Source organism: Lytechinus variegatus, chromosome 8, assembly GCF_018143015.1.
Source record: "Lytechinus variegatus isolate NC3 chromosome 8, Lvar_3.0, whole genome shotgun sequence".
In the NCBI taxonomy this organism is placed as follows: domain Eukaryota; kingdom Metazoa; phylum Echinodermata; class Echinoidea; order Temnopleuroida; family Toxopneustidae; genus Lytechinus; species Lytechinus variegatus.
Window position 1 is genome coordinate 36,608,905 of NC_054747.1, and position 72,089 is coordinate 36,680,993.

The 72,089-nt window shown below is 37.3% G+C and overlaps 1 long non-coding RNA gene across 1 annotated transcript; it reads left to right on the forward strand.

Annotated features, from left to right (window-relative positions):
• The first annotated feature begins 22,328 nt into the window (after positions 1–22,328).
• Positions 22,329–45,745, forward strand: LOC121420448. Its single transcript, XR_005970760.1, has 2 exons — positions 22,329–22,700; positions 45,339–45,745. It is a non-coding gene; the product is annotated as an uncharacterized LOC121420448 (long non-coding RNA).
• The last annotated feature ends 26,344 nt before the right edge of the window (positions 45,746–72,089 follow it).

The window sequence follows — 72,089 nt, forward strand, 5'->3', positions numbered from 1 at the left end:
CATGTGACATTTTATTATGGGTTTTAGTTTTATGCCTACCACGATCATAATTGCATCTTTTTAATTTATCCACTAGCTTCGAAATATGATTTTAAATAAAACATGAATATATAATAATAAGAAGATCAATGATGATAATAATGATAACAATGATAATAGCGATAATGATTATATAAATAATAATAATAATAATGATAATAATGATGATGACGATGATGATGATGAAAATAAAAACTTTATCAAAATTGGATATAACACAGGATATTGATAAACTATTACAAATTTAATAAGTTTTACATATCAGTAGCATCCCCTTACACACCCTCCCATTGTGCGAATGGGGGCCTGATTACGTCACATCACACCCTGCTTATTTGATATTTCATTAAAATAGTTCCTTATTCTGCACATCAATAACCATTAGTTTGTATATTATATTTCGTGTATTAGGGACACTGTCAGTTTTCGATTTAGTCAGAACAGAAGACTTGAGCTGCATAGACTTGTGGGTTTTCTTTTGTTTTACTAATTGTTTTTTGTTTATACTAATTTACTATTGAGGAGGGGGGACGAGATGTAGATGGTATATCAAGAGAGAAGGATTGGTGAGAGGGAGTGAGAGAAACAAATAGATGAGCAGAACCATGGGAACATATTTGTTATTGCGAGTGCCGCTGTATATTTGAAAAGCAAAGAAAAGGTTATAAAGGACATTTTGGTTAATAATAATTATTATTTTTACATATCTTCCGTAATACCCGGGTGCTTCCTACGGAGGATAATACACCTATAGTACCCCCAAACAATTTTTTTGGGGGGCGGGGGTCCTTCACTCTCGCTTCCCAGGACCATGTCATTGAGTTGGGTCAGAATGAAATAAACTTGAAGAGAAGAAAAGAAAATGGAAAGAAATGGGAATGAGATTGGCAAATAGATAGAGGAGAGAGGGAGAGAGTAGGAGAGAGATAGGGGGTGGATAAATCGGAGCAGTAACCAATTTTTATTAATAGTACATAAATGCACGTTTAGATAACGTCCTATCATTAGGGATCATTAAAGAACACACCGGGGATCAGGATATCATTAAAAATAATTGGTATTATCATTTTTGAGTAGGATTACGGGAGTTGTATCATTCATTGACGGAAATATAAGGAGCTGCCGAAGTTTGTATAGCAGCAAGCAGTGTTTGTTTTTCCTGTTCGTCATTCTGCTTCATTTGGTCCTTAAATTTGTTCTTATAATATGCCTTTTATTTTTCTTTTCATTATCTTTCTTCTCTTTCTTGTTCTTAAATTTTGTTCTTGTTCTCTTTCTTCTTCTCCTTCTCTTTACTACAATGTATTATCATTGGCGATCATCATCTCAGGTGCAAAGGATATGGAATGAAAAATATGGACAATCATACAAACATTTTGAAAGTTATAATTATTCTCTTTAATATCATAGTCGTGTAACCGCTATACAAATCTTTTTGGATTTTAGTGGTTGAAGCTCCCGGATTTTGTCCAATGCACGTGCATGACTTAACTTGGGATTGTTTGCACTATTGTATTACAATCTTTCTCGCAAGGTCTTCATCGTCTTTATAGCCGTTTTTCATAAGGAATATTAAAAAAAAGAAGAGCGATCCCCACCACCCGACAAAATGTACTAGGAACGTTGCCAATTTAGATTGTCTTAGCATATTCTTAGTGATCTGTTTTTTTTTAACATTAATAACTTTTTTATTCCTTTCTGAATTTCTTTCGAATTTCCAACATTAGGTTTTCTTTTTTTTCTGATTTTATACATCTCAAGTCAATTTCTGCCTATAATTAACAAGGTTTGATTGCCATTTAATCATCATAATTTATTATTTTAGAAAATTTTACAACTATCAAGCAATTTTGATACAACGTGGATGGTCTAAAACTGAATGCAAAATACTGTTCTTTAAGAATACATATCATGGCAAATTTGCGTAGTTTTTTTCAACAATTTGACTGAACAGATTTATGCTTGAAAATAATGTGGCAGTTTGTAAAGCTTGCAGAAATGCTGAGCGTTGATCAAAAGAAATGTTCCTATTGAAATTTATCGACGTCCCTCTCTCTCCCACTATTTCTCCTATTTTCTTTTCTTGTTTTTTTAAATGTCTGTATCGACATGATCGGAGAAAGTGCATTTTACCCGACTATCTTTAAGATATTGATACGCATGTTTATGCTAATAGATGCGTGCGTATCTTGTCTAGGGAATCTACATGTTAATGCATTATGAAAGCGTTACAGTTTAAATTGAGGTGTCGCAATGCTCTCGGGTCCTTACCGTACAAGCGTCGGGGGAGTCGGGGGCTGTGGCGTCGTCAGCGTCCCGCCGAATGACGGTTATTCCTTCTTCTCCGTCGCTGTGTAACGAAAGTCGAGGCGAAATGGTGGATGAATTATTGATGTTGCCCGTGTTCGTATGGTAAACAAGCGGACCGATGTCAAATTTTGCCTATCTGGGTGTCATGACAGTTTAATCCCCAAGCGATTAGTATAAGAGAATAGACGAAGGTGAGATTATGAGTTAATATGGAAGTAGATATAGTGTGACTATATTCGTAATATTTCTCCCCTACATTTCCCCAAGTTCAAATCCATTCTGACATTTTGAAGGGATATAAAATTAAGCACAACTAATACGATGTCTTGGGGTAAAATACAGATTTGATACATGACTTGTACACCTATGCCTACATGTATGTGCTTAATAGATCATCACTGGTATCGATCGTAATTTTTAATGTTCCATTTTTGTTTCACCGAAAAGCATGTTTGTTTTCTTTATAAATAGGCAAAGGGTTTGTGATTATTCACAAAAGTTGGAGGCCCTATCCTAGAAATATTTCATTTTTATAAAAGCACAATACAACTGTTCGTCAAGCCATGTTTCCTTGACCCAAGATCAAAAGCCCCCTTTTTGGCTATTTATGAATGCTCATCATTTTCATGATCGCATTTTACCTCACTGTACACTGCAAAAACTCCGGTGTTGATTTAACACCAGCCTGAAATCTTTATATGTCCACACCAGAGAAGTACTAAAACAACACCAGTTTGGAATCAAACCGATGTTGTTTAATACTAATTGGTGTTGCATAAACACTGGTGTTAGAAATGAAACTGGTGTTGTTTAATACTCCTCTGGTGTAGATTCCAGGCTGGTGTTAAAGCAACACCGGAATTTTTGCAGTGTTTAGGGGGCAGCACGGGGAAGGAGAAGGGGCAAAATGCATTTTGATTAATTGGTCGTTTAAAACAAAACTGATCCAACATGTTCAACGTTTCCGCTTGGTACTCTTTAGATTGAAATATACACTGTTAAAAGGTTTAGATATACTCAAACTGACACGGAGTGGGCCACATCATGCATGAGGAATTTGAACTACACTCCAAAAACTTTAGAGTTGACTTAACACCAGCCCGGAATCTATTATGTCCACACCAGATAAATATTGGAAGAACCCCAGTTAGGAATCAAACTGATGAAATTTTGATACAAATTGGTGTTGTATAAACACCTATCTGGTGTTAGACCAAAACCAAACTCCTGTTGTTCAATACTTCTCTGGTGTGGACATAGATTCTGGGCAGGTGTTAAATCAACACCGGAGTTTTTGCAGTGTAACACATTAAAAAATAACACGTTTTTAAGCCTGTCACTTTAACAACAAATTGTTTATTTTGTTTATAACTATTTTAAAAAATTTAAGCAACTTGTTTAAAGGTTTAAACAGGTGTTAAAAAAATTAAAATAGTAGTTGTTGAGTAACGGGCTTAAACAACGTGCTAAAAAATCTAAACAGCATTTTTACGGTGTATAACGCCCTAGAGATCGAATATAACACTAAAAGGGTATAAATGTAACAACCAAGGGAAATGTTAAAACGTCTGTTAATTTGATCTTACACCATCAATGTTACATTGGAGTAAATTTAATTGAGCGTTTCGGTATGAATACCACTCAAATCCACTTTTTGCTATATATTTGGTAACTTAATATCTACGGGAGATCGAAGCGCTGAAAAGAACGTATTGTTCCAAAATGTGTTCACAATGTGTACGCAGTGTGTTTATATAGAGTGTTTGGGGTTTGCTAATAGTGTGTTCATAGTGTGTTCACAGTGTGTATGGTCTGTACTGACAGTTTGTAAATGAGTGTTCGGGTTGTACTGACACACAGCAAAAAACTGTGGTGTTAACGGGTGTACATAGAGGACCACATCAGTTATTTTACAACGGTGTTAAATTGGTGGTGTTAGTTTTACACCTATAGGTGTTATTACAACACATTTTGTTGTTACATTTATACTCATTGGTGTTACGTTTAATCTATATGGTTTACAGTGTAGTGTGTTCCCATTGTGTCCATAATGTGTTCACAGTGCATACATTAGTGTGTTCATCGTGTCTTCACAGTGTCTTCACAGTGTATCCATAGTATGTTCGCAGTGCGTTCATAATGGAGTGCGATGTGTAACCGTCTTCATCCACTGTTAAAATCTCATTTTCACAATGTTAAAATAATGTGAGATCATCTTCACCATGTTCACTATATTACGATGATATAACATTGTGAATTACATATTTAAAGTCAAAACCACCTCAGAAAATTGTTGACTTTAATCAGTGGAGAAAAATCAGACAAGAATGATGCTGAAAATTTCATCAAAATAATGTAAAATAAGAAAGTCATGAATTAAAGCCTTGTGTATTTGTCACAAAAATAGTTATATGCACAATTTAGTAACATGCAAATGAGAAATCGATGATGTCCCTAACTTTTGATTTGTATTGTTTGAATTCTAAAATTTCAATTTTTACGGATTTGACAATAATGACCAACTTGACTGAACCATAAACTGATTAACAATGGTTATTCCACATGTTCAGGGAGAAATAAAATTTTGTTTCATAGGACAATGATGAGAAAATTCTATTATTTCATATAATGAAATACAAAAGAAATAATGAAGGAGTGATGTCATCAGCTCCCTCATTTGCGTACTGACCGGGTGTGCATATACCGTTGGGTGAAATAAAGTGAAATTCAAAAATGTCATAACTTTCTTATTTTACATCCTTTTTTGTGAAATTGTCAGGATTATGCTTGTTGAATCGTTCTCTTTTTATTCAAATCAACTTTTTGATGGGGACAACAGTGTGGATACACTGTGTTTGTCGACACCGTACAGGTGTCCAGTGTGAAGTTACTTTCAAAGTGTTAAGTATCTGCATTTAACAATGTAATTCACGTCTTCACATGGTCCACCTCGTGAACACACTGTGACCACACTCTGAACACACTCGGAACACACTGTGAATACACTGCTACACACACTGAACACACTCTGAACACACTGTTAAAATACTGCGAACACACTGTGAACACACTTCGAACACACTGTGAACACACTGTGAACACACTACAATCGCACTCTGAACACACTGGGAACACACTCAAACACACTGCGAACACACGTTGATCACACTGTAAATACACTGCGAACACACGTTGATCACACTGTAAATACACTGCGAACACACGTTGAGCACACTGTGAATGCACGTTGAACACACGTTGAACACACATTCAATACTCTGTGAACATACTTTTATAACACTGAGAACCCTGCGAACACAATGTGTGACAACGTCTTTGCTGGAGAGATATACAATTATATCTCATCGCAATAATTGTTCCATAATAACTTTTCGGGATTATTGTTTAAAATTATCATAAAACTAACTTTAATTGTATCCATGACGGATAACAAATAGATGTTCTTTTACACGTCTCAGAACAAGTGAAATCTAATATGCACTCAATTGTCCTAATTACCGAAAGTAAACAAAATGACTGCCTGTTCTACGTTTACCGCTTCGCATTTCTTCTTGAGTTTCGATAACCGATCATTTCGATCGCGACATTTTTCACCCGGCAACGCCACATCGTTCAGGTATCGGATGTCATCGTAGCGTACAATTGAGCTAATTAGGTTTACGCGAAATGGAATTAAATGTAAGCTATCGTACATGGAAATGGAATCAAATGTAAGCTATTGTCCGGGCATCATTACAACTGCTGATTGCAATTTGTTAAGGAAAACAAGCAATTCCTATTAAAATGCAACGAATTTTCCTGGCCGTTTTGAAATAGAACCGAAAAGGGTGTTTATTTTCTATATGAAAATGCAAATTGATCTCCCTATTCTGTTCTCTTTTCAAAATGTTAAGCCAAGAACACGAGCTGTCTTGTTTTTTATTTTTTAATACGGGTGCATTTTTTTCTTCTAAATACAATTGATCAAACATGGCGATCGGGGCCAACCCCCCCCCCCCCCCCCCCCAAAAAAAAAAAAAAGCTTCACGAACAAGAAGAAAAGTGAGAAATGAATAAAGAAACCTACATAGTGGAATGTGATATTATTCTTTAAATCACAAACTATATTTTCTTTTAAAATGGTCAAAATTTTTGCTCCCTCGCTTCGCTTGCATCTTCTTCACCACTTTACTTCATCCGCGAGATCAGCCCCCCCCCCATTTTTTAACAATACAACACTATTCTAAAATAATTGCTCAATTAGTATTTTATCTGTAATTTGTTTTATTGTCAAAAAAGAAGAAATCATAATTGTACAGATTGTACGAGGGTAAACTATGAACAGGGACAAGATCACGCAAAGAGACTATTCACCGCGTTTTGAATCAATTAAAAAGAGAGCTAATTATTTGGGACGGGGTAACAACGTTGCGCATCTCCTCTGTCTTTTTTTCTCAGGGTTGAACACTTTGTGAATTCAATTATTTCATTTCACATCCAAATATTAAGAGATGATGATTGTGAGCGACGCTATACCGTCGACCGAGGCCAATTAGAGGGTGTGGGAAACCAATCTCTTGTTTGCGTACACTAAATCAAATTTCATACATAAAAATCACAGCGTTCAAAATGCGGTAGACAATACAAGAAGGCTAATTAGTGATATGATTACTGACAATATGAGTTTCTTGATTTTAAACTATTTGGGACCATCTCTTTCAAAAGATATAATATATTGGTGCTTTGTAAGTGGATGGAGCATGGTGCATTGGAGAGGGTTTGTTGAGATTCTTTTTCTCTCCTTTTTCAGTAAATGGGTTTAACATGTGATATACCTGCTTTACTTGGAGAATAAGACGAAATAACCAATTTGCAAAACAAACAAGAATTAAAGATTAGGAGCCACATTAACTTGAAAATATAGAGAGGGTGTTTAATAAGAGCGGAAAGAAGAAAAAAAAGTCTGAAGAAAAAGATGGAGGGGAGGCGAGTGGGAAGAAGTAAAAGAATACGAAGAAGACGAAGGAGAAGAAGAAAGAAGGAATATAAAGAAGAAGGTAAAAAAAGAGAAGAAAAAGAACAAGAACAAGAGATGAGGAGAGAAGAAAAAGAAGAAGAAGAGGAGGAGGAGGAGAAGGAGGAGGAGGAAGATGATGATGATGATGATGATGATGACGATGATGATGATGATGATGATGATACGAAATGGAATACGATTTGGAAAAAGGTGACGTCAAGAATGAAAGGGGTGGCCTTAGTGTGCAATGCATTTTAAATTTTAAAAAAATGTCATAATATGAATCCATGTGTCTGTTAGAATTGTTACTAAAAATCAAAATAAAAATAAATATAGATATGAAAGTATCATGCAATTGGAACTATTTGACGGTAAATAAAAACATATTATTCAAATTATTATGTTGATTAATTCATCCATTTTAACCACAAAAATAAAAAGCATACATTTTTATCGATTTGAACACCGGATAAAATTTTTGTTTAAAGTAATTTGTTAACAACTGTTATGGTGGGAACGGTAAACATATTCGCAGTTAGAAATCGTAGGCGAACAAGTGAAGGATGTTGTTACAACGGATGAAATGAAACAAACTGTTTTCTTTATTGTCATAGTAATTATTTCTCATGAAATTGCTGCTGCAGCAGTCATTCTATGAGAAAGCTGACCACTTAGAAAAATCAAATGTGGTGGGTGGTTAAATAAGAATAGCGATGAAACAAAATAATGATTCCAGTCACTTACCTTTTTGAGAACAAAACAGAAGAAGAATTGCACCGGAGTCAAAGTCCCTCGGCGACCACGGTAGCGACGAGCGAGATTTATCGATCGATTTAAGCACTCTGTCCCATGATCGTCCCGTGGACGGTCTCTAGCTCGTAGTCGTTCACCTGCTCGCTGACATCAACTGACATCACTTGAAAGGAACAATTCATCACGGGCTGGTACTTTCTGGAATCGAATGTATCTTGTGATCCACGCCTCCTAGTTTTCAACACTCAACGTCTATACCCTTCACCGTTTTCTTGAACGATCGATAATTACTTTTCACACCATTGGATAACGGAGTATCTCGTCTTATAAATACTTCGCAAAGAACGAGATGACATGGATGAGACGAAGTTTTACTGTCAGTGAAGGAAAAGTTTTCAAATTATGAAGATTTCTGCAACCACTGGCGGTAATAAAACATACAAAACAAATTGATAAATGTGTTCCCTTTTTATTATTGGCAACATCAAATTGGCATGATTTTTTAAAGTTTTGTCGGCAGGTTTAAGAGCAGATGGGCGTCCAAGAATGTTCTGTGTTACGATACTTTTTAGTGCCAGTCATTTAAGCTAGTGACTGTGTGTAGATAATGACTGACAGCCTATTGTCAGATGGACGATCTCGCAGTGAACTGGCTGTTACCATAGAAGGTGTCTTTGGGATGTCTTCCGTCTCTTCCCGCCAAAATACGTCTGAAAAATTGATGCGGCAGTTGAACGCTCTTGCGCTTTTTATCCCATGAACTCTCTCATGCTTTGGTGTCTATTTTTGTCTCTCCCTCTCTCCCTCTTTACATGCATTTCGCTATGCCTCCCCCATCTCCCCCCCCCCCCCTCTCTCTCCCTTCTCTCCCTGTCTTTCTTCCACTCCTTCTCCTTCGTCCGTTTCGTCTTCTTAATTTGCCAATCAGATCATCAGATTATTGGTGAGAGTTGCATTATCCACAGCACATAATGTTCTGAATGCTAAGATGTTTTCAAAAATATATTAAAGCAATTGCGATCTTGTTTTTTGCTTTGTTTTGCTCTGTTGTTGTTGTTTTTTCTTCTTTTATGTTACATCTTCAGGCGATGTGTTTTCTTTTGTTATTACACCTGTAATTATATACATACTGAGCTAATTCCATGAAATTCAGATTTGATTCCATTTATGATCACATCTGCATGTATCTTATTCTTATTCTATATCAGTATACTGGACATTTGCGATGCAAATGCAATCATGTGGGGTTTTTTTAATCTGGTTAGAATTTATTTTCCATCTGGTTATCTCCTTCTTCTCCTCCTATTCCATCTTCTTCTTCGTCGTCGTCGTCTTCTTCTTCTTTCTCCTTCTCATTTTCCTTCTTCTCATCCTTTTCCTTCTTCTTCTTCATTCTTCTTTCTCCTTTTTCTTCTTATTCTTCTCCTCCTCCTTGCTATTCCTCTTCTCCTCATACCTCTGTTCCTTCATTCGCCTTCTAATGGTTCTGCTCCAGCGAGTTTGTATAATTAGTCCACGCGAGTATTTGACAGATCGTATCAACGTGAAAAACAGAAAAGAACGCTGTTTCTTCCAAATTCTCTTTCTCACTCTGACCCTGTATGCCGTCTGTTATAAAAAGGTGTTACTGCGTTCTCTCTGGATCGACCCTGCTGATTGGCCAGCTCATTCTCTACGTCATCGCTTGCGATTAATGGCCATTTGATTAGACATCTGTTCACTTTTCTATGTTAATTTCTCAGTTGTTTTAGTGAATCTTACAATTTGCAAATTAAGTAATTGAGTGAACTGGTAAATTGGCGATATTCGTATTTGTATCATAATTGAATTCCATGTTTTTGTATGTCTGTTTTACCAGGGGACTGTCTTCCAGTGTTTTTATTTGGGAGTTACCTACTGGCAAAACGGTTTATATTTCCGTTATCATTGTACCTTTTTATTGAAAAAATGTAAATAGATATATTACTAAAGATTTAAAATTTTAAGATGAGCGGGATTATTTAATCCATCCCCTCCCCTCCCCTCTCCTCCTCTTCCCCTCCCCCTCCTCTCTTTATCTCTCTCTCTCTTCCCCCTCTCTCCACCACCCCCCCCCCCTCTCTCTCTAATTTATTTCTTTTTCCCTCCCTCTCTCATCTTTTCTCGTTTTTCTCATGTTATGTTTTTATTAATTCACATTACTTGCTGCACGCGTTGCGGGACACAGTTGCATAATATATTTTATTCGCTGACGTAAGCTGCGAGTCCGTTGCAGAAAGGGTTGCAATCAATCGCAACTCTAAAAATCATGCACAACTTGATTTTAAACCAATCGACAAGCGCATTTGGGACTTACGATTGACTTTTTTTAAATTGCGTTTAAACGCAACTCTTTCTGCAACGGACCCCAGGTCTTCACGTACCATAAATCATCATGAAATTCAAAGAATTTACTTCCAACATTCACCATCCTTCTTTTTTTCAATTCAATTAAAAATTATTTATCAAAACATGCATAGCAGGCAAATTTCATATAACACATGTACGATTCACAAGGATATAAACAATAAACAACATGATTTTTAAATTACATACTCGAAGTGTGTAAAGTGAAAAATAATTGGTTGATATTTTCCGTATTCTGCTAGCATTTTTAAGGGGCTCGTTGGGTCAAAACTACTTAAATTTCCCCGTTAAAAAAAAAAAGATTAAATGAATGATTTTCCAGTTCCCTAAATAATAATGAATAGATAAATGAATACACAAGCAATGAATTAAATGATATAGATAAATAGATAAAGTGCTTAGAAATAATAACAAATCAATTAATGAATGAATAGATGAATCGAATGCTAATAAGTAAGAATGAAATTGAATTGAAATAAAAAAGAACAATATTTATACATAGAGCGTACCTAGGATTTTCCACGGGGGGGGGCAAAATCGTCCACAAAAAAAGGTCTTCAACTTCTCGTCAGGGGGGGGGGCAGGGATAGGTCCGGTGTATGGGTTATGACTCGTGGGGAAGCAGTCTGCCCCCCCCCCTAGGTACGCTAGTGGTTCATACATCTAATCACGGCTCCTCTCAACTATAGATATGTTTACAATCATTAAATTTTTTCCGGGAAACCTTGCACATTTCAGGTATGTATAACTAACGAAACAAACATAGCAAAACAAGCCTCATTAAGATCATCATTACAAACCAAGAATTCATGCAAACACGAATAGGAGCTTGACTAGCTTTGGAATAACATTAAAAACAAACCTCCGGTGAAGTCAGGTGGTTTGGTGCTAACGAACTGCCCACACTTTCGGCGGGAGCATCAGCTGCATTCTTGTAAAAATCTACCTCTGGAATGAAATTAAGTCTATAGACTCCAGATGAGTCGCTTATTAGCATGTCGGTTTTTCTTGCTTTTCTTCAGGTAGGTAAGGTGAAATTTGCCACAACAACATCATAAGAAATATCATTTTTACTTATTCCTTGGAATATCTTTGCATTTTCAAAACACAACGTAATTGGAAAGTCGTTTAAATCATGTATATCCCTACAGGGTGCCTAATTTCAAATAACATGTCAAATTCTCATTTTGCACTTGAAATACAGGTTTTGTTGTGATAAGTTTGCTCTGAAAAATGTTTTGTATATGATCTGTGTTGATATGGATAGATACATTAAATAACATGTAGCGGATTGTCTCATTCCTTGGCCTGGCCCATCAACCATGAATTTTCCATGCACCGAAATGGACGTCTTTGCTTTTTCTCCTGTCCCCAGGAGCCCAATATTCTTTTAAGATTTTAAAGTCATTCATTCTCGAGGTTCTTGCTTCATAGGTTTATTTATTTTATATGTAATGTTGTCTATGTAATGTAGTTTATTCTGCCTTTTTATTATTTTTATAAACTTTTTTTCCAATAATTTCAATTATGTGTATATAATTTTCTTTGATCTGTTTTATTTTTATGAAACATTGGAGATTTTTTTATATATTTTGTATCATATGTTACGCATTGACTTTTAATAAGACATAAATAAAAAAAACATTTAATAGAAAGACGGTGTTCTTTCTCTTTTTCTTCCTTTCTTCTAGCTTGTGCAACATTGGGATTCCAATAAAAAAATAAATGTGTAAACAATTAATATAGGCCTAAGTCCGAACATAATAGGGACATGCTATGCTATGTGTGATGCGCTATACAAGAATTGAGCATTATTATTATTACAGAAACAATGTAACCATAATAGCCTCAGCGGTAAAATACATGTCTTCAGGTCTATCTATTTCGTTTTCTTTCTTTGTTTGTTTCTTTCTTTCTCTATCTCTATATCCCCCCTCTCTCTCTCTTTCTTTCTTTCGTCCTTCCTCCTTTTTTTCTCCCCTCCTTCCTTCCTTCTTTTTCTTTATTTCTTCCTTTCTTTCTTCCTCTTTCCGTTCCTTTCTTTCTTTATTTATTTTTTTCTTCCTTCCTTCCTTCCTTCCTTCCTGCCTGCCTGCCTCCCTCCCTCCCTCCCTTTCTGTCTTTCTTTCTTTCTCCCTTCTTCCCTCCCTCCCTTTCTTTCTTTCGTTCTTTCTTTCTCTCTTTCTTCTGGTCGAGTAGATATCAAAATATAGAACACAACTGAATTCGTCTGCTTCGTTTAGCAAATAGCAGCATACCCATCTCCTGACCCCCCCCCCCCCCCCCACCCACCCATCTTAAATACATATTTGCAGATTGCATTTTTTTTAATTCAATGCGGTTTTTATGAGCCAAAACGAGATGGCGAACGGCAAGTCTAGCGTTAATTATTGCATTCAACAGATTGCAAAACCCGCGGAGGTGCAGTAAAAAGACAAAAGGACGAGTTAAGAATGCAATTACCGCCATTTTTCTCTTAACCGCGCAAATCCCGATCTTCCTTTCATTTTGGTTAACAGTTAGGAGAAGGAGATAATGTGAGGCGATGGGGAGTCATCTTCGCATATCATTATTAGATGAAACAAAATGGGAGTGCTTATGAGGATTTGGCTTAAAAGAAGCGCAAAGCAACAGGGAGGCCATTGATAATTAGCCTGGGGTCTGACCGCGTGTTAATGGGCATGGATGCTGCCCAAATGACATCGGCCACAGGGAGGCTTATCGTTGAACATCTAATAAAATTTTAAAGGTTTTTTTTCGTCAAGACGTTGTGATAATTCTTTCACGAGTACGACGTGGATTACAGAAAAGTGCGACATTGACTGCGTTCCATAATTTCACATCACATTCTCTATCTTAATATTATCTTTTCTTTTTTTACTTTTCTAATCTGTTTTGATTAAACTTTCTTACGCCAACACGTTTCTATTTAAAGGGGAAGTTCACTCGATACAAGTTTATTGCAAAAAAAAATATTATCAGAAAGAATGATAACAAGACATTGGTGAAGATTTGAGGAAAGTCTATCAAAGATTTAAGAAATTATTAGAATTTAATTATTTTGTGACGTCACATGCGACCAGCTTTACGTGTTTCATAAATTTAGAAAGAAAATATCAATGAAATGTGAAATGAAAATGGGTTTTATTGAACCTTTATCATATCAAGAGACAAATCATTATACAAACGCTCCTATAAGCAAAAAAATTGTTGTCATCATACACCATTCGAAATTTAAATTCATGCATTTTGTATTACGTAACATATGGGGTTGCTGCTCGTTTATGATCTCCCATATTCAAACACATTAAATTCGAATAAATTTCTTAAACTTTAATCGTTTTTTCTTCAAATGCTCACCGATATTTCATATTCTTGTTTCGCTATTCTTACAAAACATTTTTATAAACTTTCTTCAGCGTGAACTTCCCCTTTGAGTCAGTTGTAAAATCCCGTTCCCCCTTTTTGTTTATGCTATTTCAACTGCTTTTATTTTTCATTTAAATCTTGACCCCTTCTCTCTCATTGCTTTCTATATTTCATTTCTCCTCTTATATTCATCCATTACTCTTTCATTGAATATTCCCCCATTTTCTCTCCTATATATGTTTCTTCCTCTTTTCATTTTAAATTCATTACTTTCATTTTCTCATTTTGCTTTCTCTTGTTATTCTTAGATTTTCTTGTTTTTCTCTTAAAATTGTTTTCTGGGCTTCATGAAGTGAATCATTAATGGATTCTTAGAGCAAGGTCGACGTCTGATTGAGAGTGCACCTGAGATCTCAATTGATAACAGGGAAGGACGAAGGACTGAAAGCATTGGTTGGAGGATACAAAATGAGATAAGAGAGAGGGAGAGAGAAGGAGAGAGAGGGAGAGAGATTGGAAGATGGAGGAGGAGAAAGGAGTGAAAATGCAGATTCAAAGTAAACGGAAAATGTCAGAGAGAGGGAGAGAAAGAGAGAGATCGGGATGGCACGAAGAACAAAGAAATGAAATCGAGAGATGTTCGATAATTGACATGTTTGTTGTTTAAAACTGAGGGTTTTTGTTGTTTTACTCAGTAAACCCCCTTTTTGTGTTCTTAATCATTGCATTTCAAATGATATTTCATTTCTTATGATTGTTATTGGATAAATTGATACAATTATCATGATTGTGTCTAAGTAAGATTTGCTGGAAAAAAATATTAGCATTTTAGTCCCCATATACCTGATACTAAATCACTTTCTTCAGTATTATCTCTTAAATCTGTAGTCATACCCAATAACACTTAGATCAGTGTTTGGAATAGTTTGGAAATTCCCTTTTTTCTTCGAATGGTTGGATTTTCATTGCCGATTATTCCACTTAATTTAAAGATAGCCTGGGTATTTGTACTTGCAATTCACTGTCTAGATAAATCCATTGTTTAAAATGTTATTCATAACTTCTTTTATATGCAACCACCCCCTCGTTTTGATGATGGTTCTATTTCTCCCTAAACCCAATTTTGCGTCAGTTGTTTTAATATGAACTTGTCTGTTTGTTCAGACCATTCGTTTCAATATAGACCTATAATTGTCATAGGCAATTGATAATACGTACACCCAATTATATTAGGCCTAATATAATATCACAGAATTTCTATTTTGTTTAACACTTTTCCCCTTTTATAGCCACCCAGTTTATTTCATTTTTTCAATCAATGGTTAAGAAAAATAACGATTCTCGGCAACGATGAAGTTATATGAGTGAATATTTAACGAAACCAAATGTGTATTTTGAGTTTTTGACAGACGTGTATCAATCAGGGATGATTATTTACGTCTGGGACCGACCTTTAACGTCATCATCCGAAAAACGTGATCAGGGCTCGAACCTCTGCATCAATTTGTAACTTCCCCACAGCTTGGATTACAGGCGCACGCCACAACGCCCAGTTGTGGCGAAATGAAAAGGGGAGGTTTATAAAAATAACAAAAAATAACAAGAACAAAGAATACAAAGAAAGTAAAAATATTGAAGAGCCAAAAAACTGTCCATCTGTTTATGATTAGCATATATTCCGGAGTTGAACAAATATTGTTGTTACTTGATTTACAACAATATTCATTTAACTCGAGGCAATTTTCTTAATCCGCCCGTCACCATAAATCTCCTCGTCAAGCGGTTTTAATCCCTTACTTCTTTGCACTAAAATGTTTTTTTTTTTTCTTCGAATTTTCAAATCCGAAACCAAGTCTGTAATCTTCGCGTGTCTCCCTCAGGCACAGAATATCTAATGGTGAGTTTTGCTAATTACAGACTGCAAACTCTGAAGCCCTAATTTTTCGCTTCATCCACATAAAGTGCTGTTTGACACAAAACCCGTATGACATGCATTTAACTGTAGAGGGCGCTTTGCAGCTTTGTGGACACAGAGATACGATCTTACGTATACGTAAGCTGTTTGTGGACGCTCAAAATGCAATTTTATTCAAAAAAATGCAGTGTGGCTATCAGGCTTAAAAACAGCTGGAAAATTGCTTTAATAATAATAATAATACATGAAATTTGTATGGCGCACTTTCCATCTTGATTAGATGCTTCAGAGCAAAACAAAAACAAAGCTATAGTTATGTCTGAACAATAAGTCAATGTCTTTCAAAAAGCACTCTTAAACAGGTATGTTTAGATCATTTACAATTGAAGTTTATTACATAATAGACGTAGTGATTTTTTTTTATGATTGCTGAGAAAGCATGGATGCTTGTAAGCAAGCTACCAAAGGACCAATGGCTTATGGTCCTCTCCGAAGAACCAAAAGGCATTAACGGGAGCGCACAAAGTGGGAATCGTGGTTTACCAGAAAAAGAAATTCAGGCTGTACAGTATATGCATGCATGATAATCCCGCCTGGACAATCCCTTAATTCATGACTATAATGCGTATATAAAAAATAATCATGAAAACGTGCGTGAATATGGTTTCTCACCAATCAATAACGATTGATTGACTAGATGGAGTTTTGAATATAATAATAAACGATTTCTAGTAGAACTTTCTTCATTTGCATATATCCAAACTCAATAATAATGGATAATTTGATATGATAATATGCATATGCACCATCATCTAAGAAAAATAATGCAACAACGAATCATTTTTGCTAAGAATAAGCTGGGGCCCGTTGCAGAAACAGTTGCGTTTAAGCGCAAGTCAAAAAATCAATCGCAAGTCCCAAATGCGAGCTGTTGATTGGTTGAAAATCAAGTTGCGCTTGATTTTTAGAGTTGCGATTGATTGCAACTCTTTCTGCAACGGGCCATTCGCAATATTCATGAAGTAATACCGCATCACATCACGTGATAATAATAAATATCGCAACCTAACAAAAACGGTTAGTTAGTTTAATTAACATGTAGAGTTTTACTATTCAAGAATAATAAGCTGGGTTTGTTTTTTTAAATTTTGTTTTAATTTCGCACCATGTATTTCGAACAACATAAAATGTGATGGTCATCCGCATGGTGCGAAAGCCGTTTGATATGAAACGTTGTAATGATAGTCAAATCTACACATATAATATCAAGTATATAGGTTTATTTTCTACTACAAGTTGTTAGATAGGCATTCCACTCTCCAAGACAAGGCTAGCCTTTTCTAAACAGTGCGTACACAAAAAGGAACATTTTAGAGACAGATTTACAATAATCTATTTTTTCATGAATTTGACACTTATGGTCAGGGTAGATCGAAACCTTATAGCTAATGCCATGGTCACATTTGATCTACAGCGGCCGTACGGCGAGTCGAAAACAGCCGTTTTAACATTTTTTGTCCAACTACATATACATATAGGTGGTTTGAATCAAAATTGATAAAACGGCTGTTTTCGACTCGCCGTACGGCCGCCGTAGAACAAATGTGACCATGGTATAATCATTCACGCATGGCAGATATACAAACAATGATACTGATTTTAGCAGAAAAAAGGGAACAAGGTAAAAAAAATGCAAATAAGCCAACGGTTTGAATTTAAATTTGATTTGAATTTATTGTTTCCATTTTTGTTTTCATTTACAATTCATAATGTTACATTCAGATTAAACAAAGAATGACTATATCCATATAAATCATAACAATGATAATGCATACATGATGATAAACACAGAATAATTGGATTACAATGAAAATTTGAAAAGTGAACGTTTATAGTAATAAAATTATTTGGATAAGTATTTTTTGCGAAAAAAAAGTAGTAGAAACCTACGGTCGTCGAAAACGCAAGGTCGTCGTTATTGTTGACCAATCTTGATCGATATTTCTATACCACCCGATTTTGACACTAAAATTTCAGACTCATCTTGCTCATTACTGCGTGAAGCTTTCGTCCCACATTAGATAGTGATAATAAGAACAACTAAATATTATGGCGACACATAAAATATCATATATAATTTTCATATGAAGAAAGAAGAACGAGGAATCCCGGGAGCGTTTCATAAATATTTTTTTGTCTGACAAGTTGCGTGTTATTTTCAACTTGTCCAGGAGATCTCACACAGATGAGTTGTTTTTAAACAATAACATTCTAAAAATAAAAACACTGTACCAATATAATTTAGGTCAATTCAGGTATCAGTTAAACAATAATACGTTACCACCCATATTTAATTCTTCATTTAACAAAAACGAAACCCTTCACAAATATCCCACACGTCAATCCGATGAATTTCATTTACCACTACCCCGGACCATCCTTGCAAAATCAATTTTTACTTTTGAAGGCCCTAGACTCTGGGGAACTATTAATAGTAACATCGAAGAATCTCCAAGCCTTAATTCTTTTAAATATCAGTTCTAAAAAAATTCTCCAAGATAACCATTGAATTTAACTCTTCATCACTCAAACTCTTGTATTTTTTAATCAAACATGTTTATCATGTCACGTTCACTTTTACATCTCTTTCGTTTCCCTGTTGATCGGCGAGGTCCGTCTGTGAGTGCTGGGGCTGGATTCTGGAGACCTTTAATCTCTCTTTTTCTTATTTCCTTTTCTATTTCAATTTCCCCTATTCAGTGTATTTCCTCTTAATTTAACTGGCTCATGCTCAAGTTGTTATTTTAATTTTTATATGCTAAACAACTGCAAGAATATTTATTAGGAGGCTGCACTCTACAAGATCCGCTTTTTAGCAGCCTCCTCCATTTCCAACCTGATTTGTAATAATCTTGAGTATAATTTTTTGTACAGGAATATTTGAAATATGTTTTGATATATGTCAACATGTACAAAAGAAACTGTAATTGTTGAAAATGGAAATACACGAAATGAAATGAAATGAAAGTTGTCGGATCAGACAGCTTCTCTATTTTTTTTAATTGGTTGAGAAGCACTGTTACTACGGTAAATGTGTCCAAAACACGAAACGTTCCCTCGGTTTCCCTTTTCTGGGGCGAGGATGCCAACTAGCATGACTAGTAAATCAAAGTCTTCGATGGTCGAAGAGTTATATGGCCGTGGTGAGGGCGCTCTTTACTCTCCTCGAAATAATATGATTGAGAAAAAAAACTCTTAGAAATAGCTTTATTAGAAAGACATTTTCATTAAAAGCACAACAAAAACGAAATGATGCACTGAATTTCTAAAAAAAATGTATATATGAAGTGTTTGGTTGCAAAAGGGGTTAGGTCCACTTTGTACCATTCCGAGAAAAATCATGATCTTTATTCTCAATTATTGCAATATTCATATGAGAAACTAAATTGTCATGATGTACTACACTATCATGTGAACATAAAATTGGGTATATAAGAAATCAACCTGTCTTCAATTTTGTTCTTTATATTTTTCAAAAATTATCTTTGTGGACCTAACCTGTTTTGTAAGCAAACTGAAATGAATCCAATATCTTTTGAATAAAAAAAGTAATTTTTCTTTGCCACTTTTATTCACGTTTTAATCTGAATTTCAAATTTTCGTTGGTATCATCAAAGCGACTAAAAATCTATATATTTTGAGACAGAAAACAATAAAATTCATGAAAAATGGACCCAACCCCTTTTGACAAATGAGCGCTTCAGAAGAGATTAGTTGCAAAAAGGGTTAGGTCCACGCCTCGAAAATCATGTTTTATTCTCCCATATTGCAATATTCTTATGAGAAATTGAATTTTAATGATACCCTATATGTGATAGTAAAATTGAGTATTAAAGAAATCTGTACCCGTCTTCATATTGTTTTTAATATTTTTTCCCAAAAAATATTTGTGGACCTAACACCTTTTGCAACTAAACTTAAATGTACCTAACCCCTCTTGAAAAAAGGTGATTTTCCTTTGCCATTTTGTGCTTTTTTTCAATAGAAATTTCAAATTTTCTTTGTATCATCTTATAGAGCTACTAAGAATCTATACATTATTAAACAAAAATTGATGAATAATGGACCTAACCCCTTTTGTATATAACTACAATAATTAGAAGGGTCTACATCGGTGATAACAGAGGCCGAATGACACAGATATTATTTTTCAATATAGAAGGCACATTTTGACAGATTTTAAAAAGTAATGTCATATCTCTCCCCAGACCACTTCCCTTTTATTCCCTTTCTTCTTTTTTCTCTGGTTGTGATTTTGTCTCGCCTGCCCAGAGCGAAACTATAGGCACCGCTTTTTTGACGGAAGCGGCATCGTCAACATCAGATCTTAACCAAAGGTTAATTTTTTGAATGTCACCAAAAGTATATGTACCTAGTTCATCTAACTTGGACATGGGTATCAAGTATTACTAAAGATCCTGCTAGAGTTTGAGGTCACAGGTCATTTAGGGTCAATGAATTTAGAATATAATGAGGGAATCTACATCAAAATCTTAACCCAAGGTCAAGTTGTTGAAATGTCATTACTTAGAGAGTATTTGGTCCTAGTTCATAGAACCTGACCATAAGCATATTCAAGTATTACTGAATACCCCTCTCGAGTTTCACGTCACATGATTAAGGTCAAAGGTCATTTATAGTCAATTAACGTTGGCCATGGTTTTGGGTCATTACCATAATAACTTCGAAAGTTTATGGATGTGGTTTATGAAACTTAGACAAAGGCAAGTACCAGGGAACATCCTTCGTGAATTTCAGGTCATATGACCAAGGTCAAAGGTCATTTAGGGTCAATGAACTTGGATTATGTTGGGGGAATCAAAACGAAATCTTAACCAAGTTTCAGTTTTTGTTTTAATATAATAACTCTGAAAGTATGTGGATCTAGTTTATGAAACTTGTGAATCAAGCAACAGTGAACATCCAGCGTGAGTTTCAAGTCACATGACCAAGGTCAATGAACTTTGGCCCTGTTTTTTGGGGGGGTCGAATTGCCATCAGAACTGGACCACACGGGTCGTGTGGTCCAGTGGTTAGAGCAATGGACTCATAATCGCAAGGGTATGAGTTCGAATTCCCACTCAGCTATTGTCTCCACTTTGGTAAAAAAAAAGTCCCAAGAGTAATTTGACGTCTATGAAGTCAGCCACTATGACTGATTAACCAAGACGTAAAATGTTTCCTATAGGTAATTGGTTATTATTATATTATAAGTCTTCGGCCATTTACCTTTAAGGTAAATGTAATTTAGGGTCAATGATCATAATATTTTGTCATATGAATTGTGTTTTTTTAATAATTAATCTGTAATCGCTTTCAAGTCAACACTGCTGCTATATTGAACCGAGTAATACAGGCGAGACTAATAATAATAATAATGAAAATATTAGTAATAATGATACTAACATAGAGCAATTACAGAAAAACAGCTCTATGATAATAATAAAGGCAAATGTTGGTTCAATGCTATATCACCCTTGAAATGCCCCCCCATGGCCCTCATTTAATAATCATTATCCTCTTATATTTTTTTCTTATTTACCTCGATAAAAAAATATAAAAGTGCCCCTCCTGTCCGCTAAGTAGCACAGTGCCCATATATTGTATAAACTTTATTTGATCTCACCGCTTATCATATTATTATTAATACAAATATAAATAAAAATATAAATCAATTCAAGCAAATCATTTCAAAGGAGAGATATTTGACTTTAATTTGAAGTAAGCTTAGCCAATGTCAAGCAGGAAAGTTTTAACCCTTTATGAGCTAACAATCCAGAGGAATTATCTCCACAATTTCTTGATCAAATCTTCATGAAGAAACCCCGCGAGGCAATAATCTACATTTCTTCTGATTTCTTTGATCTTTGAATAGATCCCGCAGTTTGTTTACCAAAACGCCCTCTACAGTTCACATAGCTTCAATGTTTTAGTCTCATCTATCAGGCATACATCGTCGTTTAAAACAAAATTGAAGGAAAAGAAAGAGGAGTGAGTAAAAAGCACTCTCGTATGTTCTTTTCATGTTTTGAATAAATGTGACGCTTATATAAACTGTTTATTATTTTTATTTTAATATTAAAACTAACTCGGGTAAATATATTCCTCAATCCTCGGAGGTGGGGGGGGGGGGGGGGGGGGTCATGATATTTTGCATGAAAGCAGCCAGCGCTAATGCTCTAATGCTTTAAGGCTCCGGCCACCTTCCGAAGGTGTAGTTGGTGGTTTGATTTCACCCCGGATAATGGCATATTAATCTGAGGGTTCATAATAAAAAAATAAATGAATAAAAAAAGAGATTTCTCCATCTCGGAATGCAGATCACAATTTGCATCAGCACTGAAATGGCTGAAGAAAAAATTGAAATTTAATGATCTATAGATTGCTTCCTCATGATTTTCACATTAAAAAAAACTATCCTGTTTAAACTTATTACATATTTCGAGATTGGTTAGCGTCTGATATCGCAGACTAGCAATCTACCACCTCCACGTTTTTATGAGTACAAACTATTCGAACAGTTGCACTTGCTAATGGTTTCCGAACGAGTGGCACAATCTGTGAATATTTACGCACGTTCCAATCGGAAGTGGATTGATTAACTTGCAGCTCAAATCATGTTATTGTTTTAAACGAAGTCCAGTCAAGGCTTTTGGATTCCATTATTGTATCAAAACGATTCTTCGAAAAGATAATCGAACAATAAAGGCCTACCGTTTGGAAGCAGACGCTTAAATCATGTTCAATAAGTGGTCTTTTTTATTCTGGGACATCGTCTAACTTAGCTAATGTAATGGATTCATTTCTAGCGGATATATTACAAATTATCACGAGAGAGTCTATCGAGGTACAGTAAGTATTACATCATGGTTTTCTGAAATATTATTTTTACTACGGTACATGCATGCTTATAGGCCTAATTAATGTGTTAATGTGTCGTGAAATAAATACCCCGGCCATGTTCGAGTTGAATTTCGCACACAACTCCGGGGACCCATCTAGGTCGGACGCCCGGTGCGCTGGTGCAGTGTGTTGCCGAGTGTGTCGATGTGGTGAGGGGGTCGTGTTCCAGCATGGAGCTGCCAACGGTCCAAGTGTTCTTTTGTCCGCTGCATCAGGGGAAATGGCTGATGGACAATGAACTGGGCATATGGTCGGATTTACTTTGCTTTGAGAGGCCAAAAGGGGACTTAAATGGCTTCAATGTCATTTCCACAGCCAGTCAGGGGTCACACCTGTGTAAAGGAAATTGTATGATGTGTTAAAATGGTGGTTTAAAAGATGGTTTGAATTGTGAACATCGAGCTACTACATGTAGATCCATGAGTGGAGATACTTGCTGGATGTTGAGACGTATGTGACATGTGACCCTCGTTGATTTTCTTATCTTTGGTAAGGTGGAGGTCACGTCTGTACTTCAGAGGATGGTTGTGCAAACATTTTTCAAGCCTATTTGAACTGATTCAGACTAGTTGGACTTACAACTCATATTAAGTTGCAGATTTTAACTTTTACCAGATATTTCATGTATTTATATGTACTTATATATCTTTTTAGAATAACTTATTTGTAATATTCATTAGATAAAGCCATATGGCTATGGATTTGCATCGTTCCTATGCCAGTTAATCTAAAAGACAGATGTTTTCACAGCAGCTGTGTAAAGTACACCAACTTGTACATGTATATGCCACTTACCGACTTCTATCTATAAGTCATTTCCACATACCATAGGTGTATGTATATTTCCTGCGTAATCTTGCGTCCTGCCCATGCCTATTGAAGCACAATGACCATCGTGAACAAAAGCATAATTGATCGTTAATGCAGTACTCAATATTTTAGTCAGTGCGATCATGGGTCAGCTCTGTTTCCGCATTTTCCTTCGATCACCAGTCCAACTCTCGGCAGAATAGGCCTACCCCCACCCCACCCCCACCCCCCCCTCGCATGATACTCATGGGGCTACTATGTTCTATTTATTGTACGTTTGTCGCGGCATGGACCTCGGGAGTCGCAAGGTCGTCTTTCATCGGAAAGCAATTTGACAAGGCGTGAAAGATCGGACATGGCAGTCAAACCAAGGAGATATTACTTCTAAACTGCGGGCCTAATTAATACCGCCCAGCTCGATTTTTTTTCTTCTGAATCTGACATTCGATTTGTTATCGGAAAATATCTACGGACGTATTTCCGTGAATAAAACGAGTAGGCCTACACAAAGCATGACAAAATTGTGAAAACCTATTATACCTTATGCATGCAATTCTAGATATTTTGCACAAGTCAACTATGCGTTTGAAAGAAAGCGACTTGTCCTAGGCCTATGTAATCACCCCCAAATGTTGTGGTATTATCTATCACAGTAAATATACAGTCCTTTTTGCCCCACATTTTAAAACCCTCGAGAAAATGATACCTGAAAGGTTATTTACATGGTCAGGGGGCTTAAAGAGATTATATTGAAAAAAAAATAGCACAGGTCAGAGGGAACCTGCATCATGCGGGACATAGAATCCTCTATAAGAACCCCTTTTTTAAGAGTATGCAGAAATGTAGAAGTATATATTTGTTTTCCAGTTCCTTTCTCTTTTTGAACAGCAATACACAGTAAAAACGCTGTTAAGATTTTATACAACGTTCTTTACTATAATTATGAACCTTGCAGTCTTTGTTTAACCGTTTATACAATCATGTTTAATTTATCGAAAATTAGATATTGAAAATTAAACTTTGTTGCTTAAGATTTAAACACATATAGTAAACAGCGTTGTATATTTCTTTTTTTTACTGTGTATAGGCCTAACAGATTACAGTATTATGTGTTTCAGGGGTGGAACCCACGTGTGATTTCGTTCCTCTTCTGTCTTTGACCACGGATAGGTCCTGCTTTGACCCACTTATTAGCAGTTGAACTCGCTCTTCATACTGTTATATATTCGTCCGTCTGGGCACCACCTCCTATACTAGGAATACATTTGTAAAATGCGCAGACAGGTTACGACTTTGCCGTCTGCGGGGCCGAAGGTTGGGCGAGGGAGATGGTAGTTTCCGACGTGTGGGTCATTTATACCTCACCCGAAAGATTTGATCAATTCGCGCGATCTAATTTACTGGAAATCTTGATGTTGCCTGAACTCATGATACTCATCTCAAATTTCCGACATCCAGGGAATTTATATACACACTTTCGATCTCTGATTTTATTTCGATGGTGTATGGAACGTAGATTCGGCAAGCCTACAAATCATATAAATCATGTAGGCCTACATGGGTGTATGTTGTGGTTTGATACATTTTCTTTTTAGCTTTATATTTGAATAAGAAATGGTCCATCCCGAACAACGTCGGCAGCTTTGGTCCATGGTATAACAAAGCACCCCGATCTCTCTTCTCTCGGATCGAAATGAGTAATCTCAAAAAGTGAGCGTTGTGCATGCCAAAAGAGCTTGCATTTGGGAAGGTCGTTTACAATTCTTTATTCATCTGTTCATGCAAAGTTAATGATAAATACCCATGCATAAGCACAAATACCTGCAACTTCACTCTTTTGATACGGATATCCCCGCCAGCATTGTATTGCAATAATCGTTTTAGCGATGGAAGCAATCACAGCAACACGCTACCAGTCACGTAGTTGGTGCACTCAAGCATGAACTTGACTTTCTGGGGTTGTCAGTGTTCTGTATACGTCACAATGGAATCTCATCGATTGTCATAGGTTTATCACCCAAACACACCTTCCCGTAAAGGTCAACGTTATTAGATAGGGCCTACTAGGTCTTTGTCCGATACAACTCTATAATCTTCAACTTGCAATGCCTCGGATATAGTAAGCGAGGCTTACTTTTTGGAAGTGACATAACATGGGGCAATGATAATTATTAAGATAGTGTCCTTTATCAGTGTTGTAACTGGCTAAAATATTATGGTATTACAATAATATTGTAGGCCTACGTTACCAAAAACTGTACATTAGGTGCAGCGAATCATGTCACGCACTGGACCCACGGGCCGTGACTAGTCTGCAGGCACAGACCCTCATTGGAACTTTGATCAACAAGTGTGCCTCCACGCAAAGACTAGCACATACAAAACTTGAGCCTTCAGTACATAAGGCATGAGTAGGCTGCACATTCAGACCCTTGTTTCGAGTGAAGGGTTTACCCAGCAGACTAGGCCGTGACTGGGCCCCTTACCATTTGTTGGTGCGCCGGGGGGGGGGGGGTGTTTGTACTGCATCGTTCAACTGTTAAATTAACAAATCATTATTTAGTTTTGGTATGAATGCAATGTTAGGTCCAGTTGATACTGGCGTGTAACCGATTTTCTGCTTAAAGCAGGTTTCTTCACGTGTTTGTCATACAACTTAATCAAATGAGTGACTCAACCAAGCATGTTCAGTGATACTTTGTAATACGCCAGTCAAATTGCCTGATCGACCTGAAAAGTTGTTGCATTTCCTGTAAGGAATTGTATAGGGGAGGGGGAAGCGGTGGGAAAGGGACCGGAGGGGGGTTTCGGGGAGGGAGAAGAAATTGGGAGGGGGTCGGAGAGGGAGGAGGAAGGGAGATGGGTGCGGGATTACATGGTTTCTTGTTGGTCAAGTCTTTTTTTCATGGCTTACGGATTTATATTCATTCTCAATCTATTTACTTCGTAATTATTGCGATTCTTTCGGATTCTTCGCTTCAGGAATGGTGAGGAAGGGGCTCTTGTATTGGAGTTTATCTCGTGACGAAAATAGTCCGTGACTCAAATGGTACTTTCAGTGAAAGGCGGATTTTGCCACAATCAAGTCGTAAATTTCCAAATCTCAAATCACAATTGTACGGGCATTGTGGCTTCTGTGGGTTGGGTAAACGGAATTCGATTATTGAATTTTACTGTGTTCATGTGCTTCATCAATAATAAGGCACTGTATTTACGTTTGCTATCCATGGTGGAAGTACGGTTCACTAAAGAAATCATGTTGTATCCTTGGTGTGTATTCATAGCGATACTAGTCTACAGGCACAGACCCTGATTGAAACTTTCATTAGCAAGTGTGTCTCTATGCCGAGACTAGCACATACAAAACTTGCTGTTCTAATTCAGAGGGCCTTGTATACAAGGCATGAGTAGGCTGCAATTCAGACCCTTTACTCGAGTGAAGGGTTTGCACAACAAACTATAGCTATACTTTACGTTTAGGTTTTTTTTTGGGGGGGGGGGGGTAGGTAGGGGTTTCAGAGTAGGCCTATATGGTGGCCTATACACTCTAAAAATGAAGTGCTAATTTAGCTCTTAAAGAGCGTGTATAGTGACTGCACTTCGGAGTGCTGATTTGTCTAGTTCAAATTTGAATGGGAAAAATCAGCACTCAGAAGTGCAGTCACTATACACGCTCTTTAAGAGCTAAATTAACACTTCATTTTTTAGAGTGTATGATGTATTCATGGATTGTACTGTGGAGGTGTGTTCTGCCGATGCAGGGACATTTTTTTTTGGGGGGGGGGGTAGAAGTTGAAGAGGAGAGAAAAAATAATGGATGGAAGAGTTGGGATGAGGCCAGGGGTTGTCCGACGAAACTGGAAAGAAAGCGTGGGGGGTTTATGTGCAACAGTGCACGAATGAGAATAGAAGTTGCGTATTAAATTCATTTATAGGTCATTTGTTTGTTTTAAGTAGTTGGTTTTATGAATTTTATTCCTCTCTTATCATTTCGACATCATTTTGTGATACAACCAAGAAACCGAACGTATAAAAGCTATATCGACTTATAAAAGCCTTCGATTATTTGATGTTTGATAGAATCGCCATTCTCTTTCCTTTTGAATAATGAGCAGTTTTATACATTATTACATGGTAATCGTTTTTCCACATTGCATGCAATTGACTTTATATAGGAAGTAAAGGAAGGAATAATGAAGCACTTAAACTCGTAGCTCTTTAGTTCGTTGTGTATCGAGTTTTGATATTCAACACAACCATTCTACATTGAGTCAGCAACTAAACATTTTTCCCCATTGGTGTGTACAGTTTTTATTTGAATGTTAGGACCGAAACTGTAGAAAATTGGAACTTACCAATAATATTTCGAAAATTCAGATTGGGTTCATGTCATGAAAATCTGGAGTTGTTCGTCGAATTTTGGGTTACCGATCGTAGTTCATGTAAAACAGGATAGTTCAAGAAAGTATATAATTAGTTGCTTAATCACTGTTTTTTTTTCTCATATAGATCAACATTTAACAGTCTATCCGTTACATTATTATCAACGATCAAAAATGTATTGAAGCCTATACCGTGAAATGAATGAAATAGGCCTACATACGTGTAACTATGATGAAAGCATCTACTTGTTGTAAATTCCTATAAGTATTGCGATCAGGGACCAATCCAACAGTTAGATTGAAGTTCTCAACCTCCTATATTTAATCTCTATCGATTGAATCTGGGATTTTTATACCTGACCACAATCTACATGTAGATTGCCATACGGAAATAAGAGTAATTCTCATTAAAGTGACAAAATCATTGGCGGCGGAAGGAGAAAAAACTTGTTTTGGGGGGATCCACCTAAAATTTTGGGATGGAGACAGGTAAATGAAAAAAAAATAGTTTAGATAATAAATAATATTTTATGATGGACCACCAAAATTATTTGAAAAGCAAAAAAAAAAGGTTATCAAGCTAAATTTTAGGGGGGGGGGGACCTCAACAAATTCATGGGGTGTCCACCTGATTTTTTGGGGAGACGCAGGAAAAAAAATTGACTAGCAAAAAAAAAAGTTTCACAACAAAAAAATTAGGGGGCGTCCCCCACCTCAAATTTTAGGGGGACCTGTCGCCCCGCTTCCGCCGCCTATGGACACAATTTTCTATATGTCCCATCGCCGGTTCCATGATAGTTCTACCCATTCCGTTCTCAGAGTTACGATTCCGTCCTCATGGCAGATAGAGATGTAGTCGTGTAGATCTACACGTAAACCTGATGGGGCCCGTCTTACAAAGAGTTGCGATTGATCCGATCAAAGCCAGCAAAGTCAACATTTAAAATGCATGTTTGTTCAAAATATTTTCTAGATATCGAAGTATATCCATGAATTCATCGATTTCTTGACAATTTCGCAAATTTCCTGTACGAAAAATTATGGCACTGATGGATTTCGATCGAGTTGCGATTGATTGAGTCAGTCGTAAGTCTTTGCAAGACGGGACCCTGAGTGATGAAAATATAGCGAATGGTACAACTCGGTGACACAACATAGAAAGGGGATAAGTTCTTAATGTTTTATTGCTTTTCTTTTCTACGACTGAGCAAGGACAAAGGTATAAAATTGTAGACAAATTACACGACACAATGCCTTGTAAAATATGATGATACGAGGAAAGCATCCTTCGAAATGTTTGAACGGATATATTATTTCAAATCTGTCTATGATTTTTATTTTATGCGGGTTTATTTTGACGGGTGGCAAATAAAACTAAGTAGGTCATTCAGGTTCAGGAAATATTATGAGGGTAAAATAGTACAGGAAACGATTGCTTTATTTTGCATTGCCATTAAAAAAAGAAATAAAATAAATATCAACTATTTTTTTTTTTGAGGGAAATCCCGTTTCATGATAACGCATTGCTCAAAATATTGGTACAGTTCTTTGTCGCAATCTCTCTGATGGGCTCGATGTCATTATTTTTTATTACCACCGTTCCGTTTTGAAAAAGAATGGCATGGGTACAGACACTAATGGTTATCTATCTTGGACTTTCCTTGTTTGTGGGGGAAGTTCACCCTAACAGAAAAAGAGATAGGAAGTTCCTTAGGAACACAATCAAAGTAGCGTGAAGCTGAAAAAAACATACGTATTTTACTTTAACGTTCATTACTTCATTATCATTGACATGGGGTATCCTAGGATGTGGGTGATATAAATAAATATCGATATAGATTAAAAGAAGAAGAGGAAGAGGAAAGTGTTATGTTGGATAATGTGCCTAAAATATTATCGGGATCCCTACCAAAATATCCAGAATCTTCACTTTTGCTAATGAGACTACTTAATCATGGGATGGACTGGCAATTTCAGATAATATTCTGTGTGCATTTCTGATATTCAGTGACCAATCACTATCTTTTTAAAGATAGATTATGTAATAGAGGAAATGGTTATTGGTGTCGGCTCAGAAACTTCCTCAGTATGGTCCTCTGCAAAAAGAGACGTGTTTAACTACAAATAACCAACGCAAGTCACGCGCGCGAATATGAATGGTTGAAAAGCAACTTGAGTTTGATTTTGAAGTTATGTTTGACTGTATCATGTCTTTCTGTAACGGGTCCAGGAATTACAACTTCTGTTTTTACATGGACCTTTTCTTAAAGTGATACAAAGTTTATTTTTCTCGACTACAGTGTATATGGATTAGGCCCTTCTTTCTTCTTATCGCGTGATCTTTTTATACGAAAGCCACGATTGTCCTTTCGTTACTGATAGCGAAATTTTTTTAACCATTCAGAATTGTTATACGATAAATTCGATTGCCACAGCTGATATGTTACGATCTGATTCTGATACGATCTGATAGTGATAAGACCAACTACGACTACTCCACGATTCAATCCGCCGATTGAATCGTGGCGCAAATTAGGCCCTGTTGTCCGTTTAAGAGCGAAAATGTTCCTAAGCTTACATGCTTTATCTAACCGCTTAATCCCTTTAACCAGGGAGTTGAAAATATACCTCCCTGCTTTAAAACATACACCCATTGCTTAGAGAAGCCGGCTGCCACAGATTACGTAACTTTAATTGGCATTATCTGAACACACCAATCTCCCTTGAATGTCTAATAGAGCTAATTAACCATGTGGATATAATTAACAATCACTGCGCTGCCAACAAACTCGTTATGTTAATCATTCTCAGTTATGACTCCCTTGATCGTTAAAGGGAATATCCGTACATTATCAGGTATTTTAACCAACCCAAAAGTTGGTTAAAACATGAACCGACCAACTGTAATTGGTTAACATAATACAATGCCTTTTGCATGCATTTTTAAGTCGGGTAAAATTTTCACAAACTTATGGGTTGGTTAAAACTGACGAGAGTGCATATGTTCTTTCAATGAATATCATACTGAATTAAGCGAAATGTAATATAATCGGACTCAAATGTTAGGATAGAAATGGCGTCAGCTTGAAGTGAACTTTATATAGTCCGTGTTATGCAAAAGGACGTCGGCTCTCGAGTGGTGTAGTGTTAATAGTCAGGTCCCTCGGATAGAACCTCCAAAAATCGGTATTCTGGTTCCTTGCTTGTAGGCATTCATGATATCTTTGCAATTAGGGAATAAAAAACACAACCATCATTACCGTAAACGACTGCCATGACTGCTAGTTATTATTAGTTTTTTCATATATTACCACTAGCATGAGTCGCAAGCGAATCCTTTGTACATGTTAGGCGCCGCGTTAACGATAATTGCATAATTCATACTGGTATACATACAGGTACTTGATATTCAGGTACTTGATATTCAGGTCAAGGAGAACCAACCAATTTGCACCTGACTAATCTTTTGGAAAAAAAACCGCCAAGAAAAGACAGATGGCGACAATACAGGTATAATCAGCACAAAGAACCGCGCTAATTGGCAATAAGAACACTCGCAAGGATAGCACAATTAGAGAAAGCTAGAAATCTAGGTTAAGTATAAAAATACAGATTGAGGAGCTTGACTTCGAATGCTGGGATGACGCAAGGGTATATTGATCAGCAGGAAGAAGAGGGGGGGGGGGTGTGGTCAAGGCAACCTTGAAGTGACGTCAGTTTTTCCAATGAAGAATTCTGATTTTTTTGACTTATTACAGGCAGACAGGCACATCATTCATACTTCTCTTTTTGACAGTCTATTCTGGACTTTTTATCTTTTGTTTCCAAATTACACTCCACTCTCGTTAGTACAGGGGCGGCCGCCCCTTTGCCACCCGTTATGCCGCCCCTATACTAAGAAAATCCTCTGTGCCGTATACGTATTGATCGCATTAGTCCCGTTCCCTAGCTGTGCAAATGCAAGGCACCTCTTTAATTGATTCATCATAATAATGGTAATCGTGATTCGAGTTTCTAACAATGGTTGATGTTTTAAGTGCAAAAAATGGTAGAGCTCAGCTGAGTCAGGCGCGGATCAAGGAGGGGGCCGAGCCGGCCCCGGCCCCCCATATTTTTTGACAACCTGCAGAAAAAAGAATACTCTTTAACTTGATAGAAACTATGAAAAACAGAAAGAAAACTAAGAAAGAGGTATCATACCCATGATGTGTTATTTGCAGCCTCGTAACGGCCGGCCCGACCCCGAAAGAAAACAAAAAAATAGGTGAGGGGAAGAATTGGAAAATAGACTTTATTTACAAATTTTCGCTCGCGCTTCGCGCTCGCATTGCCTGTGTAATGAATCCCATTCAAGAGGATTAAATGGCACTTATATATCCAGTTCTGAAATCAATTTGCACACAATATTTTAGCTCGCACATCAAGCATTCATTATTTTGTTTGATTTCCAAAAATTGTTTATATATATATCCAAATTTTCAGCTCGTGCTGCGCGCTCGCATTGTTTGATTTGTGAGTTACCTATCCTCTTTGTAAATTCTTAACAAAATTTGTCGAAATGCTCCTTTATCATGTCAGCTTCGAGCTCGCATTATTGTTTGAGACACACAGCTTGTTCTTTATTTAAATAAAAACGCGCTTAGACTGTCCAGTTTTCAGGTCGGAATATCAGAATATTGAGCTCGCGCTTCGCACTCTCATTATTTTAATTAGTGATACTTGTATCCTCTTCATTAATCAATTAAAAACAGTCCTAATTGAGTCCCTTTTCACATAACTATAATAGAATTTCGCCTCGCGCTTCGCGCTTGCATTGTTAAGTTGGATACTTATCTTTTTTTCATGATTATGCAATCTCAGAATCTTCAGGTCTAACGACATAAAATATCAAAGAATTTGAGCTCGCGCTTCGCGCTCGCATTATATATGCGACCACATGAGATACCTTATCTATAACAATGAAAACTATTATACTTAAAACTTCAGTCTCTGGTTAGGACTACCCCCTGAAAAAACAACAAAAAATCAGATTATAGCGGCCAATCGAGAAAATTGGTCATGATCTGAACCCCCCCCCCCCCAGAATGGAAGCTGTATCCCCCGTGAGTGATGTATGCAGTATGCAGCGATGTCCCAGTCACGCCAGTTCCAACTTCTAAGCATCGTTATGCAATAAACAGGATTGAAACCATGATTAAAGGAAAAGTCCACCCCAACAAAAAGTTGATTTGAAAAAAAGGAAAAAAATCCGACAAGCAAAACATTGAAAATTTCATCAAAATCGGATGTAAAATAAGGAAAATATGACATTTAAAATTTCGCTTGATTTCACAAAACAGTTATATGCTCATCCTTGTCGGTATGCAAATTGGCAGACTGATGACGTCACCCACTCACTATTTGTTTTGCATTTTATTATATGAAATATTCTAATTTTCTCCTCCTTGTCAAGTGAAACAAAGTTGTATTTCTCCCTGAACATGTGGAATTACCATTATTTTAACTTAATGGTTAAGTTAAGTTGATCCTTATTGTCAAATCTGTAAAAATTGAAATATTGTATTATTAAAAAAAAAAGAAATAGTGAGTGATGGACATCAATCACATCATCGACTCTCTCATTTGCATATCGCTGAGTTGTGCATTTAACTGTTTTGTGAAAAATAAGCGAAATTTACAAATGTCATAACTTTCTTATTTTACATCCGATTTCGATGGAATTTGCAGCGTTGTTTGTTTGATTTTTCTCTATCGATTCAAGACAAACTTTAAAAAAGTTTTTGGGATTAAAGAGCTGATTTGACGTCCAGTACTTTTTGTTCTCTAACATAAGTGGGTATTGAAATGTAGATTAAAGTCATGATTGAATATAGTATGTTCTGAGGTTATTGCTTGAAGTGTCAAATATGAGTCTGGGCTTGCAGACTGTATATCGTGCCTTTCCTCTAACTAGCCACTGGCTCTTACAAAGTTGGCAATTCAACAAAGTGCAAACTTTCCGAAATAGAAAAAAGAGCTCATACGAGTTGACAATTTATCACCTTTGTATGGTAGCACCATCACTATGTTTATTCATTCATTGTATTGATGTGTTTTTAAATGTGTAATGACGTATGCAGGTAGTTCATTTATTACGTAATCGGAACATTGTTAGAACGGAATGAAGAAAAATGCAAGCGCGTCCGACTCCTCATTGTGGAGGGATTTTGACAGCTTTTATACATAAGTGATGGGTGAGGATATTGATGATACTTCGCGTCTACAGATTATGGGTGTGTTATTTACAAGAAAATGAAAATATTTGGACAGTATATGGACTTTTTGGCGGAGCAGTTTAGGTTTCGAAAATCAGGAGAGATGGGAATGGGACCTTTCGTGGTTTTTGTTTTTATTGTAAACATGTAGTTGTGTTTATAATAATACTGAATGTCATCAATGGTGTCTTTAAAGAACGCCGACAGACGTGACCGATGATGGTTTATGCTTTTATATGTCTAATGAAAAAAGAGCATGTGTTTGCAATTACTGCCAAATTATGGCATATCGTGACAAAAATAAATAACATGCAACAGTTCATAGCGCTCAATACTGTGTTTCTCAGCGCTTCATACTTTTACCCCGGCCTAGCACGGCTACCGTGATCGGGTGCATGAGCATTCAAGGAATTCCTTCCTACCAGGTACCCATTTACTACACCTGGGTGGAGAGTGGCAAATGTAGATAAACACGTTGTTGCGGTGGGATTTGAAGAACCCGAGGTTTCACAGGCCTAATTCATTCCCCATAGACTCATGTGTTAAATTGGCACTTTACAAAATTCATAAAAAATAAGGATGAAATTCGGGGTCGAATGTTTACTACCAGTGGATAGGATATATATGTGGCAATCCATATCTGACAAGAACAGGGTCCCTCGACCGGCTCATTTTAAACATAAATTGGCGTGTTTGAAGACACCTTCGGGGGGAGCAGATTCATCACCTCAAATATGATTGCATCTTGAAAGGACAGGGCAAGCGCAACTAGTTGGAACTGAGCTGAAGCTAGCGGTTTGTTTTTGGCGAAGATTTGTTTATATGCCATTTTGATTAGAGTTACGGCAAACTGTACCATAATCATCCCTTTTTCATATTAGAAGGATGCACATGAAAAATATTTCACATATGTATAAATTATTATTGGTAATAATTTTATTATGTGAGAAGTGAGATTTTTATTAATAGAGTAAATGGCGACAATAGTCAAATATGACTAATCGCCACTCAAACCAATATAAGAAGAAGAAGAAATAGCAAAATAGCCCTAATCCTTCCGCCAGTGAAAATATAGTCCAAAATTGGTGATATTTCTTCCCAATTTGGGAAAAGGAAGTTCAGTAATTTCCAAAAATAGAATCAGTGTTAGATGGACAATCATATGCATACACTTTGTCAATCAGCCATATCAAAATAAAAAAAATAGCAATGGGTTGGCTCAATGACTATTTATGGCCTGCCACTAGTGATTAGGCCCGTGAAACCCCGAACCACGTGAGCCACAACATTTCTACACTAAACAGTGTCTTGGATGACCGGGATTGTTACCCCCTCCGCTGAAAAAGTTTTGCGTACTAGTATATTCTTGTATAATAAGAGAAAATACTATACATGTACTACCTCCCTATCCGATGTCTTCCCTTGTCTTGTCATCGAACTTCCATTTTGATTTCTAGTTCTACCCGTAAGTCAACCACCCCTCCCCCGCACCTTACCTCTCCCCCGTCAGCTTCTCTCCAACTCAACAGTCCTTGGCCGTCACATTGCTGAACTCGAGGCCTAGTATAGTAGGCCTAGAAGAAAGGGCTTAATCCCTTGTTAGCGGTTATTGATCATTTTGCGAATTGATTGCATAACGGCTATTACAACTCTCAACAATGTTATTGTTTTCTTTTGTTTCCCCTATCGCTGAACAACAAACGGTCTCAAAAGAATTTTTTCTTCTCGTTCATTTATTTTTATCTGCTGAGGAATAAGGGGATAGTCCTCTACACGGAGTTATTTGATTATGACGTTCCACTTCGATTTGTGGTAAGATATTGGTTCATATTAAAGAATAATCCTCGGGGATTTCCGACGTGATATAGCATACGATCGCATATTATATATGCATTATCAATCATTGGGAAAAATATAAATATACAGTATGTTTTAAATTTTATTCTTTACACGTGCAGGTTTCTATATCAGAGAACGTTGCAGTGGTGTTCAAATCACTATAGCAAGGTTTCAGCCTCGGGTTTTCCATTTCGATTGTAAATATTTATCTAGTCTCTTGTCGGATATCGTTGCCACAAAGTGGGGCTTATAGGCCTACCCGAATGCACGATTGTTATGTTTGTCTGTTGTTTTTACTGATCAACAGGTCAGGGAAAGTGTGGGTTTGCAAAGTAGCTTTACAACCAAAAGATCAACAGGGTGATAATAGCTAGGTAATAGCTCAATGATAAAGGAATAGCAGACACTTTAATTGTGTGCATTTTCCTTTGAAAAGCTATCTCTACGCAGTGTGTTTGCCCCCCCCCCCCTCCCTTCCTCCCATCGCATCCATGTCCATTCTGCTTGCGAATGGGCTTTTATTAAATATTTGTATTTTTCTTTTATAATGGCCCGTTTGTTCATTTTTAGTACAAAAAAGGTGTTCGAATCTGTACTAAAGAGTTTTGAAAAAAAGTCGTATTTTTCTCGTATATTGGAGGCATTTGTCCAAATTTTCCCAAGGAGCTCTTCGGATTTTCTCTCTTCTAAAAACACGGCAATGAAGGTGTGCCGAAATACCATGTTCTACATGCAGAACTGGTTTTCTTGTAACTTGGAATCTAGTTCATGAGAGAATAATGGCCGTTTGGGGCAGGTTGTTTTTCACCGTGAGCCAGCGTTGGATCGTGTTTTCAAGCAGGTTAGAGGTGATCGTTGACATACTTTACAAGCAGGTGCCCAAATACTATAGGGTGACATATACGGTATCATGTTGACAGGATTTCCTTTTATCTTTTGACAAGCATGGAGAGGTTGTCCATAGTTAGTCTTGATATGTACGTTGGTAGATATTTCTTTTGGAAACCCCTACACTCACTCATTTATTGGACAATGCAATGTACTTAGTCCTCCTCTCGTCACCGAAGAGAAGGTGAGAAGGGAAAGCCATTGGTGTAAAGACCAATCCAATGATTGGGTGAAGGGTTTTCCAACAAAATAACTACTTACGTCCAGATCTAGACTAGTCCATGGTAAGAAGCGACGTGATCCAGTCGTAGAGAGGTTTTGCAACTACTAAGCGGACACTTTCAGAAACGTATAGAATCCATTGCTGAAATCATTCATGATAAAGCAAATAGCTCTATGGATAAAGCATTCCTTGTCGAAAATCGGTGAATCAAAACGGCAGTGTCGTCCGTGACCCTGGACAAACGACATAAGTATTTGCAATTTTTCGTCAGCTCAGAATTTTACGACGATCCTCTGCTGTCCCGGTTCACCATTATGCGACAAAGACCTCTCAGCTGTTCATTGTGATTTGACGGGTATGTTCTAGAGATTGACTACGTTGTAGAACCCGCCCCCGTTGGAATTGCGAAACTCGCTAGTCACACACAGGGTCAGCGCAACCCGAGGTGCACCCTTTTTTCCCAAAGCCCTGCCCAAAATTTACCATCTGATTGGATTTGTTCGTTTGCATGGTGAGCCCCCCCCCCCCCTCCCCCTGAACTGTTTAAAAATCGCTCCGCCCGCCGCCCCCCCTGACGCAATCTTGGAAAAAAAAAGAATTGAACGATTGACTTGGTGAATGAATGCATGACTACATTTCAATGGATAAGTGAAATAGATTGAATAATGAAATAAATAAAAACAAAAGAATATGTTAGTATTATTACGAATAAAGATAAATCAATGAATGACTAAATAAATGCATCAAGGATGAATTAATTAAATGATACCTATCTCAATGAAATAAAATAGGCCTGAATATTTAAGTAAATTGATAAATAATACAGATATTTTAGAGGTAATGATTGATTGATTGAATGAATGCGTGAATGAATTAGAAAACAAAAGAAATTAATTAATAATTGAAAGCAATATATGACATAAACATCACTGGTCGTATATCGGGAGGGAGAATATAATTGTCAAATATCAAAATGATGAAATTATATCCATGCATTAGTCATGTTAGTTTATGGTATTTGGCTTGCAGACGCTGTCACCTTTCTCCGTCAAAAAGCTTTTTATCTATTTGCTTTGCATAATGGTGTGTTGATTTTTTCCATTGCGAAGACAGGATCAGCGTTTGCAAACGTTGTTTCAGAATGCCGATAAGACATGTTTTTTCGAAAAGTATAATTTTGTTACCGAAATTGTAATTTCCCTCGAATGCAGTTATTGTATTGATTAATCGAAATATAGAGATTAGCTTCATGAACAATAAGTACGAAGGTAAATTGCCATGATTTTGTAGTTTTAGATAAATCGTTTATTATCGATTTGATATTAGTTGATGATTGATGGTTTGTGCCTTTGGTTTAGGAAGGAATGACATGACACTGTTGGGGAAGCAGTAGGCCTATATCTGGAACTGAAACATCATATTTTCCCTGTTCCTTTCCTCGTTAATCATCTTGTTACCATGGATACAAGTATATTTTTATTGTGAAAGTATAAGTAGAACTCGGAATATTGTCGAAACTTGTCAGTGACTTTTTTTTCTTTAATGCAACGCTTTTTTATGGTAAAACAAAATATGAAACAGTGCACCCCTTCGTGTTGTGACATTAATTTCCATTTTGGACATTATCGATAATTCTATGTGTGAGACTTTCATTTAAAATTTTAGATCGAAAAGAAAAATAAGATCTTTGATAAAATCCTTGCCTTTGTTAGTGACGTCATAATTTTCTGGGCGATTTGTGAGCTTCGACAACTTGTTATTAGTCTATTTGAAGGTAAAGTTTTCAAAACAAATGTCAATGGGTGAATGGGATGCTTAGAAGTACAGATCCGAAAGAAATCTGCTCTGATCAAGGAGATATCACCTCTATCTCCTTGCTCTGATCGAGTTGAAAGGCCAATTACGCCGATAGAAAAAACCCTGCAAAATGACCATTGATGGCGCTGTTTATGGTCAATCCACAATCGACTTCGAGATATTTTCTGTCATATTTTCGTTGCCGGATCATCACTCAAATCACGGAGCTATACTTACTACTTTTGATCATGCTTTGATGAATCTTCAAGATATAGGTGGAGGTCATTTTTGATGGAATGAAACGTGATATCACTTTTCGTAGAGGATGACGTCACGTATTCTTCACTTTCCATCGTACCCTATTGCTTGAACAGCGCATAATGATTAGAATCGGATCATTTTCGCGAGGATTACAGTCGCAATATCCAGGGTAAAGCTGATGATTTGGCCTGCAGCACCACTAGGTATCGTATTTATGATCGGATAATATATTATGTCCAGCCTGCGTGGATACCAAATAAAGGTGGCCTGATTTTCTGCAACCTATCTTATAGTTTTAAAAGGTCAGATCCACACAACTAGCACCAAAGAGTTGCTTTGAATGAAGTTATAAAAACTCGTAGCAGCTGTACATGTATAAATTGCTGAAATTCTTATCGAAATCGGATGAGAATTGAAAAAGGTAGGCTTTTACGACATTACAAGAGTTTGGTTTAATTTCTCAATTAGAATGTACATCCGGGTCGGTATGGAGGAACCAATGACGTAACCTAAACAGTCGTACGTTTGTATTCTAATATTTAAATTTGGAATATCTTGAATTGTTCGTATTTCCCGCGGGGTGAGAAAAGGTTTTAATCCGGCTTTTGAATTATGTGCCTATATATTGGAGACTATTATAAACAAATTTGGAGGCTCCCTTATTACTTAATCTTGGAACAATAGATTAAAACATTCCGTATTTCATACGATATAAAGTAGTGCGTGACGTCATAAACCCCTCGTCTACATACCATCCGTATTGTGTATATAGGCCTGTTTTGTGAAAATAATCAATGGTAAATTACATGTACCTACTGCCATCTCGTCCACCCACCACCGTGGTCTACTTTCATTCCGTCCATTAACGTTTCGTCTAACAACCATTTGGTCTAATCATCATTTCGTCTAATCACCAGTTCGTCTATGACCAATTCCTTCCATAACCAGTTGGTCTAATATTCATTGTATTTTCATTCATTTAGATCAAGCAGCACATTGTCCAATTAGACCAAATGGTATATGGACTAAATGGCTATTGGACCAATGGTAAATGGACGAAATGGCAGTTAGACAATGTGGATAGTGGCCTGATGGAAGACCAAACGATCGTACATGAGTTGGTAATTAGACGAATTGGCGTTAGACGAATCGAAAATAAAACTAATCAAAGCTTTAATATATCAAAACTTTATATCCGCAGTCGATGAATATACGATGATATTCTAGAATAACTTTGTTTTTTCCAAATCCAATATTTGTTAGGATAGAGATGGTGAATTTCTCGCTAATTTCCTTCCCCTCTTTGTGATGCTAGCAGCAGTGGGATTTGAACCCACGACATCGAAATGACCATGATGACTGTTGCATTAACTAGAAAAATTGATAATTCCCAATGGTCGATGCAGTAATCGCATTGATATGAGCACCGCTCTAATTCAACAGAAAGTTGAATGCCTATTTACATTTTTTTTATTAATTGGAGAGAGATCTAGCAATACCCTCGACATCGGGATTTAGGAATTCAATTTAATGTATTTCTGACGTCCCTCGAGCTAAAATTAGTGATTGAATTGCAACGACACAACAAAGAAATAATACAATGGATGACGTTTTTACTTCTCTGTGCAAACTTTCGGGGCTCTATTTTTCATACGGGAACAGATAGTTGGTTTTGACGTCTTAAATATATTAATACGTTGACGTTAATAATACATGTGGCTTTGGACTGGATTGCGTTTTACCATTTAGCATTTAACGGAGGTGGTGGAGAAGGGGGGGGGGGGCGCAAAGGATTTATAAGATTTCATGACATTTTCCCCGGCGACGATTGCTCCGCTGTATTAAAACTCAACACACGAATGGAATGACCAATTTCAACCCTGGGTTCAACTCTATACACTGAAAAAACTGTGGTGTTAACCGATGTACATAGAGGACCACACCAGTTATTAACACCGGTGTTAAATTGGTGGTATTAGTGTTACGCTTATAGGTGTTATTACAACAACTGTGGTCGTTACATTTACACTCTTTGGTGTTATGTTCAATGTCTAGGGTGTTATTTCAGCACTTCAGGGTGTGGTCCTCTATTAACACCAATTGGTGTCAGTTTAACACCACAGTTTTTACAGTGTACCCAGTCCTAAACCCAACCCTAAACCTGAAATAAAACCACATCGCAACCCTATTCCCTAACACCATATTGTAGACTGGTAGACATGCTAAAACCCGGAACTCGTTGCAAAACCTTTTATTATAATCCCGGAATGCATCCATGAAAGGTGGGGAAGGGGGGGGGTGCTGTGGCCTGTGGCTATACTTTTACGTGAAAATCGTAAAAAATGACAGTCTGATTGTATCACCACTCCTCTTCTTCTTAGCCCCTCCCCCAACACACTTTCAAGCCCGTTCCGCGACCCTGCAAATAAATACCCATGAAAATAGTGACACCAGAAAAATAAATCTCGTCTCTTGAATAATATCTTTTGATTTATTGCCTGGACGATTCAAGCTTGTCGCATCCCAACGAAGGGTGATATATCGCTATTTAATCTGAAAATAACGATAAAGTGTTATTTTATTCATCGGCGTTGCTCTGCAGAAAAACCACCGACCGAGGCCAATGGCATTACCAGACGCCCCTCGATGGACACTCGTCAAGGGAATGACCTTGTTGAAATATTTTCAGTAAAGCCGCGAACGTTGTCGAAGGATGGGGTGAATAGAACGATGCAACTATGAACACCATAAAAGTGCATATAGCTTTGAAATATTCAGAAGATAGCAAGGTCGTCGACGATGCAAAGATTTCTGTTTGCTGGTGCGAAACATCATTTCCTGTTGTACTACACAAGATGAACATGACAATGATGACGAACGATGTGAAGAGACGTATCTTATGTTACATCAAGTGTGACACGACATTTTGCTGCTGCGACATTTTGCTCTGGTCTATCTCAGAGGGCGCAATAGTTTAGAGTTTTGGGTTCAGGCTAATGTAGGCGAGGATTAGAATTTCTTTAGCTTTAAGGGTAGATTTTATGTGTGGCTTGACGTGCAGAATTTCTGTCAGAACAGTTGTCGCTGGAGTGGCATGGAACCATTTCAAATTCTAATTGTTAACAATTTTTCGGCATTACTCCTATTTGTTTAAAATCGGTATGCTCGATCTGTAATGAAAATCATAAGTCAGAAAAAATTGGAACCAGTGGGATTCGAACCTGCGATCTACTGCTTTCCGGGCAGCGACTTAATCACTTAACCACCAGGCTATTCTGGTTCACGGCTAAGCCACGATGAACTGGAATTCAAATACCCTCGATCCTCTTCTTTCTGACTTATCAAAATGCAAATGCCGTCCGCCGCGGACAATAGTAAATGAAGAGGCTTAATATTTATGAGGAAATTATAATTTTATTTACAAATTTTCGGCATAACTCCTATTTGTTTAAGATCGGTGTGACAGATCGGTGTTAAAAATTTGTGTTGTGTTGCTATACTCCGACAAACAACGTCAGCATCGCAACAGCAACCTGAAATAAAAACGATGCTTCGATGAACATTAAAAAGAAAATAACAAATTCCTCTCATTAATTAACCTTCTTCAAAACGCCCCCTTGACTTAATTAAGTGGCTTGATTTAATAATCTTTCATCTCCTCAGGTCAAATATGAAAATACCCCATACATGAGAAATTCATCTCCATTTTTTCCCCTCCCACTATCTTATTCACAGGACCGGGTTTATTTTCACGAAATACGCCTTCGGTGGAACGTCCCATTTATAATGCAAATGTATTGATCCTGCCAAGTACTCCAAGCATATTTTCGGGGCTCAAATATTGCTCAAAAAAATGAAGGACCCGGGTAAATAGCCAGAGGCTGTCTAGAAACGTGACCAGAAAATGACGCAGGTCTTGAATACAGCAAGGCGATTTTGCGAATTATTAATTGAATCATAGGAGAGACGGCGTATGATTAAAGATAAATGAAAGTAGTTGCAGTAAACACTGATTTCACGAGAAAGTCACTAATCAGGCTTAATTGTCACTATATCATCGAGGATCTAGATCTGGTACAGTTACATAAACTGAACTTTGTGAAATCTTGAAATCTACGCCGAAAAATGTTCACACTGGAGATCACCAACACAGATGAGCGCACGTGGGACAGTGTATTATTTAACGTGTTTACACAGTGACACGGCTCGGGGGTTCGACACGCGAGCCGTGCTCAACACGGCAATTTTATGCTGTGTAAACGCGATCAGAGTGATCCGCGAGCCGTGTCGAACACGGCTTTTTGATCCGCCAAAATCGTAGGTTTCAACCCGCGAGCCGAGTCAGACTCGGCAATTTTTTCGTGTGTAAACAGAAAGCCGTGTCGAACTCTCTTGACCAGGTCACTGCGCGCGCTTTCACTTTTGGCATTGTTGTTCGCACGGACAAGATTCGATTCCGGCTGTGAATTTCCCGCGTTTTGCGACGTCTTAATTCTTCTTCCGTTCGAGATCCGCGAGCCGTGTTGAACTCGTCTTTTTATATGTACGAATAAACGCGATCTCTGATCCCTCGCGGATTCAACACCCGAGCCGAGTCAATGTGTAAACACGGTAATTATTGCCTTGAATGTCGGCCCGACGCTCGACCCGAATCCCGTGCTTATTTGCTAATTTCTCATCAATTACACAATTTCTTCCAGAATCCTTTGGCACATATTTTTTTATTTATACAAACAGACACTTTGGTGCATGGTCATTTCATTGGATTCTGTACGAACTCATTTTGAAATCGTCACCACAACTGGCATGAATATCTTTAAATGAAAATATATAACCATTGGATATTTATTTAGGAACAAAAGCGAAAGGGCTAATATTCTATTTTGTCGATGAATTAAATGATCTGTTAAGGGGAAAGGCTTTAAACCGGGCTTCAACAAGTTTTATATTACCTCGAGCATTTGCAGTCCATTTTATGATATGAATTCATTTTAAAACATAACTGCGTAGAGTTTGAATTGTCTGAATTTTATATTGAGCTCATTTGGGAATATTTTGGCAATAGTTAGACAAATCTCGGTAATTTGATACTAGGAAGGTATAAATTTAATAACGAATAGAGTGATGACGTGTTGGTTTTTAATGCTCCTCTATCTGTAATATGCAGTTAACTGCTTGGGTTTTTTCTTCTTTCTTGGTCTTTATATATCCTAGTCTGTCAAGCAGTGTCTTCATGATTATGATTGAACGATTTCTTAAATATATATCTTAGTTTTTCCCACTTATAATTATTTGATTACTGTTAGTGTGAACTCGTTCAAGCATCTATCATGTCCATAGTCGCTCGTCTTTTTCTGGAATTTATTTTGTGTGAAATTTTAGAGAAAAAAATATTTAGTAAGCCTTGAATACGCTTCTACATTTTGGTTCTACACTGTAAAAACTGTGGTGTTAAAACTGACACCAATTGGTGTTAATGGAGGACCACACCCTGAGGTGTTGAAATTACACCTTAGAGATTGAACATAACACCAAAGAGTGTAAATGTAACAACCAAAGGTGTTGTAATAACATCTATAGGTGTAAAACTAACACCACCAATTTAACACCGGTGTAAAATAACCACAGTTTTTGCTGTGTATGGTAAAGGAAGGTTTACTGCAAATGCTTGGTGTCACGGCAAAAAGCCGGGGAAAAAACATTGCCCTGTACTACAATTTGAATCTAAAGCCGATAACTTGATTTTTTTTTCAAAAACAATATATATGAAGTGGACCCCATATATTCACATGTATATCGTGGTGTATGACGATCCTTGAGGTACCGTGGTTGAGTGGTCTATGGTACTTGTTTGGAATTGGAAACATTAATGAAGTTCGATCCTCGATGCGTTCGCCTTTTCGGTGCGTTTGCCATCATGGTTAGAGAAAAGCATACATCCGTACAAATGCATTCGCTTTTTTTTCCTCTTAGCATGCACTGCTAAAACTATCCTTGGCTTCATTTCGTCAACATTGAATATCAATTTGCATGTCTGATACCTGTATGTCCTCTTTTTATCCGATAAACATTTCTTCATGATCGATATATCGGCTAATTCGTTTGTTGTCTACTGCATTTCATTTCCTCTCAGGCTATTTTGGTGATTCCAAGGGTCGCGCAGACGATTAGTGACAGCTGATAATCGGATATCTCGAATTTTCCCGCCAAAGCTTGTGGGCTGTTACACAGAAAGGTATGTGAAATTTATACGGTACAGAAAATGAATATATTTCTTTTGAATTTTATCCGATGACATTTTTTTTTCATTTCTCATTCTTTATTGGGTTTAGTATTCAAATTCAGTCGAAATATGCACTTCAGTAACGAGAAACTATTCTTGAGATTGCACCAAACGCAATCTGAAATTAGATCCTACACATTTTTTTGCCATAGATGGCCGTTTTTGCGTGGAAACCTCTATCTCCGAGCTCTTTGCAGTGTATAAAATGAGTGATTAAATAGATAAGAACACTCTTAACATGCTACTCGTTGCACTCTGATCTAAATGAAATTAAAAAAATTATCACAATATAGTCATGACAAATGTGTACTAACGCCTATTAATAGTCCTACGTTATCCATAACAATTTGGAAGCCCCAAGGCCTACAAAATGTGAAGGAAATGAGACTGAACCATTGCTCGAAGTAGAGAAGTAAATCATTTTCTGGTGCTAGATCCGGCTACCAATAAAATGTCCAGCTTGTTTTCTCCTTTTCCTTGCCTGAAGATTTGCAGAAATAAACTGCATCTGACGTCAACACTTTGTGGTTTACTTTAGCAAAGTTCATACGAAATTAAATAATATATCGGAAGCAATATGAATTGTGAGATCATAGAGATAGAGAGTGGGTTAGGTCCATGGGTGTATAAGGACAGAATATAATGAGTTATGAATGTGATTTTGAAAAATATATAACACAGACTGAGAGAAAAGGTTGGAACAACACTCATAGAAGGGCAGGGTAAAGGGTACTAACATGGACAGAAGGTGGAAAAATGTTCACAAATAGTTGGAAAATGAGAAGGAAAAGAAGAGGGAGGAAGGACTGGATTGAAACACACACAGTGAGGGAGATATATGTATAGAGATAGATGGGGAGGGAGACAGACTAAATGGGTGGGTTGATGAAATATGATATGTAAATTTGCATTGAAATTCGATCCTCTATGTAAGTTGTAATTCACATCTATTGTACAATTTTGGATTATCGCACGATTCGCACCAATTACATGTATTCGTAAATCATACAGACATTTTTACAGTGATGGCCCTGTTAAATTGGAAATGTCGCCAGGACCAAAATAAGTAAATTATATGAAAAAGAATAATATAAATGAAATAGAATAACATAAACATGGTAAATGACTCATCGTTCTATATAATGACTGAAAAAATAGAATTATTTGTAAAAACTTCGCGTATTCAGGGCACTTTTCTCTGCATTCAATTATCGTATACATGATATCGATCTTGCCTGACTTCAGAGTTTTGAATGTCTGGTCATGTAGGGAGTAAAGAGAGCTTGTAACTTGCCCAGAATTCAACATCATGGACAACGATTCAGCTGGTAATTCGATCATAATTGCGAATTGTAACCCTATAGGTCACTTATCAATGGAGAGAGGGCAGTGGTGGTTGTGGTAGTCTGATGTTGGGTGATTATAATCCGCAGAAGGTTCATGTTAGAACGACGATGATGATGATGATGATGGTGATGATGGTGATGATGATGAGGATGATGAGGATGATGATGATAATGATGACGGTGATGGTGGTGATGATGATGGTGGTGATGATGGTGGTGATGATGGTGATGACGATGATGATGATGGTGATGATGATGAGGATGATAAATGATGATGATGATAATGATGACGGTGATGGTGGTGGTGATGATGGTGATGATGATGATGATGACGATGATGGTGGTGATGATGGTGATGACGATGATGATGATGATGATGATGATGGTGATGATGATGATGATAATGACGATGATGGTGGTGGTGATGATGTTGCTGCTGCTGCTGCTGCTGATGATGATGATGGCGATGACGATGGTAATGTAAATGATGATCTGGTGGTGTTGGTGGTGGTGGTAACGGTGATGAAGATGATTCTGATTACGATGATTATGAGATGATGAAGACGATGATGTTGATGATAGTAATGCTCATGCCGATGTAGTGATGATGGTGATGGTGGTGATGACGAATGATGATGAAAATGATGAAGATTACAACGATGATGACGACGATGAATATGATGATGATGACGACGTCGGCGATGGTGAGAATGATGATGCTGATGACGAAGATGACGCAGGCCTTGACGATATTTTATGGTAAAATGTGTTTTTGGTTGTGATGTCGATCATTCGTTAAGATACACAGGAGTGGACAACGCGGACAGTGACGCCGAAGACAACGAAATGGGGTGATGTTTATGGTGTGGTGTTGTTTATGGTGGTATATGGAAGATTGGAAGAGTGGAAGAGCCGTGGTGTAGTGGTTCTGACTCTCGCCTTGTAAACAGAGGGTCGTGTGTTCGAATCCCAACGCGGTCTAGCGTCCATTGGCAAGGCGTTAATCCACACTTTGCCACTCTCGACCCAGGTGCTAAATGGGTACCCGGTAGGATGAGAAAGATATTGTATGTTTGATTTTGCCAGCGCCATAATGTGGCTGCGATGAATGCAAGGAATGCTCCCGAGGGAGTGGAAATTGTGCACTTTTCGTGCTCGATTGAAATGAATCCAATGACCGGGGTAATAATATGCTGTAACGCGCTTTGGGCCATTCTGGGAAAAGCGCTTTCTAAAAATTGGCTATTATTATTATTATATTATCTATTAATTATTACTATGAGCGTGATTGGATTGGCATGAATCTGTATACCCCTTAGTCATCGACTTCACAATAAACTTGCTACCTTTTAGAAGATTTGGGACAGACGAAACGGATTTGAAGAATAGGTAGTACATAAATCTGGGAGATTATTTTTCATCCCCCTTGCTTGAAGACGTGCAGGCAAGCCTATCCTGCGATATACATGTATTATTGCGCGGTCCCTAGGTGGCGGGTATATGTCTCTATGACATTATCATCCAAAACCTCGTGTATATTTTATTCTAAATCAAATGCGATTGACTCAGTTTTAGTTATTCCTTTTCTGGTAGATGGTCTAATATGGCGTACCAACACTCTAAGTGCAGGAAATTTGATAAAATCTCCGTGGAATTCATACTCTTATTAAATACTATTACAATATTTTTCATAGTGTTTAAATTAATTAAGGTTTGAGTAAAACTTAAAACATCCATATTGCCATTATAATAAGTCAATTAGATTAATTGATTTTTTATTTAGTATTTCAGTTCAGTTATTTATTTAGACTTATAAATTAATTTATTTTTACTCATAATGGGAATAAAATGTTGAAATGCAGTAAATTTAAATAAGTGGATAGAGATGGAGATGACAACATTCAGCGAAGAATGTTTTGTTTTGCGGAACCGAACTCGCCGAGTTTTGAAACGATATACGCAGAATTTTTATTACAACAAATTGAGGTCCATTTATAATGATAGCGAACGAAATTTTATACATCGGTAATATGAATTATGATTAATTGAATGCATAGCAACTGCCGTATATGGGCCTACATTTTTGTTTTACGGAGATCAACGAATGGCGATGTCATGCAGTCAATTTGGAGACGCATGCAGGGGCGTTTCATATCTTATTTTATCGGGAGTGCAATTAATCAATGATTCAATAAGCAATATACAATTTACGAACATTAACGATGGGGAAAAATTGAAGACACTGGCGCATTTGATAATTTTCTTGTTTTATTGGGAAAGGAGTGCATCATGTATATCAATGGACAACACATTTGGATAGATTTGGGGGCAAAAATCATTGATAAAACGATCTTGCCAATTCACTGTCATTGACTCCTTTTTTTGGGTGTTTCAAGAAGTGCATTGGGGCAAATTCAATTGCACCTAAGCCATAGCCATTTGATAAAAACTAGTATTTATGTTCAATTTCAATTTCGGAGAATTTTCTTAAATGTTCGTCTATTCTTAATAATAATAGAGAGGGGCAATTTGATAACATGGACAAACTCTCACTGCCTCATTTCTCTTTCTCCCAGTTTCCAAACTCAAATTGCCTGTTGTTTACAGCAATATTGATAATGCTGCATTTTTTGTGTGTAAAGTTCGCTATCCTCTAAAATCTAAAGTTTGTTTCTCTCGTAGATATGCCCTTCTCATGTCATCATTCTTTCCCTCTTAATGTTTAAACGAAATACAGATAAATGCATAATGAAAAGAGAGCATGATTAAAACAAAATGAGCAAAATATAAGAAAAAATATTAAAAATTAAAAAGAAGGGACAAACTGTGCTATAAACACTGATCAAAGCATATTTTTTGAATGTCAAACTTTGTCACCGAATACTTTTTTATTTTCAAGTAGATCGAAATTTCAACTCTCTCGTAATATTTTATCAATTCCATCTTCTATTTTTGTTTTTATAATCCGAGGGTGTGCTCATATAGTGTGAAATGAAGCATGCTTTGATCATGTTGATCTCCTTATTCATCTTGAGTAATATCTGGGGTAAGATCTCCTAGCTCATGCCAATCATACGTCTTCCGAGAATGAATGAAGTGTCGATGATCATATCTTTCTTTTTTTTCATGCTCATGTCACGCAACATTTGTTTATGAATATGTGCGCCCCCGTGGATCGTGAATAATATGAAAGACATTCAAGCCATTCGCGCAATCATGATCTGTAATGAGAATTCATGGAAACATGCGTGCATGAAGCAGACACTTAGTAAGTAATCATGCGTAGTCCACACCTATGCGAGATATAGAGGCTCACACTGCCAACGTAATGTTAATCTCACATGATATTAAATTTCTCGACTTAAAATTTAAATTTTTCGGGTTCAATTCTAAATTTAATTTAGCTTATGAACAACTACCGACCACTGACCTGGATTCATCGTAGATTTATAAAATATAGCATACTCTATTTAGCTTATGTTAATATGAAAACGCGCTACAAAAATGGAATGAGCTTAATTTGGAATATTCATCAAATCGAATGTAAAAAACAAATAAGGAGCTTTAGCATTTTCAAGTTTTGAAAGTCGTGCATCAAGCGATGCAGGATTGCAATTCGCACTGTCACGATTTGCGCCACGATTCAACGGCGTGCTTAATCGTGGAATAATCGTAGTAATCTTATCAGATCGTATCAGATCAGTCATGGCAATCGTATTGATCGTAGAAAAAAATTTGAATGGTTCAAAAATTTTCGCGATCAGTTCCGAAAGGACAATCGTGGTTTTCGTTAAAGGACAAGTCCATCCCAAATTGATTTGAATAAAAAGTGGAAAATTCAACAAGCATAACACTGAAAATTTCATCAAAATCGGATGTAAAATGAGAAAGTTATGACATTTTAAAGTTTCGCTTACTTTCACAAAACAGTTATATGCACACCCTGGACGGAATGCAAATGATAAGACTGACGACGTCATCCACTTACTATTTCTTTTGTATTTTATTATGTGAAGTATGAAATGTTGCAATTTTCCTCTCATCTCCCCGAGTGAAACAACAATCCTCCCTGAACGTATGGAATTAGCATTATTTAATATTATATGGTACAGTCAAGTCGGTCCTTATTGTCAAATCTGTAAAGAATGAAATGTCGTATAATTCACAACAATAAAAGCAAAAGAAATAGTGAGTGATGGATATCATCGTCTGTCTCATTTGCATCTCACTGAGTTGTGCATATCACTGTTTTGTGAAAAATATGCGAAACTTTACAATGTCATAACTTTCTTATTTTACATCTGATTTTGAATTTTCAGAGTTATGCTAGATTGAATCTTCTCTATTTATTCATATCAAAAAATTTCTGCTTTGAACTTCACCTTTAAGGATCCTATGAGATTTGGAACGAGGTATTAGGAGGATATTGATCATTTATAACCCTTTATCATATGACCCGATGATTTGATACTTCGAATAACTATTGCTATAGACCAATTTAATAGAAGACCCAAAGTCGATTAGTTAAGGCCCTATCTCACCAACGGAGACGTCGCCGCGACAGTCTCCAACTTATCAGTCGCTGCAGTCGCGGAGACGTCTCGGAGACAAAAATGGCTTGCGCTCTCACCAAGGAGACGTCTCGATGGAACGTTTGAAAGATCATACACCTGACTTGGAGGAGGAGGGGTATCAGCACGCGTTCAGTCACGTGGTTTCTGAAGTGGGTCAAACAGTGTGAAGAAGTGTCGCGGAGACGTCTCCGAGATGTATTATATTTTTTTTTTGTCTCCTGCAGGTCTTCGCGATGTCTCTGAGACATCGCGGAGACATCGCGGCGACGTCTCAGCAGTCGCGGATATCATTAGTCTCCGAGACGTCGCAGCAACTGATGGAGACTTCTCGGAGACGTCGCGGAGACTAGAAACAGTCTCCAAAAATATTAAACATGTTTAATCTTCTTGCGACTCCTCGGAGACTCTGTAATTTTCATGAGACGTCTCAGAGATGTCGCGGAGACGTCTCTGCAACTAGCAAAATTTGTAGTCGCGAACTAGTCGCGAACTAGTTTCAAGCCCAGTGAGATACCCCCTTTAATGTTGTAATAAACTAGAAGTAGCTGAGAGATTGACCAACTGATTAAAGTCCAAGTGAGTATAGCTTGCTTCAACCAACTATCCCATATTCCCATCGAACACTATTTTTGTCAATCATCATCATCACCAGCATCATCATCATCATCATCATCATCATTAATTTTCATCACCATCATTTTCATCATCATCATAATCATCACCATCATCATCATCATCATTTTCATCATCACTATCATCATCATTCATCCGGTGATCATATTTTCATGTTAATCTTATCATGTCTACGGTCGTACAATTTCCATAATCTTGCAAGTGGCACCCCATTCATTACATCCATGCTTTACAATTTATCTCTCGCTTAATATGATGAATCAGATGACGTCTAGTGGGCACAGGGGGAGATCTCCATTTCTTGATTGCCAAAGCTTTAATTGCTCATGTTCATTCTTGCCATCACTTCAAAAAGCGTTGGTGAAAGGCCGTATCGGTACTGCACGCTGCAACGGTTCAAGATATGACATTAGTTTTTTTTCTATGATACGAGATCAAACCTTCATGGAAAGTTAATCAACGTATATTATCTTCTTTAAACATGTTAAACATTGCAAAATTACCGGTGTTCATTTGAACTTGGTATCTGGATAGGAAAACTTCAGAGAGTTGTTGAAATAACACCACTTCGGCTTCAGGCTAACACCAGATAGGCATTTAAACAACGCTAATCCTCAGTGTTAAACCAGTATCAGTTTGATTCTAAACCGGTGTTGTTTTAACACTCTCCTGGTATTTTCTTCCGATATAGATACGGCGATGGTGTCAAATCAACACCGATGTTTTTGCAGTGAATGAAATATTCTTTAATAAAAACTAACCAAATACAACGCTAGGTTAAAAAAAAATGAAAGCGAGTGTCACTAAGAACTGATTTGTTCTATTATTTATTCAAGAGATAATAATCATTGAAACAATATCAAATTTACACTAATACGCATGCTGGACCATATTATCGGCTGACGTTTCCATTTAACATAATCTGGATCGAAGCAATAAGTTGTCTTCTAAATGAAAGATTCTACAAATCGATACTTTACAATCGATCATTCCACCATGAACGTGATAAAGACTCTCCAAGATTTTTGAACATAAATCTGAGAGCGATCACATTGGACTTATTCATGTCTTGCTGTAAACTCCTCAAATCCCGTTGACATTTTTAAACAGGTTATATCGTTTCACATCGCAGTTATTATACCCCATTTTGATATTTTTTTAAATCATAGAATAATTATGTCACTGCATTATTTTCAACCGAATTTTGATATCCAAAATTCAAAGATTTCAAAGGGTTCATTTCGCTTATTTGCTACCGCTGGAATTTTACCAACCCCCCTTCCCCCTAATTTTTCTACTCTTCTCAATTTTTACAAAATCATATACCTTCAACATGTTCAAGTATTCCTATGGGTACATACATGCACGTTCACATCCTATATACAAGTCAAGATTATTACATGCACAATATATATTATATCATGAATGTAATCTGTCATAAACAGAACACACAAAAAACTCGTCCAACATAAGCTTGAATCTCAAGTTACATGTATAACAAAATACAAAACCACTAGTTTACTCTAACAATTTTGCGTTGAAATTCGATCCAAGGTTGTAATTCACATCTATTTTACAATTATGGATTATAGCATAAATTATTAAATACATGTATTCGGAAATTATACAGACATTTTGAACACAGGTGCTTTTAAGGATCAGGCGCACTGATTGGCTGTTGCTTCTGCAGCTAGCTCGAGCGTCAGGACGGCACACTTGTGGCTCCCTCTCCCAAATCGGATGTTACCATAGTAGCAACTAAAAATTTACACACGAGCCGCAGATTGAATGCTTCCGTTGTGGATCCGAAATTAAAAAAAAAAATGAAAAAAAACTCATGTCACACAACTTCCATTGCAGGACAGTTTTTACGACAGGACCAAAGGTCTCTTCCAGAATCAACTAACGTCGTAGAGGTCCGTCGTTGAGCGAAAAGTGCGAATTCAATGTAGCCTCCGCCTAGTTTGCAGGTAGTCTCTTCAATGACGTCGCATCATTGACCGCAACTGACGGGATGGATATGGAATCTTATCGAAGGACCCGGATAAAATGCATCGAAACCATCCGAAACTGGGTGTGTCTGAAAGCGTATATCAGCGGGTTCATTGCAGAGTTGCTCCAAACCAAGCACAGACCAACGGTGTAAAGAAATGGGTTCGAACTGTTAATGCAGAAGGGAAAGGGTAGAAAACAGAAGAGGAATACTAAGGTTACCAGTGCCAGGTTCTTTGTGGTGGAAAGCTCGTGGTCCCTTATTCCGTTACGACGTTCTCGCCTCATCGCCGGTGCATGATTCTCCTCAGCTTGGCGGCTTCCTTGAAGATCATGTTGATGCCCCATCTCCTGCATCTGAAGTTGTGGAGCTCCCTCTACGTTCGCCATGATCCTTCTTGAGTGCGCTCTGACATGAAGAATTATTTTGATATAACAAATGAATATGAAAGAGAGAGATATGATTACCACTGCTGCATCGGCTATATAACATGCGATCAATGGTCCAGTTTTACTAGAAACTTCACTAGTAAGTCGATATAGTTTTGTTGCCGGGTCATAACCAAAGTGCAATAGACCCAGATAATGGAATGTTATGTTCAGCGTAACCGGTAAGGCCCAGATACAGAAAATGATAGATGCAATTTTCTGCCTCGTGTGAAGTTTATTGGATACGGACGCGGGTTGTGTAATCTTTACACACCTCATGAATGCGATCATCGCGAGTGTTAGCATCGTGCCATCCAGCGAAACCGTTACGATGATCCCTATGATGTTCGGAAGACTATCTGGTATCGGGGGTTCGCTTGTGAACAAGATGGCCACGGCTTGGTTCGGGATACACAAGCATGTGATCACGTCACAGACTGCTAGGTTAACAACAAATGAATTGATCTTGGTTTGTAGATTACTCGACAGTACCACGGCGAGAATAACGAGAAAGTTGCCAACAAAACCGGTGACTGAGATCAAGCTGAAGAAAGACGCGATCACAATATACCATGATGGATGTATTGGCACTTCCGTTTCGGCAATCGCAGTCGTGTTGTTAATCATAGCTACAGGTAAACTTCGAGAAGTCGAATATTACACCGTAGTTCATGCAGATTACCAGTATGCAAACCGTAGTGAGTCGAAATTGGAATGGTCGAACAGACTTCAGTGGTCACAAAGGATTCGACCTTTTGTATACCGGATTATGCGAAACTTGGTGTGTATGTGTTGGAGTCGAATTTCTGCTCGGTCGAAGTTGTCCAACGGACTTCGGTGGTCACTAAAGTTTCGACGCTCTGTAGACCGGATTATGGGATACTTGTCGTGTATGTGTTGGAGTCGAATTTCTCCTCAGTCGAAGTTGTTGAACAGACTTCGGTGGTCACAAAAGATTTGACGTTTTGTAGACCAGATTATGCGAAACTTGTATGTGTTGGAGTCGAATTTCTCCTTGGTCGAAGTTGTTGAACAGACTTCGGTGGTCACAAAAGATTCGACGCTTTGTAGACCGGATAATGCAAAAACTTTATGGGTTGGAATCGAATTTCTCCTCGGTCGAAGTTGTTGAACAGACTTCGGTGGTCACAAAAGATTCGACTGTGGCAAACTTACAGCTAAATGGAAAGGGGTAATTCATTAAAAGTATATACACTGGGGAAACTCTGACAGTCCCGAGTAATCTGTTAGAGAAGAGTGGCGAAGCTGTAGAATGTTGCATGATTTATAAGGCTCTTGGTGTCCCCTCCCCGCTTCTCATCATGAGAGATTAAGGATCATCAATATCTCTACTTCAAGGACTGTATGTAATTATTTTCATCACCATCTACAGTAGAGTCTGAAGATAAAAACTTAACTTCAGAGCTACTTCAGTACTCGAGAGCTTGGCGTTAGTAGTTATTTGTTTGGAAAACATTCATCCCACTCAGTATACACACACATACACACGCACCTTCTTTTCACTTCCCTTCATTTTAGCATAGGGTTTCTGAATTGATTAACGTCTAGATCTTCATCACTCCTTCAGATATTTTCGAGTGATTATTTGCCGAAGAAATAAAGGAAAACGTTGTTTGTTAATTTGCAAAATATTGACGAGGTTCTTTGATTCCAAGATGACCTTGCGAATACCAATTAAAAGTGTCCTGCGTGGAATTAGAAACTAATGAGATTGCTTTTCTCTTGCTATGCCTATACACACTCAGTACTAGTACTTTGTGCTTTATTAACCTTTCAGTTTTGCTCTTGTTTTAGTTATTCTCTTGGTATGTATTTTCATTCTATCAACTATTTTATGTGGACCATACCAGGGTCGCGTATTACATGGTGTTACTATCGCATACATTCGTAATTCCGAAGGTTCGTTAGTCCGAAAACGAAATGAGGTTCGTAATTCCGAAGGTTCGTTAGTCCGAAAACGAAGTGAGGTTCGTAATTCCGAAGGTTCGTTAATCCGAAAAAGAAATGAGGTTCGTAATTCCGAAGGTTCGTTAGTCCGAAAACTAAATGATTAACCTTATTTCGTTTTCGGATTAACGAACCTTCGGAACAACGAACCTTATTTCGTTTTCGGATTATCGAACCTTCGGAATAACGCCACAAATGTTCTGATTAACGAACCCTTTTACGTTTTCGGATTAACGAACATCGAGGTATAGGCAATATGCGTGTTTCGGAATTACGAACCTTCGGAATTACGAAGTGTAACCGTCACTATTAATGCGATCAACCTGAAGTATATGGAAGTCCATCAATGTCATAATTCAATTATGACATTGATGGACTTCCATATACTTGTGAAACAGGAAATTGCACATCGTCCTTTGTATATGAAAATAAATAATGAAGTTATTGAATTTATGAAAGATTTGCATTGTTCCGATGAAACAGATCTAGACATTTCTTTATGAATATTCATTACATGACCTAATGATGTCGCATCGGGCCCCACTTTCCCTTTTCTTATGTTATTACATGAAATCACAATTGCTTAATTTTTAATGTGAAATGATGTGTCTCTATTATGATGAAATAAGTTGCAGCATCAAAAAAAATAATGCACTTAATCAGTTGTCAATCCAATTGCATTCGTTCTTGGCAGACAATTTTTGAATAAACCTAATTTCATATAGTAAAATACAAAAGAACAAGTTGGGAAAAACATCATCAGCCCACCTAATGCATGAAGTCGGGATCATCTTTTGCTTCATATTTTATATGACCAGAGTCTGACACAATGAAACAAAAATATATAGGCTAATAATAAGATCGGTCCCAAACCCGGACTTGACCTGAAGGCTGAACCGTCATTTTCGAGAAGACTTGCTTGCCATGGAATAATAGACCAATTCGTAGTTACTTCATGGACAATGTTGGTCAAATGACCTTTCACCTCTTTCATTATGATAGGCAGATTTCAAAGCAAAATATTACGTAAGCTTGCCTTACATGGCAGGATGAAGAAATTGAATAGACCGACTAGAATAGCACACCAATTAACACTTTATGAAGGCATCTGTTGCATTCCTACTTTGAATAAGCCAGTTCGTAGTTCCCTTCTGCGCATGATCAAAAGATTCTACGCATGATCAGAAGAAGGTCATTTGTACTAAAGTGACATGGTGGTTTAAAATCTAATGAGATAAGCACCAACTTTGATGTCTTGATTATTCATATATTCTTTTGAATTGTCGTTTTCATTTACATCCACAAAAAACAACAATGCTTCCACGAACGACTGGTATTTCACAGTTTGTCAAGTACATTGTGCAACATGCTAAGGTATGCATTCAAAGTAGGAATGCAACAAATACCTTCAATAAGTGTTCATTGGTGTGCTATTCTAGTCACCTGGTCTATTCAATTTCTTCATCCTGCTATGTAAGGCAAGCTTACGTAATATCGTGCTTTGAAATCTGCCTATCATGATGAAAGAAATGAAAGGTCATTTGACCAAAATTGCCCATGAAGTAACTACGAACTGGTCTATGCAAATCATAGCATGTTGCAAAGTGTATTTGGCAAACTATGAAATACCAGTCGTTCGTGGACGCATTGTTTTTTTTTGTGGATGTAAAAGAAAACCACTATTCAAAAAGAATTATGAATAAACAAGACATCAAAGTTGGTGCTTATCTCATTTAGATTTTAAACCACCATGTCACTTTAGTACAAATGACCTTCTTCTGATCATGCGTAGAATCTTTTTATCATGCGCAGAAAGGAACTACGAACTGGCTTTAATGAGCAAAACAATTCTCCATGATTTTTACTTCGCTTTGCTTGATGAGGTAGCCAAGGAGTGTTCTGATAAATGGCTGTCAATTGAGGAAATCGTAAATTTTCCCCATCTCAGTTCTCATGCGTGATGGGGGAAAGTAGGGCGAAGAATCATAATAAATGGGGCGAGAAACCGCGTCTGATCAGGGTAATGGCTAAGCGGAGACATCCCTCAGGTTCACGTCCTATACGCTAGCCAAGAAACCCGTCCATGTTGCTCAGAAATGATAAAGCTCTCCCTCTCTATTTCAAAATTGCATCTCCACTGAAAAGATTCGAAAGAATCTCCCCTTCAGAATTAATCATTTTTCTACCTTTCATTGGCAGATCAGTTCGCTACCAACTGCGAAATATCGGTTTTATTTGGAAATACTTGTCTTGACCGGCCACAGAAAAAATCGGTCCACGTTTTGATTTCTTCCCGTCTCGAGTTTGGTAGCTCCCTTTGGTGTTAAAGGACAAGTGCACCCCAACGAAAACTTGATTCGAATAAAGAGAGAAAAATTCAACAAGCATAACACTGAAAATTTCATCAAAATCGGATGTAAAATAAGAAAGTTATGGCATTTTAAAATTTCGCTTATTTTCAACAAATATATAATATATGAACGAGCCAGTTACATCCAAATGAGAGAGTTGATGACATCACTCACTCACTATTTCTTTTGTATTTTATTATATGAAATATTTTGATTTTCTCATCATTGTCATGTGAAATGAAGTTTCATTCCTCCCTGAACACGTGGAATTCCATTATTTTAACATTTTGTGCTTCAGGCAAGGAGGTCCTAATCGTCAAATTCGTAAAAATTTAAATATTGTATAATTCAAACAATAAAAAACAAAAGAAATAGTGAGTGAGTGACATCATCGCCTCTCTCATTTGGATGTAACTGGCTCGTTCATATAACTATTTTGTTGATAATAAGCGAAACTTTGAAATGTCATAACTTTCTTATTTTACATCCGATTTTGATGAAATTTTCAGCATTGTGCTTGCCTGATTTTTCTCTATTGATTCAAATCAACATTTTTCTGAGGTGGACTTGACCTTTAAATTGACACCGGAGTTTTTGCAGTGTAGATCTCTCATTCAATCTCAATAGAATTCAAAATTCCAACTCATTATAAAGTAGGCCTGGATAATATTATCTTTTTTATTATTATTTCAATATTACAGAGGTCTTTTGATAGTTTGACTTCCACAATCTGATTTTCATTCTCGCCTGTAATTATGGCATGATCTGATATATCATTATTGATACCTGTGATGTTATCTGATTTTTTTTTATTGTATCATGATTTGCGGAATAATATTAAAGATATCAACGTTCCCTAAATTAGTTTTCGAAGTATTTTTTTTTCGGGTCTGCGCGAAGTAATTTTCTTGATATCTCGGTTGTCTATCAGGAGATTTAGATCTATCTCGATAAGACTGCATGAATAATGAATTCGTGATAGTAATTAAGTTACAAAGAAAGAAGACAACATTATCGTATATTCCACTTCTACAATGAAATAGAGGTATTGCCATGCCGTGAGAGTTTGTTAAAAAACTACACTGCATGCACTGCTGCAAAAACTCCGGTGTTAATTTAACCCCAGCCCGGAATCTATATATGTACACACCAGAGAAGTGTTAAACAACACCAGTTTTGTTGGTTTAACACCAGCAGACAGATATTTATACAACACCAATTAGAATTAAAACAGCATCGGTTTGATTCCGAATTGGTGTTGTTTCAATAAAGTCTGGTGTGGAAAGTTGAAAGATTATGATTAAAACGATAGCAATAATTTTTTCATTGATAACCCTCCCGCGTCCAAACTTTTTTATACCGACGCCACTGCGGAAGACATTGGTCTAGGTAAATTGCCGACTGGTCCACTCACAGTCGTGATCTACCTTCATTTAGTTTAATGCCAATCAGTCCATTAACATTTCGTCTAACAACCATATGGTCCAATATCCATTTGGTCCAATCATCACTTTGTCTAATCACCATTTCCTCTTTTATCATTTCGTCTAGTAATCACTTGGTCTAATGGCTATTTTCTTTTAATTCATTTTGCACAATTAACTCTTTAGTTTAATTATACCAAGTATGGACTAAATGTCTATTGGACCAACTGGTTATCAGACAGAATGGCACTAGATTGAATGAAAATAGACCATGTGGTGAGAAGACGAACTGATGGTAGACCAAGTGGTAGTAGACGAGTTGGCAATTGGACGTATTGGCATTAGACGAATTAAAAATGATCCTTGGCCTAAACGTGTTAGACACAGTTCTGAGGAACTCACCGTCATGGTCTTCTTCATATGTCGTGCTTACTTACTATTAATGATCGATAGGACAATAGAGAAATGTCAGTAACCCTTTTAAGGGCGGACATTCTTGGCTTTTGTATTCTTAGGAGGTGGGTTGCAACATTAATTTCATCTTCATCTTGTAATTTGAATGAGAGCGGGGATTATCTTTTTAAACCAAGTAGACACTCGGTGATCTTCTCGCGAATTGCTTGCGGAGGAATCCTCAGTATCACTTAAGATATTGCAATGAAAACTCAATGTAATCAGTGAATCAGTGGCGGATCCTGTTTTGGACATATCCTGTCCGGGCCCCTCCCACCTTGAGTGCCATAGAACCAAAAAATAGTGGGAAATGTCGTGCATACGGAGGTTTAGTTTCCCTTGTTTGCCAAAATACTTATTTCTGAATAAATGCCCCCCCCCCTAGAAAATCCCAGATTCGCCTCTGAATGCAGCACGTCCAACCACCACATGGTCTACCTTTATTTAGTCTAATGCCATTCCGTCCATCAACAATTCGTCTAACAACCATTTGGTCCATTAACCATTTGATACAATAATCACTTCGTCTATGATCATTTCGTGTAATTCCATAACCAGTTTGTCTACCTATTTTCTTTTTATTCACTTCGCCCAACTTATCAAATTTGACCAAATTGTTTATAGACGAAATGGTAAATGGACGAAATTGCAATGAGACCATGTGGATAGTGGATGAATTGGTAATAGACCAAATGATAGAGGACGAGATGGTAATTAGACGAATTGGCATTGGAAAATAAACCAATGCAATATTCTGGATGACCCTCAATCAAGCAACCTTACTAGTCACCATGGTCACCGGGGAGCATAGGCGGCGGAAGCGGGGGTGGGGAGACAGATCCCCTAAATTTGAGGTAGGGGGACGGTCCCCCTCTCAAATGTTAGCTGATATAACCTTTTTTTGGCTTGTCAATTTTGTTTTCTGCGTAAATTCATATGGACTCCCCCCCCCCTAAAATTTGTTTGCCCCCCCTAAAATTTTGGTTGATGACTTTTTTTTTGCTCTTGTCAAATTTTGTACCTGTGTCCACCACAAAATTTCAGGTGGACCCCTCCTAATTTTGTTGGCTTCCGCCGCCAATGAGGGGGAGTTATCGTACCGCCATGCAGAACGCTTCAAAGAAAGCATCAAATGTATTTTGCCAAATGCCTTTCATGACCATGAGCAACGGAGAAGTCTTTGTCGAAAATAAGTGAATCAAAACGGTTGTTTCGTCATGGAATCTGGACACATTGCATTTTGCTTTCATCAGCTTCGAACCTTCGGACGAACTCCTGTTCCGGTTAACCAATGTTTGACAAAGACCTTTTTCTACAAAAAAATCCCAGCTGTCCATCGCATTTGACGGGCATTTTCAAAACACAGTTACTGTCTTCTTGAATTCATTCTCGCAGTGCGAAAACTATACCGTCCCTTTAAGTGGCGCCAGGGACGATCGATTACTTTACGCATACATATAGGGATATAAGTGACATATCTGTGCAAAATCCTTCAGGATTTTGACGATATCCTCAACCAAATACCGTATCGATATATTTCCTTCGGGAGAACCGTGCGTTTGAATTGAGCTATCGGACGACATTTCAAGGTGATTCAACTTTCCGCTTCAATCTTAGTTATAAGAGATGTGTTCTTTTTGCAATATTTCCAGATCAGAGGAGCGTTTCATCATTATTTTCGTCCGACAGGTTGTCAGGTCTGACAACTTTCCTTGATTATGATTGGTTTAGAGGCACTGTTACCTTGGTAACTGTCGGATAAAACTGTACTTGTCGTCGGATAAAACGTCTGACAAGTACTTTCATGAAACGTTCCACGGTTGTTGCTTTTCAAAGGAACTGTGTAACTTTGTCCAAGATTAAAAAGCAAAATATCGGAGCACTATATTCACATCTTGCGTAGATATTTGAGGTGTTTAAATCACACCCTAAAGATTGAACATAACACCAAAGAGTGTAAATGTAACAACCAAAGGTGTAGTAATAACACCTATAGGTGTAAAACTAACACCACCAATTTAACACCGGTGTAAAATAACTGATGTAGTCCTCTATGTACACCGGTTAACACCACAGTTTTTGCTGTGTTCGTTATTCAATATTAAGGATTTAGTCTTTCTTCCAGTGGACATGAAGGTGTTAGTGAAATTAATTAGTTTTCATCCGTGCAAATCCATGCAATTCATGATAATAGAAAGCGATGCAATTGCGCACTTTTTCGTCTTTTTTTATAGATATTATCATCTCCTCATCTCCCACCCCTCCCGTCTCTCTCTCCCCTCACCACATTTTAATCGTTTTCTCCCCTCTCCACAGCACACCCCTCTCTCCCCCACATCCTATCGTGTGTGAAAGAAAAAAAAATAAACAACAACTTTTCTTGCAGTTCAACTGTCTTTTTGCGTCGGGCGGAAGGATAGTGCATGTACAGTACACAAACGATTGCAAGATGCGATCCCTTGAGGTGACTCCAATTAGCGCAAGTCGTGATTGAATTTCAGTTTAGAAAGTACCAGAGCATGAAACTTTTGATCACAGCTCTCTCTCTCTTTCTCTCTTTGATAAATTGGTGAAGGTTATTACTGATTATCATTCACATCATGCAATGCATTGTTTACCCCTCATTGTAGTCACACCAACGAAACCGACTCCAGACCGATCAAAGCTGTTGCATTAGCGCGAATTGCTTACCATTGGTCGCTTGGAAATCAGTTTCCGTGGTGTGACGGGGTTAACAATGATATCAAGCCGCTCACGCACGGTCGTCTGAAAAAGACGCATGACCGTTAGTCTTCGGGGACAGTCTCTTCACAGGACAGTGCACTTGACCTGTATGGCTGTCCCAATGGAACGCCTTCGTGATTTCCAATTAAACGCATCCAATGAGCATGCACGCTTGTTTTTCTGTTTACACCAAATTGGAATCCCTCATCGTCGCGTATATTGATTTCCGATACCACAATCGTTCTTCGAAATATGAAATCATAAAAAATCAATGCAATTTCATCCAGCATTTGAATGAACTATAGCCCCTTATAAATTCAAACCAAGGCATTTATCCTTCCCAACAATGTGCATAGTCACGAAATAAGTAATGTAATAACACTTTATTCTTTCGATTGTGATTTTTAAACGGTTTTCTGGATCCATCGCTGCCTGCTTTACCATTCAACGAACTTATTTTGTCATAATTTTTCAATATCCATTATTTACTCCATTACTATTGAATCACTTTTGATTTGATTTGATCTCGATGTGTTTGATCTTGTATGTCTTTAGAGATGTGAAATAAATGTATTTGAAGTTGAATTTGATTTTACTTTTTATGTCCAAAACTTCTCGATAACATCCTGACCGTAAAGACCAATGACCGATTGTTGAAGATGGGTGTGCGAGGTTTGTTGTGAATTTCTTTTCGAGTGCAGTATATCAGGAATAGCCCATTTTAGTCATTGCTGAAATATTTCTTTTTCCCTCTTTCACAATTTTCAGCTGATTGTAAGCACTCACTTATTACATGCACAGTAAAAAAAATAACATGTTGTTTAAGCCTGTCACTCTAAGAACGGGTTGTTTAAACTTGTTTGTAATTGTTTAAACTTTAAACAACTTGTTTTCAAAGTTTAAACAGCTGTTTAAAAAGTTTAAGCAGCTGTTTAAAAAGTTTAAGCAGCTGTTTAAAAAGTTTAAGCAGCTGTTTAAAACGGTTAAACAGTAGTTATTAGAGTGACAGGCTTAAACAACGTGCTTAAAATTTTAAACAGCATGTTTACAGTGTAAATAGAAATATTTGCGGTAAATGTAAATGACGTCATGAATGCGTCTTTTTCGTTTCTTATTTTCTCTTGGGTATATAAGAACGAAGGAGAAAGTGACAGTGATTGATGGGGATATAAACAGAGCGAATCTCAGACTGAAAGACACACAGATTGGACCCAAGAGAGAGGAAGAACAAAGATGGGTAGTGAGCGGACGGAGGGTGGGGAGGGGGAGGGGGGGTACATGGATCTGGATTTCGAATGCTCTTTCGACATCACTTGGCTAGTCTGGTTGTGCTTTAAATTCCTGTATGTGTTTTAGGGTGGAATTATGATAATTAAAGGGGGGTAGTGAGCTGGGTGTGGTCTCTCGTTGACTCTGTGTTATAAATACATAGTCTTAAAACATACGTTTTCAGATATCTACTAATACTACAGAGAATAAATTGACCTATAATTGTATTTGTACAGCGAAAACTATTTTGTATTGCGAAAATGTTTTGAGAGGAAAGGTAATTGTTTTCATATTTGGTGATTATTGCGGTATGAATTGAGTAGTTAATTAGCATCTTATCATTCAAGTGGGTCTATATTACTAGACTACACTAGCATTGTGGATAAGGAAATTGGCCAGAAGTTGAGGACTCGAGACAGCGCTATTGGTTCGTATCTGCTTTAAATTCCTGTATGGAGTTTTAGGGTTGTATTCTGATAATTAAACCTAGGTTTAGCCCGAGTCTAAACTAGAATATTCAAACACATTTCTATGGAATGCTGGCTTAATAATATTTCTTTCGAATTCATGGAAATAATAAATGAATAAAAAGATAAATGAAAAAGTAAATGAAAAAAATATATCAATAAGTGAATAAATTAATAAATACATAAAATGAATGAATGAATAAATGAATACATTAATAAATACATAAATAAATAAATAAAATAAATAAGGAAATAAATAAACAAAGTCATCCGAAATCATTTATCTACCCCGTCCCCTCAAAGTATTGAAAACAAACAAAAAGGTGGTTGGATCATTACTGCATTATTGGTCACTGTCAACCCCCACCACAAAATAGATAGGTATGTAATGATTGCACAGGGGCCACGACCCCCCCCCCCCCCCGCCCTTTCACTTTCCCACTTCATGTTTGTTCGGCAGCCCATTTTGATTCAAGGGGGGGGGGGGGTGTCCTCCATCCCCACCATGATCAGTGCCTGTATTCATTGAGAGTTATATTCCAGACGCCATTCATTATCATGCCTTACACAAATAATATGGAACCTCCTCTGATCTCTTTCCATTTTTAGTTCAGTGGTGATTGATTGCGTCTGTCTCGCAATGCTTTATCATTTGTAGAAAAAAAACAGGCTGAGCGATTACGAAATGTCAATTACCGGGTACAGTTAGTAATCAGGTAATTTGAAAGTCCAATCGGTGCAGACATGCATGTGAAAGTTGGATGTGCGACTTGGCGTTGTTATTTTGCAAATCTCCCTTTTAATTGAGCAATATTTCATATTGTCTACGTCGCAGCATGAAGTAGATATATTTTTTTTCATTTTGAGTTGTTGCCTTAGGTTGGAAGTATAAGGAAGAATATGTACATGGTGGAATACAAACGTGGGACGTTGGTAGAATTATGTGGAAGCTATGTTTCCTAACGCTAACGTAGAGGGCCTAACTCTGAAATCCCTAACCTGGGCACTGGGTTAAGGGTCTTTCATACCCGCAATGTTTTCTTTCGAAAAAAAAGTCCTTACACTGCCACATATCAAAATCCAATCAAGACTAAACATTAGTTGGTGAGAGCGAGAGACCTTTGTTCTCCCTTTTCTGCCCCCACTTATTCTTTTTGTTGTACAGAAGAGGGAGAATAGGAAACGGTATTTGGAAGTAAATAACGGCGGGACTTTATAATAAAATAAAGGGTAAAAATGTAGAATGGTGTGCTCTCTTTATGAGGGCTGAGCGTCAATTGATTTACCTAGCTTAGTTCTTCAGTCGAGATAATGGTTTTCATGAATGTTAAAAGTAAGAGTAATCCCATCACTTTGGATTTGAAGAAAAATCGATGTGAAAGCACATGAATGTATGCTTGAAGAGTGAACATTGATAATGTATACATCCATCGGGAGCTATGATACCGATGCATTTCTTTCCCATAGGCATATTTTGAGTGACATGGTATTACGAAAATTCGATTAAATATCTTCTTGTTTCAAAAGGGGATGATTAATATTAAACCTGATCCTATCATGTGCAGTTTATATCTCACCTAATTAAGATGATTATTGCTTATTGCGAGAAATAAAATGTTGAAAATTAAACACTCTATATAATCATGATAATCTGTGGTTCGATTTCATAGCTAAATTGATTTTCATGGCGGAACGTATATTATTTCATGATGATTGCAACATTAATTTGTAAATAAATCGTCCTTGCCCTTAGAATTTGTGCAACTCGCCATCTACAGATTATTGTAAAGGCCACGTACACCCGAGGCTTTGTCGTTTTCATATTCATTAAACAGTGTTTAATTACTTCTTCACGAGCGATGAGTTCACAAAAAAAAAACAATTTTCATTACACGGGTGTTATGAACATCTTGGAACAAAATGACGCGACGTATTTTGTTTAGATTATCCTTATAAACTGTATACATGTATTTATGTCCATCTTTTCATAAGATATTATCAAGCGTGATTAAACTTCTCGTCATGCTCATATAACATGGGGACTTGAAATTATTGTTTAGCTTAATCTACATTTATGATAATTCAATCAATGACATCTTTATCATCAGCCTATTACATTGAAACATTTCGCATGCCCAGCGTAACAAAAGAAATTAGTGTCAATGACATAATCTGCTCTAATTATAGTGCATTATTGTTTATGTCAAATGAATTATTGTACAAATTAAGACAATAGGACATGCGATTTCGATGAAATTTAAGTGCACCGTGGATTTCTTTTTATCGCTTTACCGAAATAAAATTGGAGCGCACTTTGTTTATCCCGCTTATTTCCCTATATGTTTTAGTCTTGTATTTTGTTTTATTTGTTTTTGATGTCTTTTTTATTTCTTTTTCCCATTTGGTTTGAGTGTTCATCTGCGTTCTCGCCAGAAAAAAAATCACGCATGTCGGGGACTTGTGCTGGCACTCCTGGGGGGTGGGTGCGGGAGGGGGGTTCACCCCCGCGCGGAGCGCGGAAGCGACGGCCTTTTCATCAAATAGAGACGCTAAGGAAGCCCCATTGTGGCGTATTTTTAAGCCCACACAAATGCACAGATACTTGCCGTTCAGTAGGCTTGGGAGCCAGCGCCGAATCCAAGCACTGAGATAGAAAAAACATGGAATTTGGAGCTGACAGAATGATTTACTTCGAGCAGAGGACAAACTTTCTCTGCTTGGAGTTGGAGCCTGCAGTGTTGCCGTGTGCATGTGACTGAGGATTTATCGTGTGTGTTGTATTTCTGTGACTGTAACAAAGCCAGTAGAGAGCACGTGCGTTGCTTTAAGCAACACTCGTGATTGTATCATCAAAGTTAGTGTATTGGGATTTGTGTGTGACTTTTGTGAGAAGTTTTTTTTTTTGTTTTCATTCCAGAACCCCCCACCATCGTTTGCGCGTCTTAAATGGGATATGTAATTGGCATATTGGATATATTGACCAGAAGTTAATAAAACACATATTATTGTTCTGTCAGTAATGAAATTAGCGATTGAACTATGGATATTTTTCAGTCATATTTCCTTTAATCTTAGTCTTGTCATTCCAAACAATCATTTTTTAAGGATGTATTTCACCTTTATCCAGTTTGCCATTTTCTTAAGTGACTGAAAACAAAGACTAGTCCCAACCCTCTGCGAGTTGTTTACATAACTTTCTTTGTCTCCGCTAGTATTGCACAATCTTGAGAAGCACATGTTTGGAAATCTGATATTCTTGCGGTGGGGGGAGGGGTTACAAGATTGCCGCCCTTTTCATTCTGTGTTGGGTTTGGCTGCTACATGGCCTGTGTTGAGAAATTAGGTCAGGGTAAATTTAATTGCAAAGAGAGGCTTTGGACGGCATTCATGATGGATAGTCTTTTTTTTAATGCATCATTTAAATAATTTCAACTTCACATTTGCAGGCTTGCAGGTATATTTTATGATAAAATTACTTTTTTCAGAATTGTACGAAAGTTCTACAAAAACTTTATCTTTTTACATTGTATTTGGACACGAATGCAGATGTTTCTTGACAAATAATGGGCTAAAAATACTAAACAGTAAACATACAGACCTCAAGTAAACCAAGTACCACACATTCAAACTTGGATTAAATCAAATCAGATATCAGTCAAGCACGGAAATCACTCTATCATCACAGCATTAAAAAATATAAACAATCACTTCGAAGAAACAATTGCCAGGGTCAAACCACGGTCAAACATGTGCTTGCGTTGTGTCCTGTGTGTGTAAATGTTTGCAGTGAGTTGATCTTGTGATGATGGGGAGAGAATTTGTGTGTGTGGTTTTTATGTCTGCATGGATGACTGGGAGAGAATGAAAGGACCAGGGAGTCGGGAGGAGAACCGTAGCGAGCAGCCGTGAGCTAGCTGGGCGCCTTGCCACTTTCCTAGCCGTAGTAGGCCTGTAAGTGGTCTTAAGTTGGTGGGACTTCGGCGCAACCCGATAAATTAAGTTGATATCACTAAGATGAGTTCATGGAGTGTATTATTTTTTTATGAATATTTCCATTTAATTTTTCCACGCATGTCGCCACGCATGTCGCTGAAATTTTACGCATGGTTCCACTTGATCTCCATTTCCGCACGCATGGTGTTTGAACCATGCGTATTATACACTGGCGAGAACGCTGGTGTTCATATGGTGCTCAACTTGTTATCTTTAAAAAAAAAAGAAAAAGATAGAAAGAAGTGGAGGCGTTGAAATTCGTGCCATTTTCAAGTAAATTGACGATTAGCCGACATTTGATGGGAAATTCCCCAAAGATATATGATATATGATTGCAATGAAAAATTATGAAAATATTCTTTTTCACTATTGTCTGACTCAGTACTCTTAATCTCCTCAGGGCGTTAGCTTTTTTTTATATTTATTCATTTGATTTTAAAGGACAAGTCCACCCCAACAAAAACTTGATTTGAATAAAAAGAGAAAAATTCAACAAGCATAACACTGAAAATTACATCAAAATTGGATGTAAAATAAGAAAGTTATGACATTTCAAAGTTTCGCTTCATCTCACAAAAACAGTTATATGAACGAGTCAGCTACATCCAAATGAGAGAGTCGATGATGTCATTCACTCACTATTTTGTTTTTTATTGTTTGAAATATGAAATATTTTGATTTTCTCGTCATTGTCATGTGAAATGAAGTTTCATTCCTCCTGAACACATGGAATTCCATTATTTTAACATTTTTTGCTTCAGGCAAGGAGGTCCTAATCGTCAAATTCGTAAAAACTGAAATATTTTATAATTCAAACAATAAAAAGCAAAAGAAATAGTGAGTGAGTGACATCATCAACTCTCTCATTTGGATGTAACTGGCTCGTTCATATAACAACTATTTTGTTAAAAATAAGCGCAACTTTGAAATGTCATAACTTTCTTATTTTATATCCGATTTTGATGAAATCTTCAGCATTATGCTTGTCTGATTTTTCTCTATTGACATGATTGATTCAAATCAAAATTTTTCTGAGGTGGACTTGACCTTTAATTCCATTTCATCAGTCTGACATTTTTATCATACAGTTAGTAATATCTTGATAAGGATCCCAAATTTAGATCTGGGGCCCGTTGCAGATAGAGTTGCAATCAATCGTAACTTGATTTTCAACCAATCAACAGCGCGCATTTGGGACTTGTGATTGATTTGTTTGACTTTCGTTTAAACGTAACTCTTTCTGCAACGGACCACAGTTGCTCGTATCTGTAAATTGGCACATGATCTACCCCTCTCGACCGTGTCTACTTTCAGTTAGATCTTATCCCACACATCAAAAACTGAGGTGTTAACCGGTGTACATAGAGGACCACACCAGTTATTTTACACCGGTGTTAAATTGGTTGTGTTAGTTTTACATTTACAGGTGTTATTACAACACCTATGGTTGTTACATTTACACTCTTTGGTGGTATGTTCAATCTCTAGGGTGTTATTCTAACACCTCAGGGTGTGGTCCTCTATTCACACCAATTGGTGTCAGTAATAACACCACAGTTTTTTCAGTGCACATGGTCCAATCCTTGTTCGTCTACGACTAATTCATCTACGGTTAATTGCCAACTCGTCCACTCACGACATGGTCTACCTTCATTTAGTCTAATGCCATGGCGTCCATCAACATGTGGTCCAATAACAATTGGTCCAATCATCACTTCGTCTAATCACCAGTTCGCCTATGACCATTTCGTCTCACAGGCAATTTGTCTAATATTCGTTTTGTTATCGATTTTGCCCAATTAACACTTAATCCAATTAGACCAAATGGTTTATGGATGGACTAAATGGCAATTGGACCAACCATTTATGGGACGAAATGGCATTTAGGCCATATGGATATTGGATGAACTGATGCAGACCAAATGATATGAGACGAGTTGGCAGTTGAACGAATTTACATTGGACCAAAAGAAAATAAACCTCGTGTACTACTGAATTTGGTCTATTTGCCATTTAGCTCATTACCACTTTTCGTCTAGTTTCGTCTAATTTCCGGTTACTCCCAACAATTTCGACTTATATCCACCATGTTCACGTTGTCCAAATCCACTTAATGGCATGAATGATTAGATGAACTATTTATGAGCAAATTTTGAATTGAGAAAGTGCAAGGAGTATAGACCAAGTGATTATTACTTCAATTGGCTGTTCAACCAAACGGTAATGAGAACAAAATGATAGTAGGCCAAGTTGATATAGCCAATAGTCATTGCTGTGTCACACAATCTGCGAATTAGACCACCTGATAATAGACAGTTGGACATTTGTTCTAAGATAATAAAGAAATTCGAAAGTTTCTGAAGTTGAAGTCCATGAAATATGTAATACATGTACAGTGCGGGCCTACACATTATATGAAAGTATAGACAATACAGTAGCTTCAGCAGAATTTCATTCAACACACAAGGTTTCTGAAGGGGCATGCAGCAGTCACGCCCCTTTATTTGCTAGCTAAGCTATCTATAAAAAGTAAGACATTTCCACATTCTTTATCTTTTTTTTCCTTCAAATAAATCTGGTCCACATTTTTCAGTCGCCCCCAGGAGAATGACACACGAGACATAACACCCACTCAAATTTTCCTTCAACCGAGTACCTAAACCTGAAGCTTATTGAATTAACTGAAACATAATGTATTTTTCTTCCATTATTCAGTTCACCCCAATATGCTTGCCTCGGGCTGTATTTGGGAGGCATAGAACGGGGGACTGTAGGATGGGGGCGGTTGGGTGGGGTTCAGCGAATGTTGTTGGGGCCAGGGGGCGGGGATCAGATGGTCATGCATGGAGATGATAGTATTCATTATACTCTTGTGAAGAAGTTGTATGGCATGGATTTTAGATTTTTTGTTTTAGCCGGGATTTTTTTTTCTTCCGGGAGGGGAGGGGGGTGCACAAACCCCCATTTTATAGAATACA